We start from the raw sequence: 63701 nt of genomic DNA on the forward strand, positions 1-63701 counted from the left end.
CTGTAAAGTCGATAGCCCTGGAGCAGTCAGTCAGTTGAGATGCTTGTATGGTGTCAGGAGGTCTAGTTACGATTAGTAATAATCAGAATTCCAAGGAAAAATAGTGTCGTTAGGGAAGAAGACAAGGCAAATAAATAACATCACAACAGGAGGCAGAAGAAATTTGGTCAGATGACTTCACAGTTGGAAGCCGAGAAAAGTCTGCACAAGAGGAGGCAGGGAAATGTCTGCCTTTGTTTTTAAGATCCAGGTTTTTAAAAGGTTCTCCTCCCCGATATCTAGCTTTTGACTGCTTCCCTGTATCTAGACCGATAATAGACCATTTCGGGCTACCAAAGGTTTAATCCGACGCTGTGATTAATTGGATCAAGGGAAATTAATCGCACCTTCAATCTCCTGCTCGTATTTAATTGTTTCAAATTCTCTTAAGTCTGAATCATAATCTCAGCGCTATAGCTCCTATTAATGTTATTTGAAAACTTACTTTTTTCTCCTGATTATTTATTTTATTATTTCCTGATTTAACTTAGATCTTATTTTCAGTTTATACGAGCGTTAGAATCTAAGTTCGATCTCTTGATTTGACACTTATATTAAACTAGTTACACGTGCTCGAGTATCGCTCAGGCTTCACAGTAAGTTACATGTTCATCATAACCATACCTCTACGGTGCATAAATACGGATATGTAAAAAAGTTCTCTGGTGTGTTGGAGATTGAAATATACAGGACGTCATTAATTAAAAATTTCTATTCAGAGCACTCGGCATTTGTAACAGTTAGATGATTGACACCAAAATTCGTACATAGACTAAACAAAGGATGATGAAAGAGATTTTGCAAAAACGTTTAGTTCAAAACATTGACTGGGTAAACTTTACAGGAAAATACACGAACCGAAATACAGAAACAACGCAGACCAATCTTAACAAAACATTTTAATTTGTTATTTTAATGATAGGAATAAAGTCAGTGAAAACAATTACATGGATATGAATCCTTGTGATTTCTAGTTGTAGGGCTATTGTTAATATGGTTTAGTATGGAAATGTTGGAACTTTGACTCTCATAATGGATCATATTACACTACACATGTGAAGCATTACTGTAGTGCAGTTAGAGTCAGCTGTAGCAAACTGTTCATTTCCTTCAAATTCCACACCAGAAAAACAGAGCACACATCGATCAATATTCTTTACATTAGTAATCAGCCTCTGCAGAACACACATTCTCTATATAATGAATAAATGTGTATTTTTAAATTCCTACTATTAGTTCACACTCTTCCTATATATATTTATTTATATATCTTGTTCAAATTTTCAATCGTTAATAAAATACTTTTAATTCATCCACTCAAGTTCAAATACATTTTTTAAAACTTGTAGTGGATGACACTTGATGTTAATACAGATTTTTTCAAATATTAATTCATTAATTAATTAAATTTAAACTGTAGCGCCCGTCAGTAATATGCCGATTCGCACCGATCGAAAGCGCGACGAGAAAAAAATAGCGACCTTTGTAATTATTTAATAAAAAGTAACTAAAATAAAATTTTTCTTTGTTGACCTCAGTAGGAATTTACTTTAAATTTTTTTTTTAATATTATTCTTGTTCCTATGTATTTCTAGTGTCATCTATAGCCCTACATCAATGACTGAACGTTTCTGAGACCGCGAAACTCCATTCATATAGTTTTTATTACACGGAACATTAGCATCAATATATTCAAAAATTGATGAGCAATTTCGAGCAATGTTTACTATTCTCGGGAAACAATAAAGCAACAAAGTAATGAACTTTAATATATTGAATAAAATAAATACATGAAATTGTCTATGAATATAGCAATGGAAATAAATTTGAACAAAAACTTAAAACCGTTTTTTTCGTGGAACACTCGAGGCAGGTTTCCGAAACACTAGTTAAGAACCACTAGCCTACATATTTATATTTATCCAAGATACTTGTGATTTTCCTTATGATTTTCACTAAAATTATTGTAGCATACGTCTTCTGTTCTTTAACGTACAGTACAAAAGGTTATGAGTAAACATTACTTATTCAGGTGTTAAAGTTTTTAAAGATAATAAAACTTTGAACGTTTTTAACGTTATAAAGCTTTGTATTGTGTCCTATTTTTATAATAGGACACAATACAAAGCTTTGTTTGCTGTGCTGTGCAAAGCTGTGCTGTGGTTTGCAATACAAATCACTGAGCAGCAACTACTAATTATATAACATTGTGCTATGATGAATAGTAGTAGTGGACAATCAATATAATAGTATGAGAATAATTCTAACTTACAACTCTAATGTTAAAAAGAAATGTAATGAACATAAAGAATAAAATATATTAAACATATCTTCTACAAATTCAAAAGCATTCGTTCATATAATGACCACTTTATTATCTTTCTACACCTTAATTTTTCATATCTGTTGCATTCAAACCATTTCAGTCCTTTATTTTCCAAAATTACTATGTTAAAATTGTTAATATATAATATATGTATTATCTTCAATTTAAATATAATGCTAATTCTTTAAGAATATATATAAATAAGTAGGTAGGTTTGGTCTTCAGTTTTACAAAATTCCTACAATACGTGTGAAATTATTTTAACTGGAATAGGTCGAAAATGTTTGCTTTAAATAAACTTTCTCGGCAACGATAAAGGTGTTCGGTTATTGTTTGATAAACAAAACTTCACTGAAATAATAACATTATTCTATATTTTGATACAACACAAGAAAGAGTGTTGATGTTAGCCTAGATACATTGTTAGAAGAGTCGGGTCAGATTAGTTGACAAACTGTTGTATACGACAAAACCTTTATTGTTTTCGCACGAATCGTAATTATTTTAAGAAATGTTTTCTGAAAACCTACAGGATGAGTTATTACTCTACTTATTTATAGAAATTTCTTGCTTTTACAGAAGGAGGGTGCAAAATATATAAATTGTAAGTGTATTTATTGTATATTTTGAATAAATTTAAAGTTAGACTATGATGGAGTTTTGCTTACGTTTTTACAACTTTCGTTTAAATTGTCTTTGTTCAACTTGTTTTCTATTTTAGTTATTAAAACTTATAAATTTAATATGTTCCATTTGCGGAAGTGGTAATATCACCACTAATTCTTCTACTGTTTTCGTAATTGGTGATACATTTCTTATCGTGTTTCAGGACTCCAGATATTTCAACGAATGAAGAAAATATTGAATATAATCCGCTGATTACCTAAAAATAAAATTAAAAGGAAATATATTAAATTGTTTTGCCTGTATTATTTCTATTTCTGGCCCGATATCTTTAAATTTCTAGTTAATGTAATAGAGTAGATGGTCAAATGGCCGACACAATAAAATAGTAGAGCCTATAGTTTTTACAGATTGTAATATAACTAGGGTTGTAAAAATTTAACCTATGCTTTGTATGTCACCAATCGGATTTGCAGACTCTTTTTTGACAGGTGTGTATAAATTCTGTCTTAATTTTCCCGTATTGAAAAGATTAAAATATAAATTTCGTAATACATGTACAGCGAGATTTAAGTGTAAACGTAATGTTTTAAAAGAAGTAACTTTCAAAAACAGTTATAAGTGTTTAGAAAGGGTATATAATATTTTACCAGCTGTTTTATGATGTGATGTACTGTACGAAAGGTAAAATGCAGCTCGTATGCTGAGGCTGTGGTTTTGCGTTTGTCGACATATCGACACTTCGTAACCAAAAAATGTACAAAATAAACCCTTACAAAATCACGTGCGTATACTGCACGTCATTTGACGTCTATTTTACTTTACGTCTCAAGATTTATACTACAATTTTTTCGAATTTGGCAGAAACAGGACTTCATACGAGTAATTTACATTATTTCAAGGAGGAGGAGAAAAGAGGAAGAAAGTTTCAGATGTGATATTTCAAATTTCATCTGTTATTGGCATTTAAAATTTGCTTAATTCACGTAGATATCAAGAATAACTTTTCTGCCTTTTCATAATAATTAATAATATTAAAATTATTTTTAAATCGAAATTTAACGAATTACCTTATTTATCATAATCAATACTTACTCTTATGATAAAATTTCGCTTCACGTAGAAGAATCCTCCGATGCTCATACCCAGTTGATGCTTTGCAAACCTCTTCATAAACTCATTAATCTGCAAAGTGAAATACACTTTATTGTTTTTGAAATGTCGTCTATAATCTTCAATTTCACAACGTTCATTGTCGTGAAGTGTACGTTTATATAAACTGAATATAGGATTTTACAAAAATATTAATTACCTTTAGCTTGAAATTTAAAGACAAGTTTGCTGGTGAAAATCTTTCGATATTAACAAAGCTGTCGTACATCTGATAGTAAAAGAATAGTCATTTAAATAAGTTGTTTGATATTATTCACATATAAAGTCACATAAAAAGAATAAATAAAATAAGAAATTTTATAATATATATTCCAATTCATTTTTGTCTTATTTGTGAAAAACAATTAAACTATTTAAAAAATAAGCCAGGACGATTTGATTTACAATAGAGAAAATTACTGTTTAAATTTTTTTTATCATTACAGACAACCAGACCATTCTCAACGATAACGCAGATTCTATCGATTCCGCAATCCAAGTGATGGGATTGAGAATACAGTTTTATGTATTCAGGATAACCTTTGTTTGTAAAATTTTCAGAACGACAGCCAAATGACTGAGATAATCAATGAGATGACCTACTGTTCTTGAAGAGTTAAAGTACTATTCTGTCCATTTGAAAAACTAAATCTGTGAAGGCCAGATCAGAAATTCTTTATGGATTATTTTTCCGGATGTGTTAGTTTCAATCCAGGAAAGCGAAAACCGTTCCCTGGTTCCAAGTTGCCTAGAAAGCCACAATATCACCATAGTGTCTTCGTGACCTTAACTCTTCTTCCTTGATTATTAGTTTAATCAAAGATAATTTCTGGGTATTTTTAGAAATTATTTGATTTGATTTTAATTGTATATATTGACGGGTATCGCCATCTTTACATTTTTTTGAACAATTTTCAGCAAATTGTTCAAAAAAATGTTCATTTGTACCAGTCTTCCCTTATACAAAATATGTGAAGAGAATTTCTCTTTTACAAAAAAAGGTAAAAAGCAATTAGTATTTGTTTTGCAGCAAGTACTATAGTTTCAGTGCTTGTATGTACTTTAAGCAAAAACCAGGAAAGGAGTCTGCAAGTACTGAATACGGCATTTTATCATAAAGTATCATAATTGTAAATTTTCTGTGAGTATTTGTTTTTTACCCTCAACTTTCTTTACACACGCATTTTAAAAAAATGTGTCCTAAGGTGTTTGTACACTTTAGTACACATTTGGTATCATATAACAGTTTAATTTCCAGTGCGGAAACACCCGAAAAAATTTTTTGCTATTAGTAAATTCTAATTACTTTTTCGCTTAACGCCAATTATATGTTATTTAAGTAAACATGACAATAAATATCAGAAACAATTCTTTACTTACCAATGACGTAAAATGTGATAAAGCCCAACACACTGAAATCACTCCTACAATAAGTGTGCAAGATAAGACTGAAAAACAAATTCTGAGCATCGATTCCATTTCGACAAATAAAGTCGCGTACACAGCGAAACACGTAGCATAAAGAAAATGTGTGTATATAAAAGGTATGAGAATATTCCAATTCTCATTAATCATTTCAACAAATTCCCAAAGTTCTTGATGTTTATTTATTAATGCATTAATCTTATCCGATGAGACGTTTAATTCAAAAAAGCTCTTCTTTCGTTCAATCATTTCAATCAGTTCAATAGACAGATTCATTAGTCTTTTTGCCAAAATATAAAATAATATTGTGCATATCACGACGTATGATATAATATGTCCCGCAGCATATAAAAACCATAAAGAGTGAATGAAAGCACAAATTAATGCTTCTGCATCCGTACCATTCTGTTTCTTTATTATGGCAAAGAAAACAACACCGGTCATTACAACGAGATTAATTGATATAAAGAATAAAACAGAAATAAAACATATCAAATAGATTTGTATCTGGTCAATTATTTTCCATTCTTCTTCGTAACTGCTAATTACACAATGAAGTGAAATCTTGCTTCTTCTCAGAATGCTAAATTGACCAGCGAAATAAATGGATACGAAAGCGCAGGCAACTGCAGCCGGATAAGCGTAATCGTTGTACATATGAATTACGCGTAAAACATACAAATTCATGTCGTATAATCTGATAATAAAAAGTAATGCCACCGTCCACAAAAATATCTCGATAATATTTGCATACATATTGAATATTGTCGGAAGAAATCTGTGTTTTTCCGATTTCTTCGTATTTGACATGCATCTGCATTGAGTACAAAAGTCCAATCCGTACACTTTTGCAGAATTTAAAATCGGTGATAGAGTATATCCTAAGCATAACATTTTGTTCGACATTATTCTCGTTGGAAATGTGTGTTTTTGCATACACTAACGATATTTACTCATGCGAATCAGTATGAAAAGTAGTGAGAATTATAGAACTTGTGATGTTTCTGTCTCTAATGATAAAGCGTGTTTAATACAGTTGGATGAGAAAGTCAGTTACGTAGGCCATTTGAAATAACAATGTGATCGTCGGTTTGCTTAAGGTCTCTTCACTTAGTGATGCGACTTTCGCTGTAGCTGAGCGTGTACAGTTACACTGTATTGTAAAAGATAACTTTGCACACGTAGATATCGCGTGGAAAGTTATCTTTTACAATATGATGTAAGTGTACACGCTCAACTACATAGTTTCAAGTAATTACACGGAATTGAGTTTACTTTTTCTAATTGAAAATGCTTAAAATTATTGCAATTTTTATCATAAGATATTAAATTTTCTAAATTAATTCTGAATATTTAATTCTATATAATGCATTGTGCCATTATTGATTTATGGTTATTGATTGATTTAAATCGATAAGTCATTTATATTCTGTGGATAATTGGCAAACTTTCCAAGAGTATTATGTAAAACGCAATTTCTTTTATTAGTTTAGAACAATAAAGAAAAAATTTAGTACATCTGTACACTAATAAAAATATTTGAAATGTTGTTTCTCGTCTATTGTTTCCCTCCTTGAGTTGCATGTAATCAAAAAATATACTAACATTTTACATGCAGTTGTGTTGAGATAGTTATATAAACATCAAACTAAGGTTATGGATCTATTTGATGTATAAGCTCAGTGGACGCACTGGGCAGGGTGTCTCCTTCTTGTAGGGAGGAGTACCCGCTGTCTAATGTCTGAACGTTTAAAAGTTTATTCTATGTGAGCTATATGACAGAGCAAGTACTTTAAATGCAGCATAGACTGCATATATACAAAAGTTATGCCAAAGTTAGTGCGTTGGGCCTAAGGGAACGGATGGGAGCCTGAAAGATGTACCCGGTGGCCCAACTAAAAGAGTTCAAGACTACCTTACGGTACGAGACCAAGCCCATGATTAAGGCATAGTCTCTTTAACCCTGTAGTGCCATTAGGCGTAGCAGGGCAAGAGTTCGCTTTATGAAGTATCGGTCCGTTGCCTTACGTTCTCGCGCGTGAAGTGTTGACAGTGACAGTCACTATCGCGTCTGTCTTGGAAGTTTTGTTGTGTCAAAATTACTACTCTATCGCTCATCCTCTCAACTTTTAATGACAATTTTAAACTTTTTAATTGAACATGCCTTGTGGTTTGTATTTTACCATTTCTACTGTTGATACAAGAACTAGGGCAGCTTTGTATTTCTTAGGCCTTAAATTCTATACAATACCAATTCTAATAATTGAAGCAGCAAGAGCAATATGCAGAAAAATATTTAAAGTGCTTTTTAAGAAATGTCGTGTATGAGAAGGACGTGCCGGACAGTGATACAGAAATAGTAGAAGTTATGATTTTAATTTTAATCATACGTAACACGTTTTTATTGTCATTCAAGCATTTTAACGCCTTCTACTCTTTTTACAATGGCTAACTTTTGAATCTCACTTCTCTGTTGCAACTTTCAAAAACCATTGCTTTCTATTTAAACGTTTAGGAACATTCAAGTGATGTTAAAATTCCTCTATGGATAAAAAGATATGGGAGGGATTAAAGAACCACACACAATTTTTACAGGAAATGCACGTGGTTCTGGTAGATTTGGCCGAATATTGATGTTTTGTAGTTGAAGCAGTTTTGATCAAAAGTTTCCATAGTAACAAATTCACGAAAGTGTACGGTTTTTCAGTGATCAAGCATGCATAATGCAAAAACAGTAAAATTCGCGAACGTGTTGTGAAACCGTAAATCCCTTTAGTTCCAAATATAAAAATACGGGCCACGGTTTGATATTTGGCACACGGGTCCCGATTTGCTCGAGTCTCACTGCACAGAGATTGAGAATAGTTGAAAATCTTTGTCGGAAAATACCATTATATATTTTGAAACATTACGGATTCAGTTTCACAACGTATGCAAATAAAGTTAAACAAATGGCGTGTTTGATTTTTAGATGCATTTAGAAAAGTGGACTTATTGGTGTAAAGCGAAACAAATTTTAAGTGTAAACAAGAAATTTTCTTTAATTGTTGTCATATATCCTTTAAAATTTGGCTTCTGGCTGAATATTCTTCATTGGCAGAAATGTTTTCTTTCTGAATTTTTAATAAAATACATTTTTTTTAATATATTTTATAAAATGAGTACCTTTCAAATCGGCTGCATAGCCAGGTAAGATTGATTTCTTTTACGTTAACGTAATAGAGTGAACGAGTAAGGTGACGTAAAATAAGCAACCAAAATGGCGGGCGACTGTTTTGTCGGGGGCATAGTGATGACGTTATATCAGGTAAATCTACCTCCTATAAAGACCAAAAAATTTGGAGCATCATCTTTGAAACAATCACAGACATATATAACACCTGCCTGAAATTCGGCATCTTTCCAGATAAATGGAAACAAGCAAAAATCATTTCTATTCTAAAACTGGGCAGTTCATCGAAAGTGCGATCAATCTCGCTGGTCCCATTTTTGGGAAAGTCTTAGAAAAACTGATTACAGATAAATTAATGAGGTTCCTGAAAGCAGAGGAAAATTCGGCAACACCCTATACAGATTCTGCCATGAAATATCAACAGCAGATGCAATTTAATCAGTGGTTAACGCTGTTCAAGAACTTCTTAACGAGAAAAGATACTTACTGGGAAATAACAAAGCTGTCGACACTGTGCGGTGACCCGTGTTCTTGCACCAGCTCAGGACGTTTGAGTACCCTGAAATATCTTTCATCTATGCTGCAACTATGGATGCAACTATGAATGCACCACTGTTGCACCATTGAGTGCAATAGTCATGCACGGCTATGAAATGATTCCACAATGATTATAGTCACAAATCACAAATATTTCAGTAATATCTATATCGGTTTTCCTATATAAATTCATTGAAATGTCTTCGAAGTTAGAAAATGTTTAATTTGATACACATAAAATAAAATTATAGGCAATAAATCCTAGCAAATATTGCCCATAACGTTTAAAGTTTATGAGAAAATTAAATTCGTTTGAAATCAATGAACACACGAGAAGTCTTTCGAAATGCATTTCAAATTACAACGATATTTCACATCTGAACAAACGTTTCATTTTGCGTTATAATTTTAAAGAGAAATGTTAAATTACGTACATTATGCATACTTATGTAATTTAACGCGTATAAATTATTCTTAGAATTAATTCTACCAAATTATAGGGAAAATGAAAGTTTAAAATCATTCAAGAATCATTACAGAAATTTATTTACAGGCTCTTATTAATTATCTCAGTTTTATTTGAAATTACTTTCAATAAATTTCGTTTAAGTTACATTCATCTATTGTAAGCAAAGGATTCCAAATGCTACAAACTTAAATTACCAATTTACTTTATCATTTATCGGTGGTAAAATAGATAGTGATGGATGACGCCTGACATATTTGAAATAGACCGGCTAAGAAAACTTCCTCTAGTGTTGTCATTTGCATTTGATATCTTGTTCCAAGAAGAGAAGCTTCCTTTCGCCTCTATACCAAAATAGGGAGCAGTTTCTCATAGGATCTCCCTCGAGAAGACAGCTCCTTGCCATCTGTATTATGTTTTCCTCTTTATTCGCTTCTGATTTGAATAAAGCGTGCTGTATGCGCATGCAGTCGAACAATTATAATTATTTGTAGTAACTAAATGACTTGCAATAATCTAATATTAACTGGTAATAGATTTAAACAAATCAACCGTAAATATTCTCAACAGTGAGAACAATTTCATCCGTAACATTTTCGTGAAAGTTACATTTGTAATCGATTTTATAGAAACGTACGTTTATAAAATTCTTGCTTCCAATTAGGGTGCAGAAACATCGAGTTTATTACGCCTTAAATCGATAAATATTATTCATTTCGATGTTACATCTGGCTGTCAAGTAATGGACGACAATTGCTTGCACTGCCTTCCAAACCAGACATTTTCTTTATTTTTGCCTTTCGGAGATATTATTGTCGAAAGATGCGCGTGCCATCGACTTACAATCAGACAAAAGAAATTTGTATCCATCCATGCCAACTTCGCACAGCTAATGATTATCGCCCACTTTCTTATACTAATCGTTCAACGTTTTGGAACGAAAGATAACGTTGTCGCCTGCAGCCCGATTACCGATACCGCAGGAGAACTTGGAATATTTGGCTGTATATCATTGGGATCCTTTCTCGTAATTCAAAATGGCGGAAAACAAAAGTTCTCCTTCACTCTACAGATGTCCGGCTATGAAGGAGAAAAAGAAATAGTACTATTTTATTAAAGAATCAACCGTATATTTATTGCGATCTCTTATCCCTTCTCCCTGCTTATGGCCACATTCATCAATTCTTACGTCATTTTCAAGAGAGTAGAAGAGCAGTCCAGTAGTTTGAGAGCTTTCACATGCGCTGTCGTATTTCAGATCAGTTCAATCTATGAAGTAACCTTATGGTTGAGTTATATACTAATACTCTTCTTGTTTGGCATAATCATACATAAGAGATTCGTCCTTTTGTCGGCTGCAGATCCGAGAAATACTTTTAGGAAATAAATCTTCGGCTTGTACATTTGCTAATAACACAAACAATTTTCGTAACTTGAACATTTCTAACGCGTTAGAATAAAAACTGTTATAATTGTTTCATAAAATTAACAATAATAGGAATGACAATAGTATTATTTTCTTTGTAATCAGATTAGATTTTGAACATAAATTAGTTTTAAAATAGATATCAAGTTTCTACTTGTGTTTGCAATAATATTAATATAGGACGTTATTATTCCATTTATACAATAATATATGTAACTTGGCTTAGGTTAGGTTCTGATCCCATAGTGGATCAGGACTATTGTGATCAGCTACTACTGTGGAAAACCAGAAATCGATTGATGGACAGCCATTCAGTCGAATTTTTAAAATGGAGAAAAATCCTGAGTATATTTTGTTCTGTCATTCACCACCTGTCTATTCCCATTGTTAATGTGGTCACAGCCACGAAAGTTACTGTAAAAATGCAATTTTAGTTTTCAAAGGCAAAAAAATAAACTGTAGTAAAATATAGTATTATGTATTTTTAGTGATTTAGATCGTTTGACATTATATATTACAAAGAATTAAGAAATAGTTTTTTTGTAATAGTCACATTCTACACGTGATCGTGTGTTAATTGTATTCATGAAAGAACAGTTACATGTGTCACGAGATTAGTAAATCATTATTAACAAGTATTACTAACTTATTATTTGATGAAACGTAAATAGTAAGTAATTTAAATTTCTTACGCTACGAAATTACACATTGACATCAATTAGAATCTTCTGCAGCCGATTGTATCCGCTTTTTTAGGTTACCATTATGTTAACCATGAGCTCCGATTAACTGGTGTAATAACACCAGTTATTCGGAGCCTCTTGCCCCTAATCCTTCCATGCCTGGTCTTACCTTTCACCTATCTGACTGCATCCTCGAAACAAATATTTGTGTAGAAAAAAATAAGTATTTTAACAAAATTTAATTATTCCAATATTGTTTGTATCCAGATGGCTCGAAGTCTCAATTCCAATTCTTGTAGTTTGCTAAATACTAACATCTTTTAAACATATTTTTGATTAATGATAAAAAAGAAAATGCTTACACGGTACTGTACTGTTTTCTATATTTACTGGAGGTATGCAGTAAACTGTTTAAGTATAGACAATATATCAAGTATATGGAAATTTAAAAAATATAGTGTGTTCGGATACAATTACCTCCCATGCTTATAGATTTAGTTTAACAGGCTACTGTGAAATCAGACTTATTTTTACACGGTAAAAGTGTTCCTGTTAAAACACTTTATTGATCGCATTATACTAATTGCCAATCAGTGGTCGAGTGAAGAAAAACCACCAAAAGCTGGAATTTGGTAACGGATTCGCTAAGGAGCTGTCCAGAAAGTTTTCCGGGATTTCTTCACGTTAGTAACATCTAAATAGGGGCCAGTTTCCCATAATAGACCTCCCGGGAGACATTTTTCCTCTGGCAGATTTCCCACGTGTCACTTTGCTGTATAGAAATAAAAGCTTATAAAACCATTATGCCAAGTTTGCATGGAAATAAACTCGAAAAGTTTTCATCAATTTGTTTCACTTTTCAATTAAAAAAATCCAGCAACGAGTAGAATAACTTTCCTAGATTTTAAGAGACTTAATTTAAAAAATAACTTTTATATTATTAATCGTATTAAATTTTTGTATGCAGAATTAATTATAAGAATATACTGAAATTACAAACGGAATCCCGGAATCTCGTTTGAGAAACGCTAGACCCAAAGAATAAAACCCAATTTTGCCAATTTCACTTGCCTGCAATAAACAAGTATGCATTCGAGTAAAACCACTGCTTTGAGAATTTCGTTTTAGAAATTCTTAACGCAGTAATTTTGTTGAAGTTTTATATACTTTTTTATTTAAACAATTCAGCAACGAGTTTCTGAACTTTCCCGGCAACATTTAGTGGCGCCATCTGTTATGATATTTTATTATTAAAAGTTTTTATATTTTTTAACTATTACAAAATGCAAAAAGGTTGTTGTTGATGGTAAAGATGGATTTTATAAGAAGTTGTAAATGCTAATAATGAGTAAACTCGTCATTAAGTCTAAATCTATTGAAGATACACACGGCCCCCTTTATCTCCCCATTCCCTCGACTTTCAGTCACCAAACTTTAACAGCGTTGATAGCCTTATTAAACAGACTTCCGTGCCAAATTTCAGAAATTTTAGACCAAAACCACGGGAGTTATTAAGCTTCAGAAAGGTGAACAAAAGCGTGCCTTCTCATACACACTAACAACATATGTACAGAAATTACCCCAAATTTTTTTTTTTTTTTGAATTTCTCGATGTTTCAGGGTCCTCTGATTCCAAAAATGTAAAACTCTCGGGGGCGTTTTTTGACCGATCGTCATACTTTTCCTCTGTTATATATTACAGCCAGGAAATTAAAAATATTCAAATGTAAAAAACAAGTAACATCAGCTGAAAGTTAAAATTGTGTGCCAGGCCATCTGAGAATCTATTAAAAAATATTTTTATATTACCAATTATTACCAAAAAGGTTTAATTTTGAGTAAAGATATTGGTTTGTGAAAAATAATGTAATTGCCAATAACGAGTAAAATTTATTGGTTAAATTTACCTACGGTAGTCAAAATGGCGGTTCGTCTCTAATTCCAGCAAACAGAAGAAGGGAAACAGTAATAATTTGGTTGGTAATAATTATGGTAATTTATTAGAATAGGTTAGAACGTGCGTCCCCACTGTTTCCCTTCTTCTGTTTGCTGGAATTAGAGACGAGCCGCCATTTTGACTACCATAGGTAAATTTAATCAATTTTTTATAGTCTGACTACACTCTATATGTGACTTATGATGCTCTGTATCTTTTTACTTGTAAACATTTTAACCACTAAAATTTAACATCAACGCTTTAATGCCTTATGTGCAGAAATAACTCTGCCAAATTTCAAAATATTTAGTTCCTTCAATACAGGTAAACCACCCAGATGATGCCACACTATCGTAGAACCAATCGATCTTCTTCAGGTAACTAACTGCTGCAAGTGTGTTATCAATGAATAGCGTTACATGCGTTCATTGATAGCACACTTGACAGAGGGTAACAGACTTCCCTGTATTGCTTATATGGAATTTGTAACATGCCACAGGCACCTTTGTTTTAAAAGTCCATATTTCGTGAACGTTTAAAAATATTCGAAGAGATTAATAACTTTCTAAGTTTCTGAATGCAATACGTATATATTTTTTATTCTGGCCACTTACAGATGCAAGCATTTTTGTTATGGAAAATCTGCGCGAATTGCTAGAGTGATGTACTTTTACATGTCAAATGTAATTAGCGCGATTGGTAACAATATCAATGTGGAATAAATATACTTATACAATAATACTATTTCTCAAATTATTTGCTCTGCGTTAATGTCAGGACCAATTTCAAATCCATTCCAATTGACCAACGTATTTACTTTTGACAATGCAATTTTCGAGCAATTTTTTACAATTTTCTGAAATTAATGAAAATTCTGTCGAAAGCTTAAAGGCATAACACAAATGAAACCAAAATTCATACACGTACTACTTAAGAAGGGGAAGAAGAATAAATTAATTAAGAAAAATATTAAAAATTGCCGATAGAGGGCTCTGTAATGTTTGAAATGTAACGTGTAATGGACCCACCAGTGGCCAAGCCGTTCCGTTCCCCAAACACTCGGAGTTTGGTGCTGGGTTTGCGCTTCGCCAGGAGCGTGGCCACGTAGAGTTTTCCGCGTTTTCTCCGCATCTGTAACTCTTAAATATGAGACAGTTACCCTTAAAAAGAGTTCCCGGGAGGCATTCTCCAGCGCGTAACATCCATCCTAACAAACATGACCAACTATTAAATTACATAAATTCTGCGTACCTTTGTAATTTCAGTACATTCTTATAATTAATTCTTAAGAATTCTTTGATATAAAACTAAATTTTACAGACAAAATCATGTATATCAAATTTTTTAAATGACGTGACATCATTCGCCGAACGTCATTCACGACAACAATTATGCAATCAGATTTTTCTGTAATTGTTAACAAATCAACAATTCAAACTCTATTGTCGTTTCTAAATGATTTCCTATTACAGATAAGTGTAAAGTCGCCAAATTGGGGATAATCAAACGTCAGCATTCATCGGATATGGGGTGAATGGAAGCCAGGCAACAGCTGCATTACAAATAAACCCGTTTATTTATGCTAAATCTTATATTCTATAGTGCCAGACGCACTATAGAATATAAGATTCACATATAAGACGCATGTGAATATAAGTCAACTGTTAAAAATCACACAGAAACACACAGCACTAAATGTGTTTACTTCAAAATTTAAATAACATTTATAATATGGCCCATCGTACCTAACATACTACGTATACGCTACCATATCCTCAATAATGAATTGTAATTTACCACAAATTGATGATCTGATAAGTGCAACTACAAAAACAGAAACTAACTGGGGTGTACTATAGATTACCGAGTTCCAATATATAATCAAAGTCCTGAAATTCCCTATGGAATTTCAGGACTTTGATTATATATTGGAACTCGGGACCGAGACGAGTTCAACGGTACCCTATTTTTGGACCGAAGACGAAAAATAAAAAAGTTATCATACTTTTTCACTTACCATACTTTTTTAATGCTCTCACGAAGACGGCACCATAGTTGCTAGTACTGCCATCTTGCGGTAAAGTCTGCAAATCTTGACGTCGGACTATGGTCATCTCCAGTAGGGTTAAACACGCGATACGAGAGCGGAGAGAGCGACGCGACTTCCGATCATCGCGCGATCGCCATTTCGGTTAATGTTACTTATGGCAGCGAACGTGGCGGCCGTTCCGACTATTCGTGCTCTCGACTGACCTCCCGGAGGGGAGCCGCCGGCAGGCCGCCATGTGCTAAACGTCACTAATTATTGATTCACGGTAGTTATTGAACAAAGTAAAAAAAGGGGGGAAACGTCTACTAAAGGCAATTTTAACGGCAAGCGACGCGACTCCCGATCGCGATAGCGAGGCCGACTTAGCGGTGAGAGCGACGCGACTCCCTATCATCGCGCGATCGCTGGAAAAAAGTATGATAACTTTTTATTTTTCGTCTCCGGTCCAAAAGTAGGGTATCGTTGAACTCGTCTCGGTCCCCTCAGTTCAGATATATACTCAAAGACCCGAAATTCCATAGATAGTAATCTATAGTATCCCCAGTAACTGTAATGTAAATAACGGAAACGGTAGAAAAAAAATGATTATTAGATGAATAATTTCATTTTCAAAAAGTCCAGCAACGAGTTGCTTAACTTTCCCGGAAAATTTGGTGGAGCCATCTGCTGTCATATTTTATTAAAAATCTGATATTTTTAACTATTGTAAATTGGCAAAAAGCTCGATTTTGAGGATATGGTTGGTTTTATTATTTTAAAAAAAAAATTGTAAATGCAAATAACGAGTAAAATCGTCATTAAGTCCCACCCTACTGCAGCTACACACCACCCTTTTTATTTCTACTCTTCTAGGTATTTATTCACTAAAATTTAATAGCATAAATCCCCCTATTAAACAAATCTCCCTGCAAACTTTCAGAAATTTTCGACAAATAGCACGGGAGTTATTACGCCTCAAGAGAGTGCCACCTCACACCATCTATACATACAGAAAAACCCTCCAATGTTTTTTCCTGGTCGTTTGAAGATGTCCTGTGTCCAATTGTGTAGAAATATTGGGGGATCATTTTTGACTGATTATCATGTCTTCCCTCTGTTAGTTATTGGTATGCCTTGATTCCAACACATCAAACTTGCAAAATTCTTCGAACTGTCTAGTTCTACAACACGACATGGGCTTTTTTAAAGCATATTTCGCCCTGTGGGTACTAAGAGGGCCTCTCTAAGCAAGCCCATTATGGGTTCGTTCAGGCGCACAATGGAGCGGTGGATAATGTAGAATTATCCCCGAAAATTCCTAGGGATTTTTCGACCTGTCCGAATTCGATTCCGGATCCCCCAGAGCGGTAGGCTTCTTTGACCGCTCTATCATCCTGCTGTACACAACATGGACTATAGTAGCAATTCTGTTTTACGAAACTTTACAAAACGTTGAAATGTCAGCATTAAGATTTGTGTCAGTAGATTGACAGAGTAAGGCAACGGAACACGTGGCTGGTCTGTCAATGGGGAAACTTCTAGCTGGACTTCCTACGTAAAAACTAGATTCTGTTTAGGTGTTAGACACACGAAGAAAACCCAGAACACTGCATGGTAGCTAACCCACTGGTCAGACACGAAGCAATGACCAACTACCAGTGTTCAAAGGTTTATTTATTCGGCCACTGGAGACTTTTAGGACAACCTGTAAAACTCAGATTAGGTTGAAGGTAAAAAATTAAGTCACAATAACTGTTGTCTAATCTGCTGTAAGTACTTATTTGATCGCACACTTCGAAACGTGGTTTATTATTTGTTTGTTAAGTTATGGCAACACAAATTTGGGAAATCTGCCTAGGGGGCATCTGTCCTGGGGAGGTGCGAACCCACTACTGAACCCCCAGTATTCGGGGAACGGAACCACTTGGCCACTGGTGGGCCCAAAACGTGGTTTACTTCAAGATTCTAAACTGAAAACCTTATTGTAAACCGTAACAATTGTATTTTATAAAACTGATATAAAAAACACCATACATATAAATGATTTTTATATACAGTATCAAAAAATGAACGACAAAGTACAAAATGTTTACCATGAGAAATTTCAATTTTTATTTAGACATAGTAAAATTTCCATTTCAAACAATATAAAGTGTGAATGTACATTCTATAAAGACTATTCTGTTTAAAAAAAAAAAAATGATTTTGTAAAGTATTCGTACAAAATATCACCAAAAATTGCATTTTACGAAAAATCTAAAACACCGTTTCGTGAATCAGGTACTGCATTGGATGATTAACAAATATAAACATCTATGGACATCCATAAAATATCTCTGTATACTCATTTACAGTTTGCTGCCTTAATATACAAGTCGTTAGGAAAAATCCTGTTTGATTACCGTTCATAATATATTTCTGTATAAACTATAAATTTAACCGCTGGAATTTTAATTTCATGTACAGTACAATAAAATAGACAAAAATAACACATAGAAACTGGGAAACGATTAGTAGTAATAATACTTCACATTAGATTTGTGGCTTAGTATCGTCTATAGTCCGTCTACGCCAAGGTATGACCTGAAATATAATGACCTGAATAATAAGATTGTTGATTCTTATGTAGTTAGTTTAATGTTGAAGAATGCAACAGATGGTTAATCATTACAACTTAGCATACAATCACAAAAAAATCCCTGAAAATGTGAAAAGCTGCCAAGACAGTTATAAGCTATTATGAAGACTTGGTTAAAGTTTACCTAGGGAACCCCAATGGCCGCGCTTCCGGTAATCTCGACGGCAGGTGATGTTAAAAATTCGGTGTAGGCGGCGCAATTTTTAAATAACGCTATCGTATGCAAATTTTTTGTTTTTCGTGACGGCTCGACTGCTGCGAGTGGTTTTTTTCCACCAGTTAAACATTTTTGAAGAAAAAATGCTACTTTCTGCTATTTTTAATAGTAAATAGGTAAGTTTTTATTCCGTCTACTTTTCGTGATGCAATATGTCGGAATCAAGCCAAAATGGAAAGAACCGGAGTCTGTTCCAGCTGCTCCACAAAGCGACGAGTGTAAGAAAAGAAAAAAAGTAAGGCACATTCGTGTGGCGAAACTAAAAAACGTGTAAAAATATCAAGTAAAAAGAGAAACATCAGCGATAGGGATCACAAATCAAGGAAAAGCGAGAAGAAACGGAAAGGAAATGTATGACAGAGCGTCAAACACGTGAGTAAAAGTTTATTTTGCAAGTTCAGCTAGCTATGAAATATAAAACAATCTTAAAACATTTATTTTTTATTAATGTAATTATTATTTTTTCAAAAAATTATACATACTAACTAATTTGCATAATTTTTTGAACGTAGTACGCGTGCGTAGTACAGCAAACAAAATGGCGACCGGAAGCGCGGCCATTGGGGTTCCCTAGGTAAACTTTAACCGAAGACTTAACAGTAAACCAGCTAATAACAAACGTATAATAGCAAAGATGCAGAAAAAGAGTTTTTCTATCCCTCCTGTAAGCACTAAAAAGGTCTTTTCAATCATATCCATTACCGGTTCAACTAGGGAAGGACGGGGTGAAGGACAGGGCTTAATTGACCACAATAAAAATTCCTAGATTTCATCTGGTCCCAGTAGTAATAGACTGACATTTTTAACCACCTTGACCATTGACAGAAATGACTAAAAACGAGCTGCTTTACATGTTCTTGATCAGATTCTATGCCATCAAATTTCATATAAATAGACAAAATATTAATTCACAAAACTATTGTGAAATATTATTTCTTCTAGTCATTTACACACTTAATATATATCTTAAAAAATGTCCACATTATATATGCATATCACATGCAATTTCGGTGGTATATTTAAATATTTATTGTAGAAATACCACTCGTTTTCCCAAATAATGACAATAAAAACAGACATTCAAAGTAGGAAATATCTAAACTGTATGTGACTGAGTGCTACTCATTTCTGTAATGTAGCACTGTGAAAATATACACCTATACATAAATTCTAATTAAATCTTTCTGAATATCACAGATTTCATTTGATAATAAAATATATCTCCTACGTTCCGCAATATAGTAATTAAACGGGAAGTGCAATTTGTCGAGATCCTGAGAAAGTTATTGCTTTCAAAACTTGACTAAATTCTCGTTTCTGATGACAAATTATCAATACGAAATCCCTTTTATGTAACGTCGTAACCGCTATCGTTTGCTTCGTCGACCTGAGTCTGGGGTAATTTTGATTGAAGTTTTGCATGATCGGAAAAATCAGCAATTGTTTCCGCTTTGTTAGACACTATACAGGAAGAGCTACAGGAATTAAAGGCACTACTGTCAAATGCTTTCCTCTCTTCCGGGAACTTGTCTAAACTCTCGTTGGGCGCGACGTGTTTTACCCGTATTCGTACAGAATCGACCACGTCCAATAAATTTTTGGCATCCATGGCCAATATGTGAGCCGCTTCTAACATTCCTTTGCGATATTCTTGATCTAGGGTGGTGCAAGAATACTTTTGGACGAGTCTCAACGCTTCTATTAGAGATGCCATGTCTTTACTTAGAACTTTGTGAGCCATCTCAATCTAAATGTTTTTAAAATATCTTATGCATTAATAATATAAATTTATATTTTAAAAGATCTTCTTACGTGACTTACCTCTTTATTAGACCATATAGGAAGTGTAGGAAAGAGCTCATCAACGCTCGCAAGAAGATTTCTTAATTCGGTGCCAACATTCTGAAAAATTTATGAATTTTATATAATTTGAAAATTACTTTTTGTATAGATGTACAAATCAATTTTTATCTCTCAAATATCATTTATCACAAGACATCCTATCATTAAAACAACACAATCAATCAGTCTCCAGACAACGGACTAGCCGTGGGTACACCTCTTCCCTGTGCATATACAGTGCCCTTGAACTGCAACACAATCAGTGTTTCCAAATTTATACCCATACTTCTTTTTACTCTTTCTGTGATATGGGCACTAAGAAGGACTCTTAATCAATCGTACCTATCACAGGCTTGGCCAGACCCAAAATGTAAAGGCCAGATGGGAGGGGTGAGCCAGGGCAAACCATCCTCAAAAAATCTTGGGGATTGATGCTTTAACTGCCTCAGCCACCTGGCCAGCAATTGGAAAAGTAATGACAGATCTACAAGATAAGTGGAAAGTAACTATGCATTGAGAAAGCACTATAATTTCTATATTTTTATTGCAAAGACGAAGAAAATTATTTGACACGCATCTTATTAAATGGAAATACGAGTGCAGGCCTTAAAATTCAATGTAGGAACCGATGCCATCCACTTCTCTGTGCATCCGCAACTGAACCTCTGGTCATTAGCTTTGAATGACAATTCTCAATTGTTTCTGGACAGATTGTACTGTATTGTCCTTCACTGTAAGCCACTATCTCTACATAACAACCACGCGGCATGCAGCACTTTCTGCTCACTCCCAAGCAGACAAGCTGAGAGCCAACTTTTTTCACTTCAGAAGGGAACTGAGGTATTGTCTATATGAAATTTCATTAGTGATATTAGTGAAGTGATTGGATTGGATTGAACCAATTAGATAAGACAACACAAAAACATGCCTCAGAACAGAAAATGACTTCAAAATAAGTGAAAATACCAACTCCAAACAAGGAAAAAGTGACTAAACAGTGACTGAAATAAAATTAGTACTCTGTTTTCTTTTGTTTAAAGGACAATAAGTTATTTTCATTATTAACTAATAGTAGTACAAATAAAGCAATCTCAATCAATCTTAATTTGTAATTATGACCAGAAAATACCACAAATTGAGCTTCCTGCTATTGGCGCTGTTTGCCACAGCGACATAATTTAAAACTAATGCTCGCACGGGGTCTAGACATTCGTTTGCATTTCCAACTTCTGTATAAATGATGTCGTGATTGCAAATTCTGGTGCAAAAAGTTCGTTTTTGTCTCTTTTTCACTCTTCTCGCATTTGCATAAATGCAGCCTTAAATTGAATAGATGTCAGTCTCTGGCAAAACCAAAACTCGGGAATTTCTGGATTCATTTTCGAGTGAATTGTATCGAGTTGGTTGACCAAAATTAGCAAAAGGGGTCATTAATTATCCTTTGCTACATCTGTATATTTTGATCTATTCTTTACTCGGTTTCTTTATTTTTTGTAGAACATAACCGTAGGCTAATAAGTCAGCCAGTTTGATATTTAAATGCAGGAAGCATCTATTAGAGGATATATGAAATGTTTTAATTGGTTAAAATTATTAATTACAAATAATTTTCAGAGTCGTAGAATTATTAAAACTTAAAACAAGACATTTCATTAAACAACAAATGCTAACTAACACTTGCTGTCAAATTGAAGGCGTGAAGATTAATTGTGAGGGGCTCGGAGGGACTTTAAATACTGTACAGTACTTTGAAAAAATTTTTGTGAATGTTAGACTGGTGCTCTCAAATTTATGATATTGCATAATTGACATTTTTAAGACCTCAAAAGTCATGCAATAACATGAAGTATTCAACGTGCAACAAGGGAAAGACGTTACAGGTATTGCAATTTAAGTATTTAAACATTAATTAATGAAGTAACATGTGTAACTGCTTGGCGTCACGAAAATTACATTGCCTGTAACGGGAGAAAAAGTGAGAAATTGTGATAAATGACGTATCACCGAAATAGTTGAAAAAAAAATGACTAACTTAAAAATAGTGAGAAATAAGTGACATTGAAGCCACTGGTAGAATCAATGTCAGGATCCTTGAACTAAGTTATTAACGAGATTGAAGCCTAAGTTTTAAACCCGAAAATGCGTACATCAGATGTTTGGCGCCGCTTTCCTGTAAGCCTAGAAGTTTGACAATGGTGTTTGGAAAGTCAATGGAATCATGCTCAACATTCCAAATGCCATTGTCAAGCTTCTGGGCTTACGAGAAAGCGGTGCAGAACGTCGAACGTACACGTTTTTGCGTTTAAAACTTCGGCCTCAATCTCGCTATTGTATATATAATTAAAGTTTGCCAAAGTACATCTTTCTACACAACAAGAAGGGGGTGAAAAGTGGCTCAAAACTGTACATATAATTAACAGGCAGTCCATTAGTGTTACATAAATATATTAACTTTAGATATGATATTTAAATTACAGACAAGGATATTAAATTTATAACATCTTTAAGGAATAATTATAATTATTACCTTAACTAAAAGCAGATAATCAGATGATTTGGACTGCTCTACTCCTTGCAACAAATCCATAACTGATCTCACAACTTTTGTCGTACAGTCATATACAGAATCACCTGTTCTATCGAGATTAGCAGTAGGGGCCGACGTTACCTGCAATATTTACTTTTCTTACACGAGAAAGCTTTTATATCTTAATATTTTATATTACCAAAAATTATATTACCTCTACATTAGTAGTATTTGTTCCATTTCCACTATTCACTCTAGTATATAGAGCATTATTTACTTCTGTAATAAATAAATTTACAGAATAATAAATGACTAATAAAGATTAATTTACTGTAATAAATAAATTTATAGATTATGATTGAACGCCTCTAAGTCAGAATCCCCCCCTAGCCGCGGCAACGATACCAACCGAATAAAGGATGAAAATTTGCCCAGTGTTTTAAATCTACTGTCACTGCATTGTGTCTTCGCAAAAAAGAAAAAAAACAAAAATAAATTTACGTAACATTTTGCGACATTTTATCATTAAACAATATATTTGTAACAATGAAACACAAACCTCGATGTGGAATTCTGTTTAGAGAACCCAAATTACTATCTGCTTCTAGACTGTCCGTGTCCGAACTCCTCGAACAATCACTTAATGACAATCGTTTCTTCGGCTGCAAGAAAATTGCAATTGTAGGTCGTTCTTTCATTCAAAATTTTCTGTATATATATCAAAGAGCAGACCTGGATAAGAGCACCGCATCTTAATTCTTCTTCGGCTAACCAATGAGAATCCTCGTCCGCTTGTTTTTGTTGATGCTGAAGTTTCATTGCCAAATACTTTTTCTCTAAAAGTTGTATATTCTCACTGTTCATTTTCTGTTCGCTGGTTTGATCGAGTAATCCCTGAAGTGTACATAAATTAACTAATAAATATATCTAAAGTATAATGAAATTAGATAATAAAATTAATTACGCCATTGCTACTGAGAGAGAATGTCGGTAAGACTTTCTACCTCATTTCTGCAAAAGTCAGAATTAAGATATTCTAATTATCTGGTATCAGATAATATTTTACCTCTTACGAAACAACCCGTGCCGAGCCACGTGTACAGGGTGTTCGAAAAGTTACTGTGCAGTGAAAAAGGTTTAAGTATCCAAAAAGTTTTACATGCAATATTCAGTTTCTCCTTTACACCTGATAGGCACTAAGAGGGCATTTTTAGCTAGCCTGTTATAGGTTTGGCCAGATGATGAGGAACAGAACCATACCCCAAAAAATTCTTGGAGTTGTTTGACCCATTGAGATTCAATCCAAAGTTCCAGGAGCAGTGGGCTCCCAGCTTAACTGTTCAGTCATCTGGCCAACTGGAATTGGCTAAGTATTCATTGGCTTACGGATAAAGTAGACAAAAGCTAAAAAATTAAAAATTTATCTAATCAGCCAATAACAATGAATTTTGAGGATGAGGATTGCTTTTAACAGAGTAGGGACAAAAGTGACACGACCTTGTAAATTAGTCCACCTGGTGTTGTATTTGTAAACAGTTGGGGAAGCAAAGGGAGTATCGTCTTTGTTTATGGGACTTGTGTATGGGCAGGCAATGTGGTTGCAACATGTTAGCTTACTAGAAAAAAATGTAAACAAGTGACGGACGTTACGGTGAGTTGTTTCGTTGGAAGAAGATCCGACGTTTTGGAAAGCTTCTGACGAAAGGGATTGGTCAGAAGTTGGTCAGAAATTATCATCCAAAAACTCCTTAAATAGTAAGACGGGCGAGGGAAAAGATGCGAAAGGGCAAGAGACTGGTATACGGTTGTCTCAGACACTTAGGCAGCCCACTGAGCATAGAGAGAGTGTTCTCCTCTGATAGCGATCTCAGAAATGGGTTAGTGCAGAGACTGGACTGACCGTGCCGTCGAGCCAACTCCACAAGTTGACTGAGGCTTCCCCAGAGTCTACTAGTTCCCGAAGGTCAAGCTGATACATGAGACACCACACTTTGTCGTCCTGTGTATGTAATGTTGTTAAACTTGTATATACTACATTTCTCTCTGTTGTAAATAAACTGTAAATATTCTCTGAATTGAGTGTGGAGGTGTGCCTTCATCGAACCTGAATTAACCATCAGATCATGACGCATACAGAGCCCAACTCAACAAGACAGAGTTTGGGAAATAACATTACTAGACCTTCACGAGAACTTCACTGCATTGTTCAGACAATAAGAAATTCTTATTTCTTTAATATACCTATTTATTTTTCGTTTTCTTAATGTTGAATTATTATAAAAGGGTCTGTAGGTAGAGAGTTAATAAGCAAAACTATAAATAGTCCAAAATAGTGTAAAATAATATTCTGAATTCATAATTTCAATGGACTTACTTTGTTCTTAATGTCAGGAACAGAATAATTTGAAACAAAATTATTAGTCTGGATATCTCCCTCTACATCTTCCCAACTACTAGTTAATCGATTGATTCCAAAACCAATGCTTCCGAAAGGCGAAGACGGAGGAGTAGAGACACTTCTACGGTTGGGCGGACGTCGAGAAGGCTGAAAAAACCGAAAAATAAATAAATAAGATTAAATTTTAACATTTAGAAGTACTAATAATAAAAGCATTTTTTCAATTACCTTTGGAGGTGGATCATCAGAATATGAAGAACCTAAAAAGAAGTTAGCCATATAGTTATTAAATTTATAGTAGTACAGTAAGTCCTCACTTAACGTCTTTACCTTATAATATCAATAAATAAAAAAAATACATGTTCTATAAGTGAATGTGTATTAATCTGCAATTACCCTTTAATTATCTTTATAAATATTAAGAGTGATACTATGATGTAAGGATTGAATGGTGGAAAATGCAAACACAATCCAATACAAATATTAACTGAATTCTTCTTTGATTCCGATTAATATAATTTGCCTTTATTATATCAGGTCAGTCCATAAGTTCGTGCGCATTTTTATGACCTTGAGAAAAATCTTGTTTTGCTGTTAAAAATGTCAGTCTAATGTGATAATTTTTACATCGAAGTGTTAAATTGGATCTCATTCATATAATACTGTTCAGAATTGTGAACATTTCAGTTGTTTACTTTCGTTAAAATGGAAGTAACCGACGAATATAAAAACGTGTCTTTTATATTCGTCGGTTACTTCCATTTTAACGAAAGTAAACAACTGAAATGTTCACAATTCTGAACAGTATTATATGAATGAGATCCAATTTAACACTTCGAGTGTAAAAATTATCACATTAGACTGACATTTTTAACAGCAAAACAAGATTTTTCTCAAGGTCATAAAAATGCGCACGAACTTATGGACTGACCTGATACTTGGTGGCCTGATAACAAGGAACGGGGTCCAATGTTTCCCGACAGCCACGAAAAATTCCTAGGGTGTTTCAATTGAACAAATTTGATCCCAAGTCCCCCAGATCAATGTGCCAATACCTTAACTACCTTTACCATCTGGCCAACACTCCAAACTTTAACAATTCTTACTAAATAATATTTTAATAATACAAAAATAACATCAAATTTTGTATATTTTGTTTAAAGTAGTGCTTTATTTTAATTATATCACCTTGAATTGAATTAATTGTTAAAGAAATAAATATATTTTTAATATAATCTTTTATCACTATATAAGAAATTCAATTTCAGTGTTAAATTCTGTTAACGCTTTTTTCCACGCCCTTCATGGATGCAACTAGGCATTCAGTGGATTAGATCATTTTAACGCATGTGGTAACTTATGTATGTATTATATAATTCATTCAATATGAAAATATAAAATATAATTACCCCACGACATAGCTTGAACCCTTCTATTTTCTCTTCTCATTATTTCCTCTTGTTGTTTCCTTTCTTCCTGAAGAATCTCTCTAAAAACAAAATTAAAATCAATAATTATCGTTAATTAATAATTATCTTTCAATATCATAAAGAAAAATAATGATAATTACTTTAAAACATGTTTTATGTCCTTAAAAGAAGGACGTTTGGAAGGCTCGTAGGACCAACATAACGACATCAGGCTGTAGAGTTGTGGCGGACAACTTTCCGGAAGAGGTAATCTTTCTCCGTGTTCTATGCGACCGATCACGTCGTTATTTTTTACACCTTGAAATGGTTTGACTCCTAACATCAGTATCTCCCACATGCACACACCTAACATTTAAAAACATTAACTAAAATTTAAACAATAATTTGAATACATACTCAGAATACCTTACCAAACATCCACACATCACTTGCCGTAGTGAAACGACGAAAATTTATGGATTCGGGAGCCATCCATTTTATGGGTAATTTCCCTTTCGATGCCTTGTAGTACTGATGATCTTCCACCCATCTCGATAGACCAAAATCTCCTAACTTTACACAGTCGTGGGAGGATACTAATACATTTCTTGCCGCTATATCTCTGAACGTTATATAAGAATTATAATAAATACAGGATCTTTCAAAGAATATGCTACCATTTTAAAATATTGTAATTATGTTAATTATTATCTACAAATGTCGTAAAACACAGTAAAACATCGGTAAACTGTCCAAGTTTTACATTTTCCAATTACAGTCTCTCAATGTGTGTAGCATACGTTACACTGCCCACATCTGACCAATACTCAAATTCCTCCAACGTTAACTATGGCGTATCTGTTATCACTCTTCCCACAGCAGTCACAACATTCCTGCAGATGTATAATAATTAAAGAGGCTGCGTAACACTCTTGTGTTATTATGCAGCCTCTTCAGTTACTCTATCAATTGATTTACATTGTATGTTTCTTGGATAATAATTAACACGATTACAGTAATTTAAATTAGCAGCATGTGTTTCAATATAAGTTTTAAATTTAAACGTATTTACTGGCATACCTATGAACAAATTTTCTGCTTTCGAGATACGACAGTGCCGTACTCAACTGATATGCGTAAAGTATCAGCATCGAAAGATCTAATCGATGTCTGTTATTTTGCAAATATGCCCTCATCTGAAATAATTTTAATATATTGCAACCATGAAATAAGACAAGAATATAATCGTTTTACATACTTCTCCGTGCCTTGCAAGTTCCATTACTATCCATATTGGAGAGTCAGAACATATACCGATCAATTTAATTATGTGTGGATGATCAAACTGTTGCATTATATCTAAACAACAAACACAATTTAATGTGAAAAGTTACGTTAGAGTAGAAACAACATTTATTTAATGGATGACAAAAATATGCTTACATGCTTCCTCTAAAAACTTTTCTCCCATAGATTCTTCACTTTCTATCTTACAAGTTTTAATTGCTACTTCCATAATTTGGTCATCCTAATTTAGTAAAAAAACAATAAAAGATATATCTGTGTTATCTAAAACTTCGAACCGTTATCTAAAACTTTCTATGCACGTAAAAGATACGTTTTGTCTTTTTCCACCTTCTAACACACGAACAGAACCTTTTTAATCAAGCCCACGATGATGCAGCTGGATGGGTAATGAGGAATGGGAGCCAGCACATCCAGAATGGACTGCTCCTCAGAAATTCCCGAATTTTCCAACTGGTTCAGATTCATTCCTAGTTACCCAGAGTCACATCAACTGCTCGGCCATCCAAATTCTTAGCACTAGCAACTGCTTTGCGCGAAAGTTTGGATTGTATAGTATAATGTCAGGTTGGCCACACCTTGTCACAATAGGAGCCATAAACCTTGCAAGAGCTGCATCATATATTGGAATGGTAATTTAAAATAAAAATATATATACAGTCGACTCCGCATAAGTCGACACCCGGATAACTCGTCACTCGTCAGTTACGTAGTCAATTTTTTGTGGTCCCGGCCGACTTACATAGCCATTAATGTTATTAACCTTAAAAAACTTCGTACACCACACAGCTTATTGTACAGTGTGAACTCATTTTTTCAGGAGGGGAGTCGACTTATCAGACGTCAAAAAAGTGTGAAACGGAAAAAGTATGTTGATTTATCCAGTGGTGACGAGTTAAATGATGTCGAGTAAACCGAGTTTTTTAACATTAATAACATTATTGCCTACGTAAGTCGGCCGAGACCACAGAAAGCTAACTAATTAACCTACAGTGTCAAGTTATCTGGGTGACGACTTATGCGGAGTCAACTGTATATACAAGGGTAGAAATCCAATATACAGGAGGCAATTAAATAAATAACCTGATACATTACAGCAATCATTTGGCTTTGAGATGTTTAAATGCCAAGAAGTTCATTTCTTACTTTAATTTCTCATTACTCGTTCTATCTGTTTATTCTGTACCATTCTAACCTGCTAAATAGGTCCTTCTAAACCAATGTTCAGATATTTAATGTCACGGGAAACTATAGATTTAAAGTAAACACTGTTTCATTTATATCTTTATTAATAAAGTATTAAGTTTAGTGAACTTTTATGATTCTAGATACATACTTTACACCTGTAAGTTCCCTTATGAACATCACCGAATTGTCCTTCTCCTATTATTTCTGATAGATAGATGTGTGCCCTTTTCAGTTCATATTCTTTAGCTGTAATAATCAAACCAAAAATAAGGTTTTTGTTAAAGTTTAAATACCAAAACTGTAAGAATCATACCACTGGGGGTAGAATAATCTTCATCCACAATTTCTGCATAGTCTTCTGCAAAAGCAAATAAAGACCTTAGTATTTCTAAACTTTCGTTACTTGTCAATACCTTCGTCGCATGGTATAATGTTAAATTTACCTGAAAAGTTAGCATCTTTATCACTAGACGAACCTGAACTTAAATACTTCTTGGGTATACTGCTGCAAAGACATTAATAAATATAAAAATTTGCAGTTTTACGAAGTTTATCGTAACTAACATAATTAAATTGTACCTGTATTTTGTAGTTGGACTATCTGCAAAATTTAAGAAACGTATAGTTTAAATGTTTTAATATATATATTGTAATTTTTAAACATTTAAGTGAATTTACAAATTAATTTCAATAACAGATTTAAAGAAAGGAAAGTAACTATAATGTGGTGCTGAGTTTATAAAATTGTATTAGAATGAGCCAAATGAAAGTAAGCCAAAACCGCTTTATTTGCGAACTGTAACCTGCCAGTTAAAAGTAATGAACGTTGGCATTGAAGTATTTGTACCTCAAGCAGAAACCAAAGAGCTTATAAGTAAATCTCTACCCACTCTACATTCAGGACCTTTCACCATGCAACGTTCATTTGTTTGATAAATTGAAGAAGCTTTGATAAACTGAATGGTCACGAATTCATCTGCGAGTTGACCTCGGAGAAGGTGCAGCTGGGACCACTCGGTCCCGACCACATTCCCCTCCGTAGGAGAGCCGGACAAATTCCGCTTTGAACATGGTGTAAAACGATGATCAAAATTACCCCAGTGAACGATCCCTCCGTCACTCCCACGACGCACGATCGGGGATCTGTCAACTAGGTCGGGAATGCGACAATTAAATAGTCTCTCACACCCAGTTCTTCGACCACAACAGTCCTGTTTACGGATATAGTTTACAGAATAAGTCATCGATTTAATGGCTCTAACTCGACAGCGAGTTTCCCGACAGGAGGAGTGTAAAGTCCTGGCCGCACACATTTCATATGCAAAGGTGCAGCAGATGTCAAGGCTAACTCAAGCAGAAACCAAAGAACTTCTACGAGCATAGAACCACTATGCTCGTTACTCAACAGGACAAATGTCTCAATGCTGGAGATTACTTTTAATTTAGAGGTAACAGTTTGAGAATAAATCACATTGGCTCATTTTCGTTTCACTCACTCTAATAATCAAAGAATAATGCAGATCGAATTAGAGTAAAATTAATGATAAATAATGCAAATGTAAGCGATTATGCAGAAAGCAAAGATCCACAAAGGACAAACCTGAAGACATAATTTTGTTTACATGAGAATTCCGTACGAACACTTTAATAGAAAGAAAGTAAATCGTTAACATAAAGCAAAACTAAACAAAAAATAAATAAATAAAAGCATAGTTTAACATACAAAACAAATAAAATATATAAACCAATTTATAGATTCATTTCATATTATAAGTAAATCTCTACCATTTCTGGTCCAGATTGACGCTCGGTTTGTATCCATAATGCAGCAATAACCGTCAATTAACGCAGCTATATTTTCTGCAATCGAGAGGGATGAGCAAGAGATATTCAAAACCTGCAAAGAAAAATTTAAATATTTAAAACATAATGAACTGAATATCACAGATACATACTTATAATGTCTTCGTACCTCACACGCGCCAGCAATTTTTAACTGCACGACACCTTTATAATTGGATTCGGCATCCGACTTTGACGTCTGAATACTTTGTATGTTCGAAAAATTGGCAACGTGAATTAACTGAAAACATATTTTATATTACATCTTACTAGAATATTTATTTTGAAACATAAATATAAATATTTAGCTCATTGAAAATATATTGTACAATACTCGATATGAATTTATCACCTGTTGTATTAACACTAGATCTCACTGCCACGTAATGCATGCAGCAAACAGCAATTTTCTCAAATAACAATGTAGATTTCAATACATTATATTATTGTAATATTGCCAGTCGGTTAGCTGAGGCAGTTAAGCGTCAGTCTGTCACTGGAGGCCCCAAATTGAATATGGGCGGAAAACCAAAGAGTTTACATGAGCGGTTTTTTCCGAATATGTTGGATCTCCTTCCTCACGCAACCTGGCCACTCCGTCGAAGGTGTAGTCAAACCAATGGTGGGTCCAGTAAAAGGGCCCTCTTAGTGCCCAAAAGGTAGAAAGACATAAAAAAATATTGTAATAGCATTTTCTCAAATGAACAAATACATAACATTTCATGCATATGGCTTTATGCACAATCACATTTATCATTACAATTTCCTATTAGTTAAAACACCTTTTCTATTTTCATTGTATTCAGGTATGTTGAGAAGCTTCCAGTGGTGTAGCAAGGGGGAGCAAGGAGGTGGGTGTATCATGCACCGGGTGCCACTCACAGAGGGGCACCCAAATGGTCTCCAAGACAAACTATATGTGTTTCTGGAGGGGGGAGGGAGACGCCAATAAACTGTCGTGCCCCACGCGCCAGTTATGTTCGCCTGGGGCACGTAAAAGTCAATTACATTCTGGTAGTTGGAAAGAATATACAAAAACAAATGCAGCAAATTTTATATGTATTTAGTCGTCAATTTGTATTATTTTTAAATTTATACTTGTTAATATTCCCTAATTCTGTTGTATATTAGTCTTTATAATTTAAAATAACAGAATTAATGTAAAATATACCTTTCCCGTTCTGTCTCCAATATAACTAACTCCAATGCTGGGTCCTATAACAAGTTCAATTGGAACACTCCAACCAATCTGTAAAAATAGAAATCTGATAACTTTTCAATTCAATGCTATAATTTATTACAATCGATACTTTATACCATGAATAAATTATGTTTAACGATGGAAACGATTAAACATAATTCAAACAATGCGAAATGCTGGAAGTAAGAATTGATAATATTAAAAAAAACGTCAAATAATTAATAAATCTAATAATTATAGCAAAGAAGCATCCGGGTAGTATGCTAGTCACGGATAACATAGATTTACCTAGACATTAACTGTCGTTAGAGCCATGGAAACCATTCAAAAGTCGTAACTTAAATCTCCCAACGGCTCCTACAACAAGTGAAATCATAAGCGCAAAGCGAATCCACGGCAAGCAGGCTGATAATGTCGAGGGAGAAAAGAAACTAATGCAAGCCTGTTGATATGGTGCAAACCCACAAACTAGCTACCAACGTTCGGTGGCATTGTCTACTTGGCCACTGGTGGGCAGCAGTAAATGTGAATTATGCCTTAATATTTACACTTTAAATCATTGTGAAGAAAATAAATAATTCTAGAATTTACATAGATATATTTATAAATTTCATACAAAATAAAAACGATACTAACCCCTAAAGAACATTCGAAACTTTCTCTATCGTACTTCAGCACCTGATACACCAATTCGAAGAATTTGAACATGCATTCGACTTCACTCAGTAAGGAATATTTCTTAAAATGACTCTGGATCAATTTCCTTAATGTCTTTGGCTAAAAAACAATTAATGAAAAGTTATATTATGCATGCAATTATTTTAATGCTTAAGTTATTACATAAAAAGAAACTAAATTACCTTGTTATTCATTATCACAGATGAAGGAAGAAATTTATGTAGTCCTATATCTTTCTCCAGATACTCGAAATTGGATTTCTTATCCAATGCAAAATGTGTCATGTCTTTAAAGTATCGCCTACATTTAAACATTCTTTTAATGTAAACATAAAAATAACCTTTTAATTAAAGCAGCACAAGAAAAAAAAAATGCAAATGTTTTGGCTAATTCATCGACCTCAGACATAACTAAACAAAACAATTCAGTCGATTGGCGTTGCTAAGAATCGTTTAAAACAACGGGTGCATTCCAGCATGCACCCCACAACCGCAACCGATTCACCAGTCAATAACACTGAATAATTATTTTTAATTAGCATTCTCTCTCCTAAACAATAGGACTACCTCATACTTTTGTCAAGGGAAGTAGTGGCTTATGTAAATCCAAAAGCAGCTCAGAAAACTATTTTTAGAAAATTTACAAACATACAGTCGACTCCGCATAAGTCGACACCCGGATAACTTGTCATTCGTCGGTTACATAGTCAATTTTCTGTGGTCCCGGCCGACTTATCCAGTGGTGACGAGTTAAGCAATGTCGAGTAAACCAAGTTTTTTAAGGTTAATAACATTATTGCCTATGTAAGTCGGCCTGGACCACAGAAAATTGACTAATTAACCTACGGTGACGAGTTATCCGGGTGTCGACTTATGCGGAGTCGACTGTATTACGCTGTTGATGGTAGAAGATGCCATGGGAGAACAAACCTACCTTAAGATAAGCTATTATGAAGACAAATACATGTAAATTCTATAGGCACTTTCACACCACTCGCTAGAAAATTGAATAATTAAATAATTTCTGGATTAAAATCGTCTTTCTTTACAATATTATTCGTAAATGCTTAAATAATCATTATTTGAATAAAATACGTGATAATTTTAACCACAAACACAAAAAACTGAAGAAGTTTAAGCCAATCGTCTACTCGCCATTCTAGATGTAGATAATGCCATTATCGACCGTATAGAACTGCCAGATGGTGGCACTCGTCCGTCCGCCGTTCACGTTTTGGGCCGAATACGTGTGCCTCGACCTCTCTATTGTGTATTTTACATAATTAAAATCAGTTTAATTTTAAATTTTTCTGCATCATGTTCTTATAGTATATTTATTTAATGTTAATTTATTAATACTGTTACATTTCTACGTCATTTATCCTTATCCACAGCAACATTGTTCTTTCTTATTATTCTCAATATACTGAATTAGTCAAAAATATAACAACTGCCAACCCTACTAAATTCTGTGATTATAATTAACTTAATGAGCTTTCTACCCTTTTAAACTCTTTCTACTCTATGGACATTAAGAGGACCTGCCTTAATCGTACCCATCAATATGGTTAAAAGTTCGACCAGAGCCATAATGGAATGGTCGCATGATTAGACATACAACACGGATGATTATAACTTTGAATTTTATGCACATTTATTTCAAGTAGAGACCATCAGCATTAGGAATGGTGCGCTTGGTGGAAGGCAAAGTGATTTTAAATGCTAAGCATATTACTTTTATAAAAGGAGAAAAGAATTATCAATAGGAATACGGTTAACATATGCCAGATAAATCACCCCCCCAAAAATTCCTATGTTTTTTTATTCAATTCCCATATTCTATCCCGAATCTCTGGAGCAGAAACCAATATATTAACTGTCTCAACCATCCAGCCATCGTGTTTACGATTATAGCAAAACAAGTAGTTAATATTTAAACACTTGTTTCTTCCTTCCGTTGCTTCAACGAAAGCAGTTTACAGTGGCGTAGAGAGGGGGGTGCAAGGGGTTGTATCATGCACCAGGCGCCACTCGCAGAGGGGTGCGCAAATGGTCTCCAAGACAAACTTGTGTGTTTCTGGAAGGGAGAGGGGGTGCCAGTTATGTTCGCTATGCCACTGCAGTTCTGAATACTTTCGTTTCGGAAGCATTACCCATTCTTTTATAGTAATTAATTTTATACTTCATAAAGTACTTACCTTATTTCTATACAACATAACTCAATGGCAAGTTCTTGATCAATATCAGACTCTAGTTTTAAATACTCATTTTTTATCTGTAATTTAAAACAATGGATTTAGTATCATGTATTTACGTATGTGTGTATGTATATAAGGTCTTCCTCGTATTTAAAACTTGCCTGATCATAAAAATAAAAAAATGTGATTCGATCTTTTTCGTAAACATCTCTCAAAACACTCGGAATATATCGAATTCTCAGTTCGTATCTATTAACAGAATTATAAACTTTATATTAAAATCCGTTCATATATTTACAAGTTCCTTAATTAAGCTTAATTAAATTAAGTTAAAATTATCATCGTTATCTGATATTAAATCAGTAGTCTATACTGGGTTTTAATTGATCCCATTACAAAATAATTAGTCTTCCTTTATCTTTTTCGCCTCTATTTTTTGTATTTCAACAGAATATTCTTAGTTAAGATTATATAAATTACAATATATAATACTTCTTTTTTGACTCTTTCCATCCTGTGGATCCTGAGTTGGCCTTTTTAATCAAACCCGTCGTGGGTTAAAACAAATCACGGATAAGGAACGCAATCAGATCTGGATAGACTACACTCGAAATATTTCCGAGTTTCTCAACCCGTCCAGGTTCATTCTTGAGGTCCCCTGGGGCATTATTACGCTTGGTAGGCTGATGCCTTAATCGCTCAGCTGCCCATCCATTAACATGTAATAGCTTACAATATTATCTTAATTTAACAATCACAAACCATGCAGGAAACTAAAGCTTGAAAAATACATTAACTACCGTCATCAGTTTGGCCAACGCACAACGCGGCCAACTGGGAGTAAGGGATAAGACTCGGCATAACTGGAATGGACCACCCATTCAGTATAGTGTCCTCCAAAATAAAAGGTTGATGCTTTATCTCTCTTACCCATTCGGCTGTCACATTTGGTTTCGGGTTAGTTTTTTAAGCTTATCCATTATATATCTACCGAGCCAACGACGATCAATCATCGATGACCGACGATCAAGGGACAGACTAGTGCTACTGTAACAATATTTTACAATAATACCATGTTCCTTAATGTTATAATTACGTTTCAATCACAATCATGAATTCATAAGAATATCATTGCAAAAAAAATAAATGAGGACATAAGCATTTGTACAAATAAAAGCTTGATTAAACTAAAGATGCACAATGAACAACTTCTTGTTGGGAACAACGTAAAAATAAAACTAAAAGAGAAACTGTCACAAAAAACAAGTCTTTTACAGTGTCAGATATATTTACAGCTGACTAAAGACATACTTCACCAGTCAACTGTATGTTATATATTTACATAATTAGCAACTTGTTTATCTTTACTTTACAATAACATCAAGTTTAGATTTCAAGTTTACAAACTTCCTGACATAATTTCACACGGTCTCTGCGCCGCGCTTGCTTATATTTGCTACTTTTAAATAATAAAACTCGATATTTCTCTTTTATTTAATGTACGCTTATCTAAACATATCCATTTTCAGTACTGTTATATTTAATTATACAACAAACTATCGGATGTAAAAACTTGTCAATGGCATCAATAAATAATAAATAAATGAACATAAAACATTATAACAGCAAATTTTTCTGTCAAAGTATTTCTATTGGATGGGATTGAACAAGGCAAGATGAGGCATATCCCTCAGCCACCGGTGCAGAAAATTTCTATTACTAATTATATCTGTGACATATTCAAAAGAATATTTAAAAAGAAAAGACTTTTAATTAATTGTTTTACATTAAATTTTTATACCTAAGTTAAATAAACCATAAAAAAGCTTCCAATCTGGACTTTTCCACCAAATCCATCATCCAACAAAGATATTTCTGTCCACAACTGCATGTCTATATTCTATCACTAGATCATTTTGCAGTTAATATAGAATCAAAATAAAAATAATATAAAGTCTTCCAAAACGAATGCTACCATTTTAAATTACTTAATTATGCGTGACATATGTGACACACACCGATTGAAAGAATAACCGTACAATAATGGATAAATGTATAAATATAACACTTACTAGAGCCTGCGACCGACCAGTGTGAAAATAAACAAAATCAAATTGACAAACATTTTCCGAACACCTTCTATGTCCTTCCTCGGGTTAAAACGTTTGTTGATTTGATTTTGTTTATTTTCACACTGGTCACAGGCTCTAGTAAGTGTTACATTTATATATTTATCTATTACATGGTGTGTATGAGGAAGATATGTACAATAACAAATTTTAACAGGCAAATGTTTTTATGTACAGCACATTACAACATTCTTTATGGAAGACCCTGTATAACAAGTAAAAGTATGGTATCGAAAGAATATGACCGGAATAATACAAAACTGAATCTGACCTCCAATCTTCGGATATATGTTGTCGAGAATAACTTTCTAGAACTTGAAACATACTGGTATCGTCCGGTAACCAGCACACTTCATTTGTCGTTAAATGGTTCAGTCTCATCGCATACATGGACTCCAAAGGCCGAGGTCGATCCGACAATCGGCTGGTGACCAAACGAATGATTCCCTGAACCGTAAACATTAAACTAAATTCCAACTTATATCATCAAGGAATAATTCATATAGAAACATTTAAAAATTATTTACTTTGACATCTGTGGCATCCCCAAATTTTACAATTTTCGAGTTTCCATTGCTTAAAAACACTTTCAGCATGGATTTCTCCATTTTCTCTGGAACTGGACAACCATGATACATATTACTGTTTAGTGTATTTGATAACAGTTTATCCCATGCTTCTGTGACAACGTTATCTGTAGTCCTGTAATATATAAAAAATATAATTAATAAATTTTATATCAAATATTTTATAAATAAAACAATGGTTTTACTGTGTTTATACATGTATGCACTTTTATGTTATGTTCTACTTATCATTGATTATATCATTAATTAATTATAAAACAAGTAAAAATTTGTAGCCACTTATACCTTTTCCGTATTTAGATACACTTAAATACATGAATACATATTAATTAATGTGTTACATAATAGTAGACTATACTCTAAATACATTCTATGATGTTCATTGGTCATCATGAGTCTATACTCTATAGAATCACCAAAAATATTTGTACGAACCGCAGATTTTTTGGACTGCAATCCCACTGTTTATCGTCCATCTGTACTTCCTTAATCTCGAGAACGATGTTAGATACATAAATGTCAAGACCGGATGTAGAAAGCTAGGGGCAGGAGGTCTCCGATTAACTGTATACGAACTTCTGATGCAAACTGGAAGTAATGTTATTTCAATTCATAACTTGTATGACGTACAGGGGCAAGACACTACAGTACTAAATTGAGGTGGACAGCATATATTTTAAATTAAATAAATTAAAAATTGCAGCCTGACATTGTGACCACGTCACAAATAAATAAATACTTTTAAACTCCAATAAAGCAGTTTTATTCTTTAATGCAGATATTTCATTTTAATACTGGGGCCGTATTCTGGTCACCATCTCCGGTCTCGTCTCTCACAAGCCGGTCGCCGATTGGCTAATCATTTGGATTAGCCAATCGGCGACTGGCTTGTGAGAGACGAGAGACGTTGACCAGAATACGACCCCCGGTCTCTACAAATCACTGCTGATACACAAATCTAGGTATTTATGTGTTTGCATCAAAAATTAAATGCAAAAACTGGTTAATCATTAAACAGAAAACAAACTATCATTATTAATTCCAGCACAAATTATTTAATAAATAAAATTCTTGATCTTATTAAAAGGAAACAATCAGGCTAGAAATCTTCAAATGTTAAACATCTACAGATAAAACAGCAGCTAATGCCTCCATACTGGAAGTTTGGGCAGATTTCACTGTGGCATCTTGGATCGACCGATCCCTCAACTCTACAGCTTAAAGAATCTCAAATAAACGGAACCGAAAGTCCACTTTTCCTCCAACACAGCAATGCGTAAACTACAAAGATGCACGAAAATTGTTTTATGAGATCCCATAGCCATAAAACAAATCTGGGTTACAATAGTCTCTTATACTTAATGTATTATATCGCGTACTTTCATTATCACCTGTACGTTAATTCGTCCTTACACTATAAGGAATAAACTTCGGCGTCAAAACTATACACGAATAAAACAATCTTTCTCCCTCTGTTAAATCACGTGTGTTCACCAAAATACATAAAACAAAGCAGGAATCGAGACCAACAGTCGAAAAAGCCATTCGCCCATCATCTATATCGAAAGAATACCGCAGAAATTCATTTCATACCACAAACTTCCACATCGGTACGGTATTACAAAGCCTTTGGGTCTTATCACGAGACTACAGAACCTCACACCACTTGATAACTATAACCATTGTTAAATTATAATTTTCTTACTCTTTCTATACAAAAATTAACAATGTAATCATAATAATAATAATCTAATACCTTACTACAACTTAAATAGGGGCGTATGTAGCCTATAACATCGTACGGTCATAGGTGATTTTTATTCGGGTACCGACGATTGATTATTACGGCTCATTCAACAAATGATCCTTACAAGTCTGAAATGCCAAGGCCAATGTCTTTCAATTTTTCATTTGTAAAGTGGAAACTTAGTGAATAGAAGAAATATTAATCTAAATGCACTTTACGTTAGATGAAAGACAATGATAAATTTACTTCTTAGTATTACAACCCACCATTTTGTCTATCTTACCTGTACACACCCAATTTTGGAAAACCCGTCGGTGTGCTCGACACATTTATATTTAAAGCAGTATTGGCTAATATAATACAAGGTCGCCAGACCATCTGCCACTAAAACATTTTAAAATTATCGTGAGTAATCACCCGGTCTGTTTGGAGAATTAATTTTTTGCCGGCAGTTTTCTAAAATCGACAATAGATTAAAGTGAAGATAATACGACAGCTACTTAGTAATTTAAAGATAAGAAAATGGGGGTGTACTATAGATTACCACCTATGGAATTTCAGGACTTTGATTATATATTTGAACTCGGGGGGCCGAGACGAGTTCAACGGTACCCTATTTTTGAACCGGAGACGAAAAATAAAAAAGTTACCATACTTTTTAAGTTACCATACTTTTTTAATGCTCTCACGAAGACGGCACCATAGTTGCTAGTACTGCCATCTTGCGGTAAAGTCTGCAAACCATGACGTCGGACTACGATAATCTCCCGGAGGGTTAAACACGCGATACGAGAGCGGAGAGAGCGACGCGACTCGTGGCGGCCGTTCCGACTGTTCGTACTCTCGACTAACCTCCCGGAGGGGAGACGCCGGCAGGCCGCCATGTGCTAAACGTCACTAGTTATTGATTCACGGTAGTTCTTGAACAAAAGAAAAAACAGGAGGTAGCGTTTATCAATATTATCAATAAAAATGACGAGATAATGGCATAAAATGCATTTTAACGGCAAGCGACGCGACTCCCGATCATCGCGCGATCGCCGAAAAAAAGTATGATAACTTTTTTTATTCTTCGTCTCCGGTCCAAAAGTAGGGTATCGTTGAACTCGTCTCGGTCCCGAGTTTAGATATATACCGAAACACCCGAAATTCCATAGGTGGTAATCTATAGTATCCCCGTAAATGGCATTTTCCGTCGAAAATTGGTAATTAAAATTTCATTCTGCACTGCAGAAATCCTAAAACACTTTGATTACCTGCATGGTTTAATGTTATATAATAAATTGCCTCCTTACCCAATGTTTTTCGGCAATTTCGCGCCTTTATTTTAAACACAAACAGTATTAAAATTATAAAATAAACTTCGAAAATTGGAAATTGAAGCGTCGAAAGCACTAGATGTATATCTAAACACGGAATAAAGCTTTTCGAATACATTAAATAAGTACAGTACAGTTCAGATTTCTAGTGGTTATTTCTGTTCGTTATTTTATTTATTTTGTACAATAAGCTTATAATTTATCTTACATTCTTTCTAAACTGTAAGAAGAATGCACCAAACTAAATTAGGGGACAGTTATCACTTATCCTAATGGACTCCACTGTAACAAAGAATAAACTAAACTATTTAATTTTCTCTTTATCTTAATCATTTCAAAATACCGTTAACTGTCTAACGTAACGTAATTTACATTATTTATCTATGTGATTAAATAAATACACGGTAAATAACAGCTTGCGTCTTATATACGCTAACGCTAACGCGTGTCTCGTTCGTTCGGTAAAATAGATACATCTTTAATACTTAAATTACAGAAAATACGAAATATTCTCTTGGCAAATTTCAATTTTCCTCGTCGTAAACGGCATTTAGATAAATAAAATTTAAACAATTGATTAGAAAGCGAATTATCTATTCTAAACACAGGATAACGATTATCTGAGGCTATTAAATTGATAAAACGCTACCGAAGTGGAAAATAACAACCGACAACGTTCGCGTTCCGAGGCAACGAGTGTGAATTCGTAACGCGTTCCGCACGGTTCCCGGGCGTTCGATCGAACCCGGTATCGCTCCTCTACGATCGGAAGCAAACTGCGTTTGGTTCGAAAAGATAATTTCCTACTTAAGTTCCTTATCTTAAGGAGCTATGGAGGAATGTGTAGCAGAGAATGTTATTTGTAGGCATCATTTTCTGGTTACAAATCTCTATTTTTAAGACGTTCGACGTCTTAAATGGTATAATATCCGAGAATTTCCTCCCGCATTCGCTGTAATTTCGATGTGCGCGGTTTAAACGAAGGAGAGATCTAAAAATTAAGGTTGACTCCTAAGGCAATTCAAACCCACGTGGTCGAACTCACGTGGTCACGTGCTACTACAGTGGAGATTCTCATTCAATTGTGCTACTGCGTTAACAACACATTAGAAATTACGCGGGCGTTATGAAACGGGCGGGTCTTGACTAAATAATTACAACTCGTCGGAGATTTTTTGAATGAGAACGGACGTTTGAAAGCGGATCTCGTTTAAATGGATCGGCCACCTACACAACCCCGGCGTTTAATGAGCCGTATCCGTTACCATAACGACCGCTGTTGCCGTTTATAATATGCAGGTGTTACGACGATTTTATTATTCCGTAACGTTTTATAATTGATAGCGTTAAAATAGTTTATATCGTAAAATACGAAAGAGCGTAACGGATACGGAACGCGATCACGTGACGTTAGTCGAAGTCCTCGACTGTCACGTGATATAGCGGATACTGAGGTAAAACCGCGAAGTGAAATAATTTACCGGTATTTTTTTTAATGTAATACGGAACGATTCCGATAATAATACGTTATATTACTGTGAAAAATGGCGATATGAAATGTTACTAAAGATAGAAAATGAGCAGACGACAGAAAGCCCGCCCGCCCGCCATCTTTAAAAAGTGAGGCTCCAGCGATTAATACGGAAATTTCGCGCTTTTTTTTTTTGGTAAGTTTAAACGCGCTTTTTATCAATTATCGACGTTAGAATTTGACGTTTGTCGAAAGTGGAGTCGAATTGTTCGTTATTTTATGAAGTTTCGTGTAGAGACAAGTGGAAAACTGTCGCCCAATTTACTGGGCATCAACCCACTCTCGAATTAAATGATTTAATAAGATGTGTGCCTCCTATAAAACCAATTTAAGGACAGTCAAAATTCTTTTGGCCTTTAAATCGTTTTTATTCGTTAAACGACGGACTTAACAAGCAGTATCAATAGATATTCATCAGTTTGGCCCCAATAATTTAGCTGTTATCGCGTTAAAATTGAAAAAAATGACGTTCGAGCGTTTAAATTTAAAAAAAATGGACGTTTGAGCGTTCAAATTAAACAAAAATGGACACTCGAGCGTTCAAATTAAACAAAAAAAATGACGTTTGAGCGTTCAAATTAAACAAAAAATGGACGTTCGAGCGTTCAAATTAAACAAAAAACGGACGTTCGAGCGTTCAAATTAAACAAAAAATGAACTCCGAGCATTAACTCATACTCCATGCATTAACTTACTCTCTACTTTTACACAAATTGGTTTATTTAAATTAAAGTCGTTAGTAGCAATTTTCAGTAATTTAAATGAGAATTTTTCGTGTTTAAAGGACAAAAAATTGCAATTAACGGCTGTCCGTTATACAAAACTCAAGTAATTTACTGCATTAAAAGCAAATTTTGCTAATTCTCCTTACAATGCTGAATAAGCAATATTATTTTAGAATTGTGTAGTATTTTTTCAGGATATAATTGAAATTTCTGTAGCTTCATGCGTTAAAATCTCCACGTTTTTATTTACTAGACGAATATATACAGTATATACATCTACACAAAGGTAAATTTATATATAGCCTAACCATTTACACTACAGTTCTAGTTTTGACGTTTTAATTCAAACAAACACCAAGTAAATCGCCGTAAATATGAAAAAGTAGGAATTTTTCTATTTATCAGCATTCCTAATACTTCGAACTTTTCAATTTTAACGATGAAAACGATTAAAACATTCGGGTCAATTGATCAAAAGCTATTAGAACGGATAAGGATATTGCGTGCAAAGGTCATCGCAGAATATTTCGTAGTTAAATTAAGATAATTCGTCGATTAAAAGAGAGAAAAAGAAATGGTTATAAGTTAATTTTTCACGTTACAAAGCTAAATTTTCAACGTTTCACGCCACGCAAACGTTATGCCGTTACTGGAAATGGGCGAGTTTGCGGCTTTTACGCATGAAACAAACATTTTTGATATGCAGAAAGGGGAAAAAATGAATGTTACTAATACAGAAATGATGTTAATAATGTTTCCCCGCGGTTACATTACATAATAAAAATCGACTTTAGTGTGAAAACTAAGAAAAACGGCTAACGAAGTTATCAACGTATACTTAAATTCCTCGTTTACAAGGTGACAACGTCGCTAAAACAAAAATATTTAGCGTAATCGTAGAGAAAATTATTATTTAATTTTGGAAATTTCGATAGATAAGTGATCTTATCGGATAGTAAACGTAAGGTTTACTCGAAATTATCATCACAAACCGCAAAAACTTGTATCCAATTGTAAAAAAATCGAACGTAACAAAGGAAACGTTTCGTTCCTACCTGATTGCGTCATAATACCGTGATCCCGGACTTTTCCAATACCAAAAACTTTCAGTGCCATCTCCACTCGAGTATGGACACGTTTCGTAATTGGGAGAGACGGGAGATACTTGAAAATAACAGCATACGTACGTCTGACACAACTTCATGTGGTCCCACTCCGACAACCGTCAGCTGTCAACTGGCTCGGCAGCTTGTCCAACACACTAACAATGCTACCGACCTTCAAACACGCTTTCAAAAACCACCTACGTACCTGAAGAGTGAATTAACCGGGCTAATTATAAATCATAACCGCCGAAATTTTTTTTAACACGTCTACATACAACGTACTTTCTATTTAACACGAGATCGGCAATGGTTTACTACGCATTGTTAAGGGAGAATATTCTATTTATTAACTATAACGACCTTTGTTAAGAGAAGACAATAACAAAAGACATTTAATTAAAAAATACTACCAGCGTTTGGAAGACATGCTGGCATACTTTCTACTTTAAGCAGAACAAGGACGAGCCTACAGATATTGTAGGTCCTTGGTTTGTATATTTTACCTGTAGAGCAGGTGGACGCCTTTCAAATAACCAGTCACCCAAGGAAACACCTCATTAGAAACCTTCATTGAAGTCACCTAACACCTGCCTTTTATGTCAATGAACTCTGTGATGGAAGATATAGGAAATAAAGATAAAGACTTTCCACCCCAAACTAGAATTTCCACAATATGACAAGAAAATTAGATTTCGTATAATTCATTACATCTTATCAGATTAACTGCTGTTATGTATTACTGCATACACCGGAGGATAAGAGAAGATACTATCTATTGTTACGGGATACTTAATTCCAGAAAGGTTTTTTTTTATATGTTCTCCTATTGCCTACATTACTTGCCCCTCACTTTTTTCTTTAATATAAATATTCATGATAAATTAATAATGAATATCTCGGATATAATAATCGAGGTCTTAGTTCGATCGGAATTGTAAAGCACGATAATATAATTACTATTCGTACAATTATCTTTCGATAATTATCCTTGGATATTTAATACAGATATTCCTTCGTTAACCGACTACTTATTATTGTTTTAGATTTCGTACTTTATTATTACCCAAAGAAAACAATGAAACATATCTATAATTTATTTTGGAAAAGTGCATATCATGGAGCTACTTTAATGCTTTTTAATGCTCTGCATTCATTTAAATTTCATTTTAAAAACAACAATGAATACCTTTCCAGCTTAGTTAAAGTTTCCATCACAGATTATATAATACAATTTATAAAAGAAACATTTTTAATTATGCAAGTACAAAATTAAGCGTAGAAATTCTAATTTATATTTATTTATTTAATCTAAATATTTAAAATGCCAAAACAAACTCATTGTGAAATTGTTCAAATATTTAACTTAAATTTTTATCATCAAGGTTAAAAAACAAAATTCAACTCAAATTCAACAGCCTTGAGTTTAATGAAATGATGATAATTACATACTTAATATATTATTTTTCTCTACACCTTTCGACATTTATATAATATTCTTGAATTGTTAAAACTTAAAATTATTTTATTAATTTATTCCGAAACCTTACGAAGCCTTTATAAGCGGCAAAAACAATATAATTACCGTATTTTACGGACTATAAGACGCACCTTAATTTTTAAGCAATTTAAAAAAAAAAAAAAATATCTATAAGATGCTATGGACTATAAGACGCACCTGAATTTTGGAGGCAATTTTTCGAAGAAAAAAGTGCATCTTATAGTCCATAAAATACGGTATATAATTAAATTGCTTTGCCACTTACGAAGGTTTTACGAGTGTCCGAATTTTAATAAGTTTATAACACACTTTATAATAGAAAAGTATATATGTCTGTTTAAACTTAATATTTGAAACAAATCGAAACAAATATAAAAGTCCATCTTAATTAATTTATAATTTAATAATGCAAATTATCATTATTTCTCTGTCTGCCGTTCTATGAATTTTAAATCACTTTTACAGTATATGTACAAATTATATTTTGTGTTTTGATGGTTTTGTTTAAAAAAATTAAAGTCATTATTGAATGTTTATTAATAACTAATACATATTAACTTAGCTTATATAATGGCTCCATAAATAAACAATAGATACTTAGATATATACTCATCAAATTAAAGAAGACTGAATAAGGTGGCTCCATACATTCAGTATTCACTGAATGCTGAGTAAACATTTGGCTAATACCAATCCGGCCCTTTGTAATTTGTATTCACCATTTCCCACTCCTCGTCAGTATATTATACCTAATCAAAGGGTACAAATATTCATAATTCCCAAAAGAAACCGATGCTCGACAAATCGCGTGCATGTGCACAATTTGACAAATACTTTGCCTAAAGGCAATTATTTGGCAATTGATTGATACTAAAGGTATGGAGCCACCTTTAGAGAGGTAAACATTTTCAGAAACTTCTTACTTCTAATTTTAGTGGATCCAAAGCCAGAATTAACAGTAATTTCTAGATTCTTTAATTTTATGAGTGTCTATCTAAGAATTTATTAATTACATGGCATTAATAATAACATAAATAATTTAGAGAATGAAATGTGACAAGTTTAAAATCCTTATTTTTAATGCACTCTAAAGAAAATCCAATTTATTTGCTCTTGAAAATAAAACTAGACACACCAAGGTAATTATTAAATCCTTAGTTGATTATATCATGTCATTAACTACTTATTTCATCCCTGTTAAAAATAAATATTATTGCATTCCCTTCCAAGAACTATCATTAAAATGGTTTCGCATCATCAGTTCTTTGTCTTGTCTTATTTTCATTTTCAAATATTTATAAAACGACACAAAACAATTTTAATTATACATAAATATAAATAATTCGGCGAAGGTCGTAAGTGCCGCAGTGGAAAATAAGCCGTTTTTCGATCAATATCACATAATTTTACATTATTTATCGACAATTATTTTTAAACTTAAATGAGTTATCAGAGTTGCAACGATGGAGATGTTCTCCCTGTGATAACATTTAATTAACAATTATCATATAGTATTTATTATAATTATATGTTATTAAATTAATTATATTATTTCATTTTGAATTTTTTTTTCTTTTTTTACAGAATACCAAATTTCAAAATATTATGTTTATCATCATACCTGTTTGACAACTGACATGCTAAACATAACTGATATCTGGAATAATGCCAACAGAAAAGAGGAAGTATTACTAAGAAATCTGGAAGGTCTAACATCATTTACAGGTTCTAAAACTCCACATACTTCCAATATATTCTTTTCTGTTAAGTAATTTTGCTTTTTTGCCAATTATTTTTTTTATTATTTTAAAATATACAAGCGAGCCGTCGAGTAACTTTCCAATTTGACAATCAGACCATTTCGCTTTTCTGTTTATCGCAGCAGAAATTTTCTAAATGGAGCGAGCATTGTCGGTTCGTATTTTTATTACGAATTAAAGGCAATTTAAATATAGCACGACCAGGTTAGAATTATAAAAATATATCGGAAATCGGATCGGCAGCGGTAATAAATATTTAACGAAGGCCGAACTGTGACGTACTCAAAGAATCTTTTATGTTTACCGAGCATAACTGTATTATTGAAATACAGTAAAGTCTATTAACTAGATTTTTTATTTGATAGACTTCCTTCCAATGACCCTAATAAAAAGCCATTTATTCAACTTAATTTATTTCCTCTATACGTCTCCTGTTGAATTTTCAAAATTGTCTTGATATAGACACAATAAGTGGCAATCACTTCATGCACGTTACTGTCTCCTATTCTAATTTATTATTGAATTTGTTTGAACAATTGTTCAAAACGAGTCATAATAATATAATTTCAAAATCTCTCTCGCTTCTTCGCAGATATTATCGTCGATACTTTCATAAATTAACTTATAATCCGGTGAAGAAATAACAACTTCCCTCTATAATTTTAGAAAAACTTGAGTTATCTTTCAGGCAATAACATGTTCAGCCACAAACTTCCTTGAGTAAAGTCCTTCAAATACTGGTTTTCATGTATTATTTGCTGTATTAAATATTTAAAAATCACCCACTATAAACTACAGCATATTTTACAATGTAGATCTTAATATAAATTTTAAAATAATTGTACAGTCTTAAGTATTAATTACTTATTTTAATTTTTAATTACAGGCAGATGGTGAGCTGAAGTCATTTAAAATCTCCGACCCTTCGGTTCAAGTGTCAAAGGTTATGTTTATATTTAAATTGATTTTTTATCCTTTTCTCTTACGATACTCACACGCTGTAAAAATAAATAGGTAACTTTAACTTATTTATAATCTACAATAATTGAGACACGTTCCACACGTACAACTCACGTACCTATAAGTAAAAGTGATATTCATAAATCAAGTTTACCTGTTAAATAATCAATTCTTTACACATTTACACACGAATTATTGGTCAGTTTCACGTAATTCTTCGACGAACAACACTCCACGACCCATTACAATCCTCTACTCCCATCGTCCATTTCGAATATTTGATAATAGCGACATCTAATAGCCAATAAAGAAACAACTTAGTCGTCATGTTCATTTCGTCTTCCAATAGTTTTATCCGTTACATGCTTTTAGTGTTTGAAATAGACACGTTTATAAATTTTAAATTCTCGGTGGCTCGTGATTTTTGCCACCTACAAGCGTGTGATTGTTCTGTGAAAAAAAAAAAAGACAATTATATATTCTTTAATTATAAATCGTACAGTAAACGCATTGTGATTTATAAAAAGCTCATCTTCGTAAACAAAATGGATCGAATTATATCATAATGATGCTGTTTGTATTCGAATACAAAATGGTCTTTCAACAAAGTTAAATGACGAAAGATTATTTTTAAAGGATAGGTCCGGCTTAAAGAGATAGAGACAAATATTAGAGTTAAAAAACATATTAAAAGTCTCAGGCGGAGTTCCCAAATCCCGAAGACCCTATACGTTCTGAAATAATCGTTAGGGGTACGACTGTCGACTGTGTGGCGGCTACTACATAATGCTTACTTATATAATAATGCAATACACTTATTATGGAGACAAAACCGCAGAGTCCAGGTATATTTTTCACGGAGTCATTCGGGCTAGATCGATCGAACGGTTTAGAAGTGTATAGGAAACATACAGACGTTCCATTATACATTATACTAAAGTACAAGCATTTGTTAATGATTTTTATCATAAATGTATGTTTTATATAGTATTATTTTGCTCGAAAGTACATAATTTATTAACACTAAGCATGTTTAATGAGTTAGGTGTCTTAAACAACGATAATAATTAACAAAACTTCCATTATGTTTACGTTAAAATGAATTGTTGTGTAAGTTATTGAGCTTAATTTACCGGTATAACCGTCGTATTATTTCTTAAACTTAATTGAAAAAATATATAAGACCTGGATAATATTAATTGTCCGTTCAGCTGAGAAATAATACCTTATATATATATTAATTGTTATATCAACGTATTAATAAATATCAGCAATTAATTTTCTAGAATTTCACGAGAACCGAACTAATCTGCAATAAATTACAGATTTATTGTAATTGGCTAAGTTTTTCTACAATTGGAAGTGAAATAATCAAAGGCCGTATAAGTCTGTCGATTCTAAAATAAGCGAAAAAATTTATGACAGGTGCAACATTGTGACCCGGATAGACTATTTTAATTTTTGTTCCTACTAAAAATACTCTTGAACTTCCTAGAAGGATCACTTTTCTTAAAATGTTCGGTATGTGATAAACAATTTATTATCACCTGTGTTGAAACCTCCTATAACCACATTTTAAGAAATGACGTGATAAACTACATTATATATTACTGTATTTATTTACATAAAAAAATAAGTAAATAAATAATTTTTGCTCTTCTACTCAAAGATATATCCTCTGGTGGCATTATTGTGTACTGTACTTTATGAATCAATTTATTAATTTCTAAAATTAATCACTAATTAAGGAGTCAGTCTAACCCTGTGGAACAGCGGGATCGAATCCAAGAAAGCCGAATAATCTCGGGAAATTTTCATGGAAGCATATTTAATACGAGCGAACACAAGTTTATTTGTTAGTGGTTATGGGGCACGTTCAAAATGGCGCTGCTGAGCTAATGTCATCGAGTTGGATATCTTCGTATATAAGATATCTGACGCACACTATTTCAACTCTGCTCTATGGGATCCTGGTAGAGTTTTTGCCATGCCTACCACGGGAGTAATAGGCATGGCAAAACGGCGTCCAACATATCCGGACAAATCACCCGCGAAAAGTTCGTGGGATTATTTAACAGGACTCGAACTTGGCTTCCTCAAAACGGCAGGCTAACATCTTTACTGTTTCGGGCATTCGGCCAAATGCATACTAGAAATATCAAGATGAAGAGGCTTCGTTATGGGAGAAGATTGGAATGAGTGCTATTAAAGCAGCTCTAATAAAGCTGAATAAGCACGCCAGCAACATAGACCATTTCAAATGAAACCGACAGTGTTATTAGCTTCCTTTTTCAGCTGCATTAAAGCCTCTTTACTAGACAACGCTTGTGGCCGTATAGAGTTTTCGAGTTTTCTTCGTATTTATAAAGATTCAATGGACTCCAGACAAATTTGAATTAGGGAACCCCATGTATAGTGTTGACTTCAAACATTTTTGTTCGAGGAATTTTGGGGGAATCCCCGGTATCCTCGTTCGTTTTTCAACGCGCTGTGCCACACCGGCGATCTATGGTACCCAGATATGGCCCAAATTTAGATTTCGTTATTCTTAGCCAGTGGCGTAGCGAACATAACTGGCGCCCGACACTTTATTGGCGCCCCATCCCCCCTCCAGAAACACATAGTTTGTCTTGGAGACCATTTGGGTGCCCTCTGCGATGGCGCCCGGTGCATGATACACTCCCTTGCACCCCCATCGCTACGCCACTGTTCTTAGCACAGTAATGAGTTTATGAAAAATTGGTTTGCCACGTCCCTGTAGCGGGTGCCCCTCTTTGCCCATAGCCAATGAATATATTCTACAATATTCAGAGTAAATTACACTAAATTATAAATTATACATGACTTTTATTTATATAACGTTCCCAAAACAATTCGACAAATTTAAACCCCCACTACGCATATTAATATTCCAGATTTATTACAATCGATACGCCATCTGTCCCCTCTTTTCCGAACTAATAAGTTTACGTCATGCTTAAGATTTAAAAATTCGAAACAAGCGTTTTATTCATTTTCAAAGCATCCTTTGCGCATTTTTACGTAAATGTATTATTTTTATAACTCGACATTTATAACTTATTGCGCAGAAAAGAAACGGCAAAAATATGCGACGTCACGTGCAATAGACAGATAAAACTAGTCAAGATGGTGGCCAAAAGCAGGGGTCAGTTGTTGGCTAGAGTTAATTTTCCAATGTATACTGTGCATATTCTGACAGAAAGGCATTTTCTGGTGGCCGGAGGTGGTGGACAAGCTAAAACTGGCATACCAAACGTTATAGTAAGTTAATATAATGCTAAATCATTGGTTATATTGGTAGAAACCCAGCATATTTTCCTCATTCCCTGTACCATAATGGCATTTTTTAACACAGATCTTACCATAATTTTAGTTTTACTCACATGTGAATTAGCATCTGATTTTATTGATTGTGTTCCTATTGAATTGCTCTCTCTGTGAAGATCTGAAAGAACAAAATAAACAATACTGACATGTAAAAGCCGAATTAATAATTAGAATGTCGAGTTTTATCCAGGACTTATCCTAGAGCAGGATAAGTCCTAAGTAAAGCCCGGCATTTCTAATCTCGTTCTACGAGTAGTCCAGTGTATTCGATAAGTATAAATGTCACAACTACGGCAACGTGTTGCAATACCCGCCGTCGATTGCCGTATATCGTCCGGTTATAGACGATGTACGGCAATTGACGACGGCTATTGAATTTGATAAACTTGAAGATGGATGATTTTCTTCTGTACCCAAATTTAACTTTTCTCCATTCCCGTTATCGTCTTACGGGTGTAAATTTGATCGGAATGACGAGGTGCGGGTTGAGAATTGAATTTAAATATGGTTTGCTCGTTGTGTTGCGTGTAATGCTCGCCAACAATAGACGTTCGTCGTCGTTAGACTGAATTGGTGATAGGTGTAGCTACTAGAATGATTTCGGCTAGAATAGGGCTCGTGTAACGACAACACTCCCAGACGATAGTTTTTAAATTCTGAAAAACACAAACCTCCCTGCCTAAATCCGGACTCAAATTTATACTTTACGTTACTACTTACAGGAAATTTACGAATTGATCAATAACGGTTCTACTTGTCGCGCCGAATCGGTGACGCATTACGAAACCGGAAGTCAGGCCATAATGAACAGCGTGGTGTTTTTCAACGGGAAACATCACGTGCTAGCGGCCGGAATGGAAGGGACCTGTCAGATCTATCAGATGAAATACAAAATCTTGGATGCCGATAAAGATGGTGAGGTTCAAAAACCAAAGGTTAAAGGTGAGCAGTTGTTAATGTGATTAACTGTCCAGTAAGCATGTTGATATTGTAACTGTGTAATCAGTAACACAATAATTGTGCATTTTGATTTGCTTATTATTTCAAATTAGCATTTTGCATTATTTGTTTTATTTCTTTTTTCCACCCCTTTTTATATAATTTATTTTTTATTATACTTGCTAACATCTGTGCTCTATCAGTATTATTTTAATTTCTTGTCTTTGTGTTTCGAAATGTTATTGGTATTTTAAAATTTAAATATAAAATTAATATATAGAGGTAGGTTAATAAAACAAACCAGTTTAACTGGAGATTCTCAAGGCTAAACCGTGTATCTTCACTTCTCTTCAAATAACGTAATAATTTAGAAATTATTGTTTTAGTGGTATGCATAACTTTTGCCGACGGAAACTTCCATGTGTGATTAGGAAATGTATCGTGGGCCTTCCTTGTATCGTAAAGTTGGAATAGTCAATTTCTGCTGTGTTCCCTTCGGCAAAAGTTATGCTTATCGCTAAACAATCCGTGGGAGAACGAGTAACAATTAAACATTAAAAAATTTTCTTGTGTTTTTGATAAAGGAATGTGCGGATACTGTTGTAACTGTGGTGATACTAAACATTTAATGTTTTATTTTAGTGTTAATTTACTTGCTGTTGACGATAGATAAGTATGTTTTGATTAAACATTTTAGTATTAATGTTGTACTTTATGCTAGCTCGCACGATACGACTGTTGTCGACACTTTTTACTCAAAACGACGATATACACAGGTTTGCCTCATTTGAATAAACGTGCGACTTATTGGCAACCTTGGTTTGATGCGTCAGAAACATGTTTTGGAAAATTAATCGGCACGTCAAACTGATCAAAATCAGAATTACCGATTAGATTGTTCTCTTGCCACTCTGGAGAAAACAAATGCTCTCGAACATGCTCGTAATGTCTTGCAAGTCATATTCCAACACATCTCGTAAACGTCGCAGATCTCATTGAAATGATTTTCGTGAAACAAATCATCAGCAGTAGTCATATCATGCAAACAAGCCCTTAGTAAATTTTAATCGTACACACAATTTTTTTTTAATGTATTTTCTTTCTGATATATTTCATTATTAGTTGCGATGGCAGCAGGTAGAGGTTCTCGAATTCAGCTGTAGCATTATTCATTCGGAAACTAAGCATTTATTGAAATATTTTCCCTGTTTGTAAAGTACAGCTGTATTAATTTAAACTGCACTTTCATTTAAGAATGTAAATACTATATTATTGCTGCTTAAAATCTGTAACTTTTACATATTAATACTATATTTAGGCCTATTAAATTATACATTTGTTGCTTAACTTGTCTTACATTATATAATTTTCTCTTTCGTATTTACGGAAAAATATGTTACTGACAATGGCAATAACATGCTATTCTGGTTCAGGAATCACATTAAAGCAATATTATATATACTAATTCTCTATTTCCTGTTTGACTTTTGTTTCAAACAGAAGAAGAAACCGAAACTAAAACGCGCGCACTGCGACGGAGGAGGACAAATTCTGTCCATTCTGATAACGAAACCGAGACGGCCGAAAATAAAGAGAAAACTACAGACGATCAAAAGAGCCCGAAATCGGAAAAGAAAAGAAAGAGATCTGACAGCACGTTTGATTTTCTACCGACTAGGATAGGTTTTGACATAAAACCAATTCAGAGCTTTCAGACTGATTTTAACAAAAAAGATGAGCCATTCCAGAAACTAGTCAGATTTAATTCGGAAAAGAAACTGATGGTTACCGCCGGTGCCGACGGCCACATCAGAATTTGGAAAGTACTTATCTTTATAAATGTTAACGTACAAGTTACGAATATCGATAATTAATTGTTAGTAATAAATACATTCTTTCTGTTTCAGTATCCAGAATTAACATTAACAAACGAAATCGAAGCTCATAAAGACGAAGTCGATGATATTGATGTAACTTATCTTGGTAATGAGGTAATTAGTATTATAATATTTTTAGCCTTTTTAGAAATAAAAATTAAGAAGAAACAAATCAAAATAAAATTTATATTATTTCATATACAGTGGACCTTCATTATAGCGCTGCTCACTATACCGCGCACTCGGTTATAGCGCGGGCGATGTTTGCGACGCAATGAGCTCAAACACATTTATACGGGTCCGTGCGGTGTTAGAGAGTAGCACATTTTATTGTTACTGCATATTGAGTAATTGTATATGTATTGAGTTCCTGAATGTATTTTGAATAGTGTTTAATTATTGTATGCATGACGAGTAAAAGAAAAGCTTGACATCATTGCTAAAGTAAAGAGGTGAATCGCGTTACACCATGCCGCTCGGTATAACGCGGTTCACCTTATAACACGGGTGTTGTTTCTTGCCCGACATGCGCGTTATATCGGGGGTCCACTGTATTTTCAATTAAATAGAACACAATTACACAATTTATAATATACAGTTTAGCCTAGATTTATCAAGAGATGATGACTAACGTTTATGTTAGGCACCATCTCTTGATGTAACTTATTGATACATTATCCGAAGAGAATTTTGGAAGAATGCTTTATTAACAAAGACAAAACAACATAATATAGTACAAGACAGCTTTCGTACAGTACTTATGCATGGCAGGATATATTTTAACCCACCTCAAAAAGTTGAAGTTACTCATAGTAATGTGTGCCTCAAAAAGTTAAGAGAGATTTTAGCAGTTTTAAAAGGAATTTACTCTGGCATCTTCATATGATAGAAATTTTAAGAACTTGTAGTTGTATTCAAAGGTTTATATTTGTTTTAATTTTATTCACAACTGTATTAAGTGGTTTATTCTGTAATTTAAAAGTTTTTATGTTTATTGGGTAGGTCTAATGTAAAAATAGAGGATATCATAGATGACAATGCATTCAAATCCTGTTTACGTAATAATTTATCGAACATTTCATATTATTCAAGTTCTACTGAAGGGCAAGAGTACCACATATAAACATTTCCTTGACTCTTCCATAATTGTAAATCACAAGAAAAAATATACAATATTTCAATTAGATATAGACCAAGAAATCTTACAGTTATAGTCCGTTTTTAGAACTTCCCCAGTTAAAAAAAATTAATGATTTGTGTAATTAGTGTTTACAACAGTATTTCTTAAAATTATTACATATAAAAGTACTTTTTAGTATTTTTTTTTCTCTAAATTTCATTATATTTTTATAATTTTTAGAGTTTATATGATCATAATCGCTCATAAAATAAATTTAAACAATGAAGCCGGATTTTGATTAGTTTCTAGTTACTTTAACTTGTTTTATCTATATATATTATCAAGATGAGTTAATAATAATAATAATAATAATAATAATAATCAGCGCATATCCATTCCAAACACTCACAATATACAAAACGCATGCACTGAAAAAATTAGCAAGTACACAGAACTCGCCCAGGAAATAAGGCATCTGTGGAGGATGGATAAGGTGCTTATTGTACCTGTTGTTCTCTCCTCTACAGGTGTCATACCACACACACTACACAAAAGCCTGGGCACATTACAATTGAATAGAAACACATACATCACACTACAGAAGGCCACTATATTGAATACATGTCATATTGTGAGAAAATTCCTGAATACAGACACACACACTGATACACTTCTTTAATTTCTGTTTTGGTTACTATGCCTTGACTTTGGTCCGGCATAGTACACAGCCACCGGTGTTAACCGAGTATATCTCACTTAACCCAACATAATAATAATAATAATCAGCTCAGAGCCCAAACAGTTAGGAGTTGAAACTTGAAATTTGGTACACAGTTAGGGTACATCACGACAACGCACACTAAGAAGGGATTTTTCGAAATTCCTCCCTATGGGGGAGAGGGACAGGATTAAGGCTTAACACTTCCATCAACAATGGAAGTGTCAAGTAACAGTGGAAATGTTAAGTAACAACAGAAGTGTAAGTAATAATGGAAGTGTCAACAATGGAGAGTGTTACATAACAATGGAATTGTTAAGAGAAAGCGACGTGCAAGATGCAGATGCAGTTTTTTTTTGTTTTTGCGGGAAGTTGAACATATTTTTAGACCCATCTAAAAATTCTGTAATTAGTCTGGAAACAGGGAGACCCAATTCTCGCATTCTCTGAAAACAGGTAAAGTTGACTATAACGTAATAATAACCTTAACCTTTGCAATCGTTACCTTTGCCCGAGCAACACCGGGCCTACCTGCTAGTATTAATATAATAAGTAAATAAAATGACATTAAAAAAAGCTTGTTATGAAAATACAGTGGAAGCCTGTTAATTCGGATCATAAAACACAATCACTGTCTCAAAAGTATGAAAAGACAGACATATGGAAAACCTACAAATGCAAAAAAGTCAAAAAAACTCCTAAGTACTGTATATTCTTGCCCAAATATAACATTGCAGCTTGCAAGAATAGACTGCCTTTCTATGAATTGGCATTTGATGTTCATTGTTATGCATTCCATGAGAGTATTCTTTGAGTTTGCTTAATATCTGGTTGAATCTTTTCTAATCTTTTAAGTTTATCAATTATAAAAAATTGTTACTTTCATGTTGAACAAAAATGTTGTGCTCATGGTGGTCGATGCACCTATCTTTAGTCAAATTAATTAATTTCTAAGTACGTTATGTAGCCCAAGAATTTGGCATATCGTTTGGTGTGTTTATCGGACAAATTATCTGATTTTTTTTTTCGTTTTCTGCAAATTGAATTCGCATTTCAGGTTAATTCATTTTGCGCTAGAAGAAAAGATGAAGATGATTCACGCTCCTTAACAATGTTTATTGTATAATTTTCTCTGAACAAACATTATACATAAAATATTTGAGAATTTTTTCGGCTTGGAACGCATTATCGTCTTTTACATTAATTTATATGGGAAAAATTGTTTTGCTTAACGAGTGTTTCGCATTACGAGTAAGACTCTGGAACGAATTACACTCATTAAGCGAGGTTCCACTGTAATTACTTCTGAAAAATCCTGAAGAAGAGAGAAAAGCAATCGACCTTAGACAGATTCTTTAACCCCACAAATGGAAAAAACATGACTAACAAAAATGCAAGACTGTATATATATATATGTATTCTTATTATTACATATAAATAAATGTAGTAAGAAAGTATATATTTTGTATTTTTTTTTTTTTTGGGTCTTCAGATACGAATTAATCAAATTCCCATAAAAACCTATGGTAAATCGATAATCGGCTAACGAACAATTCGGATAGCGAACAAAGTCTTGGAACAGATTATGTTCGCTAACCGATCACCCACTGTATTAAAAATTACCTTTGAATTACATAGAAATTTTCACAAATAGAAAAAGTTTATTAAAGTTTGCTGGAAACCGCATACGACGACAAAAAAAAATGCTTTTGAATTGAGTTGAAAATTTAAAGAATAAAATGAACTTAGGTCAGACTGCTAAGTTAGAAGGTAATTTTCAATATTTAAATAAAACATATTATAAAAATTTACAATAATATTTTGTATTAAGATTTTAAAAAACAAAGATGGTCAGTATTCCGATCACTCAATCTGATTCTTATTTTAGTAATGAAAAGTCCTGCTACTGAGAATGTCCTTTCTGATTCAATTGATGTGAGTGGAATCGTGTTTAATGCATTTAACAGAAGACAGATGATGTGTGTTTTTTCACCCGTTCCTGGAAGATTTCTAGTTTGTTTTTGAGATTGTAGTATTCTTTTTCTTTCTAGTATTCTTGATTTGTCTTCCTCGGCTGTGGCTGCTTTAATAGCGGCATCGAGCTTATATCCCGATAATTCGGCAGTTTGTTTGGCTTTAATAATAATCAGGTTTATGAAGAAAAACTTCATCCTTGCACTCTTTTGTATCTTTGCCCAATTTGTGCAACCTGACGTTACGCAGTTATCGAAGCTACTGGGCATGGTTAAAAATTAAGACAGCATAAGCACAATTATTCCATATATTACAGGTTCTGACGAGTAAAGAATTTTCAGAGTCCTGTCACAAATAGGCTTCATGTTGATTATTGACAATCTGCGACATGCCATAACGAGGAAAAATTATTAGGAAGTTCATTCCGTCTTGCGGCCTCCATTACCAACTTACCATCTGAGAAATTGCCAAAATAAATATATGATTAACAATAGCCATAAAGAAATGTACTAGTTCAATACAGTTTTTATTAAAGTTATTACATATTCCTGCTCTTAATTCTCTCATAATTTTATTCACAGATGTGCAAATCGATATAAATTGTGTATTGAAAATAATTTAATGTGTGTTTTTCAGCTTGTGAGTATTTCAAGAGACGGCCATGGTTACGTATGGGATTTAGAAACCGGAAAAAAACTTCACGATTTAACTTACGAATTACCCAATAATGATGAAAAATATGTATTTAGAGGTAGCAGGTATGTAAATATAAATGAACATTTTGTTTTTAACTGTAAAGATTTAAAAAAAATTTACTAATATTCAGATTTGGCATCGTGGAAGGTAAGGTAGGCGACGTCCGTCTGTTCACTATAATCAATCCGGTTGTCAGGAAGAAGCAGTCCGGTCCGTGCTACTTATTAAAGTGGAACACGAGAACTTATAATGTAGAAAAGATGGTCAAAACGGGTACGGATATGTTGTCGGCTATTGCTGTTAGGTAAAGTAAACAACGCGGTTTACATCCCTACAATACTTTCACTTAAAATTACAGAAGTGATATATCTAATGCTTGTATTTCAGCGACGATGGTAGATTCATCGGTGTCGGGACATTGACTGGAAGTGTAAATATATACATAGCATTCAGTTTGCAGGTAATTGAAGGATATCGTTACGATACGAGAAAAATTTGCATATTTTACCAGTATTCATACCTTTGCTATATGCGTATCATTACAGAGGATATACCGTGCAGAGAAAGCTCATAATATATTTGTGACGGGACTAGAGTTCCTCAAATCCTGCGAAGAAAGCTCGCGAATAACCGGCGGACAAGACACGTCCCTCATCAGCATATCCGTAGACAACCACATTAATATTCATCATATTCCAAAGCAAGGTAAAAATTTAATTTTGTTTTAATTACTAATTATTCAAATTATTCAAATTAAATGACGTTTAAATGTTTTTCAGCCACGATGGGATTATTCGGGATAATTGTCATGTGTATCTCTGTTGTATTATTTGTATATATTCTTATGGACTATCTGAATCTGTGATTTTTGTTTCCACTTGTAAAAGTTCTTAATTTCGAAAGTTTTAATCGAATAATCGAAGGTTGATTTCGGGATATTTTAATTTCTGGTTCGAGTTAATTTATGTATTTTAAAGAAAACTGGTAACAAGTATGTATAAATAATATATACCTTTTTTTAAATCTGTCAAAAGGGAATACGCAGTATTTTATATTTTGTTTTTCTTTTTAAAGTTGTTGTTAAGAGAATTATGTAAATAGAGAAGTCGGAAGTGATCCGCTGTATATTTTAGACATTGTAAAGTCGTTAATCTTGAAAGTGACTTAAATGAGAAGTTAGGAATCTTCAAACTTTATAACGAAATAGTAAAGGTTAAAACATGGCTCAGTTTTTATAATGAATAAAAGATATTTGAAGATTTAGAGTAAGTATTTCTTTTTATCCTTTTGTTTTAAACATTTTACACGTTTATTTGAAAAAAAAATAATCCGTCGAGGGCTCCACAAATTTAAATTATGTAAATACGTATGCTTTAATGCAAGGGTTCCTAAACTTTTTGAAGCCGCAATCCCCTTTTGGCATGATTTTTGCTTGCAACTTCCTATAACTTTGTTATCTTTTCTATTTATGTCCTCCCTCTTTCTGCATTAGATGCATTAAGAGGTGCATAACGCAGGGGAATGTCTTCCATAAGGGAAACAACACAGATTTGAGAAGATAATTTCTGAAAAACAAGTACATTTCACACTAATTTTTGTTGTAAATAGAAATTAAACATATATTAATATGGCTGTTTTTGTTTTATTGTGTAAAACATCGTGCAATCCACACTTTGGGAACTGCATCTTTTAATGGTCTATAAAGAATTAAAAATTATAAGTTTTATTTCTTTATACTGGTATGTGCCGTGGTTTTGTATGCATACAAAAGCTGCATACCGGTAGTTGCGCACGGATTTGCACTTCCCCGACAGGCCGGCCGAAGTTTGTGCATCTAACACTTTAGATTTCGTAGATTGCCCACATGTTCCGTTGCCACGTCTCGCCGACTGTCGAGAACATTACGTATTTCTACAAGTGTACGAGACGAGGGATGTCGACTTTAAAAACGCTAACACGAAATAAACTTCTCAATACCTTAAAGTAAACAGGGAATGCCTATTAGAATGGACGATAAACATTTCACCAGAATTGGACTTCGAATATAAAACCTCGTTCAAAAGACTATCTTGAAAGTCGGTGGACGGATTCAAGAACAAATTAATACGCATTTTTTTCCAAAAAATCCAGGATAAAATCTATTTTTTAAAACAAACTGTGGACAGTAAGAAGGCCTTCACCGAAAAGGTCTGCGACGAAAGTACGCCCACTGGCGGCCAAACGGATCTAACTACCGAATACCGGTAGTCGATCGGGTTCACGCCTCCTCCCGGACATTGGAGTTTTCAGACTTCACATTAGTAACCTGTAAATGTGGGTCAGTTTCCCACGAAAGACTTCCTGGGATGCAACCTGGCCCACCATAAGTGGGCATGCAAGACGTGCACGTCCAGGGTGTGGCAAATTGGTATTGCTGGCAAGCTCGGTGTAGGTAGTCGTAGTTAAACGGGTGGCATAATCGGTATTGCACATGGGCGCTCAAACAGTTAGCGGCGCTGCTGGATGCAACCCCCATCTCGTCTGATTGCCCGTGTGTCATATTGCCATATATGAATAAAATCTAATGTACAGTACAATGAGTGCAGCCAGTAGAGAGGGCTATCTGGCTAGAACCAAATATGAAGATTGAAAAATTAATAAAGAATTTAATATACAATAATCAGTCTTTCGTCCATCGAAGGAAGATTCGAACCCGGGTCATCGCAAAATAGCAGTAAAGGTCGTCGATCGTTATTTTGACACTTCTTTCTTTAGATAATAGAAGAAAAATGCCGTGCTATACGCCATAATCAACGTTAATTTTAATTAAAAGATGACGTCACATTTTTGCCCGTACCGAAATTGAGAGGTCGCGACAATCAAGACGATGTAGTATGTTCGCTTTTCATCCATTCGAGCGCTAAGATGACCGTTTTTTAATCAAATTCGCGCGGCCGCGTAAAGTCCACAGGATTCCCCTTCTGGACTTCACGTGCCCCGCATAAGTAATAAGGAAAAGAGTCCGACCGGCTCACCAAAGCATCCACAAAATTCTAATTGGAATTCGAATACGGATCCATTAGAGCATTCGAATCGCACTCGTTCCATCACGTGACCGCGGGAGTAATACGCCCGTCTGCCGTTCTGGGGGTCGGAAATTGAACATTTTTACGGCTCCCTCTTCTGTTCTTGACAGAATCCGTAATGAATGCGACTCGAAAGGCCCCGCTACCGCTCTAATGACGAAGAGGGCCAAAAACGGGAAAAAGAAACATAGATTTGTCCAGGCTCCACGGTGGGCCCCGATTTAATGCAGAACATCCTTCACGATCGAATGGACGAAATAGAAAATACGATTCAATGAAATTTTCTATATATTTTTAAAAATCTTTATGCCCCGTCGGCACTAAGAGAGCCTTTATTTTAGCGCGCCCTCTACGTTTTCGGTCAGGCCCACAATATGTTTATTTAGTTCATATTAGTGTTTTTTTAATCTTTTTTGGATTGGCAACACTAACTTAATACCCGAAACGTCATAGCCGCTAAGAAAAGCATATTACAAAAAATTTCAACTGTTAAAAAAAAAAAAAATTCCGTGCACGTCACACTTTCACCGAACGCCAAAATCGAGAGGGCGCTAGGTGCGGGATGACGTCAGGTTGCTGGGATAAACAAACGTAGACAAAATGGTAACCAAGGAGTATTTTTATGCATGGTAAAACAATTTTCCTTTATACTCCGGATAGCCGCAATCGCAGGAATTCAGACACAAGGTAAGGAATACTTCGGACCAATCGAATTTTTAATTAAATAATAAGCGGAATACGATAAAAAAAAAGAATGGAGAACGATCGGAAGTGGCCGGTGCAGAAATTCGGTTAGTGGAAGAACGATCGATGGAATTTAGCATTTTTGAAAAACTGGAATATTTGACGTAGCAACAGGTATGCAAATTTAATGCCCGAGAGGCGAGACCACTGATTAAATATCAATCACCGGGCATAACACGCAAACCTAAATATAAAAGTACATTGTGACCACGACGATTTAAATCGCCCATCTTCCCGTTCGAATGCATGTCACGTGTCGAAATTAATCGTTTTCTTGCAAAAAAAATTTGCCGGTGTGAAGTAGAATCTGCCTGTATTTGTTAAGTTTGGTATTGTTTTTGTCTATCCCCCCCTTCTTTATTTCTGCCCTACCGCGTCGACGGGCCCCAATTTCGTTTCCTGGTTGCGGGTTTGGCTCATAAGTGGGTCTTCGTTGCCTCGTTGGCGGGGCCTCTTTTCCCGTCTCGCGGTAAGTTTTACTCGTTAGGTCTCTCTTCCGGCCTTAATATAGATTAAATTCGTTAAGAAGGCTTCTTTCCCTGTCCTGGTATAGGTTTATTCTTTGGGAAGGCCTCGTCAGATGCCCTCTCTTCTTGTCTCA

The 63701-nt window shown here is 34.0% G+C and overlaps 2 protein-coding genes across 9 annotated transcripts; one reads left to right on the forward strand and one right to left on the reverse strand.

The window, feature by feature from the left end:
- Positions 1–20016: 20016 nt before the first annotated feature.
- On the reverse strand, positions 20017–48942 carry LOC136970549 (focal adhesion kinase 1-like). Of its 7 annotated transcripts, none has more exons than XM_067264991.1 (29): positions 48776–48942; positions 37914–38091; positions 37658–37833; positions 35419–35506; positions 35258–35334; positions 33243–33360; positions 33019–33159; positions 32353–32430; positions 31312–31422; positions 31125–31236; positions 30940–30981; positions 29919–29940; positions 29783–29844; positions 29653–29697; positions 29488–29585; positions 28290–28374; positions 28105–28205; positions 27927–28042; positions 27278–27468; positions 27008–27212; positions 26847–26926; positions 25666–25697; positions 25414–25584; positions 23772–23933; positions 23599–23701; positions 23254–23318; positions 23040–23180; positions 20492–20572; positions 20017–20417 (listed from the first exon to the last, which is right to left on the reverse strand). In XM_067264991.1, exons 2-29 carry the CDS (start codon positions 38022–38024, stop codon positions 20019–20021), a joined length of 3213 nt encoding a protein of 1070 aa, XP_067121092.1. In that variant the 5' UTR covers positions 38025–38091; positions 48776–48942; the 3' UTR covers positions 20017–20018. The 7 variants fall into 7 exon arrangements, with proteins under 7 accessions (XP_067121092.1, XP_067121091.1, XP_067121087.1 ...); XM_067264990.1 differs by having other exon boundaries at positions 37914–38088; positions 48774–48942; XM_067264986.1 differs by lacking the exon at positions 48776–48942 and adding an exon at positions 44351–44657 and having other exon boundaries at positions 29783–29841; positions 37914–38088.
- A 2645-nt stretch (positions 48943–51587) lies between these two features.
- On the forward strand, positions 51588–60554 carry LOC136970550 (guanine nucleotide-exchange factor SEC12). 2 transcript variants are annotated; one of them, XM_067264993.1, is made up of 9 exons: positions 51588–51901; positions 52690–52909; positions 54407–54729; positions 54814–54897; positions 59232–59353; positions 59422–59595; positions 59679–59751; positions 59837–59996; positions 60071–60554. In XM_067264993.1, exons 1-9 carry the CDS (start codon positions 51767–51769, stop codon positions 60154–60156), a joined length of 1377 nt encoding a protein of 458 aa, XP_067121094.1. In that variant the 5' UTR covers positions 51588–51766; the 3' UTR covers positions 60157–60554. The 2 variants fall into 2 exon arrangements, with proteins under 2 accessions (XP_067121094.1, XP_067121095.1); XM_067264994.1 differs by having other exon boundaries at positions 51590–51901; positions 52690–52882.
- The last annotated feature ends 3147 nt before the right edge of the window (positions 60555–63701 follow it).

This window comes from Centruroides vittatus, unplaced genomic scaffold, assembly GCF_030686945.1.
Source record: "Centruroides vittatus isolate TY-2023 unplaced genomic scaffold, ASM3068694v2 contig_202, whole genome shotgun sequence".
Classification (NCBI taxonomy): Eukaryota; Metazoa; Arthropoda; class Arachnida; order Scorpiones; family Buthidae; genus Centruroides; species Centruroides vittatus.

Excerpts from the sequence above, each read along its gene's own strand:
- LOC136970549 (XM_067264985.1), bottom strand. The coding sequence starts at position 44,499 with ATGAAGTTGTGTCAGACGTACGTATGCTGTTATTTTCAAGTATCTCCC. Across the intron at positions 32,431-33,018 it reads GTTTCGAATGTTCTTTAGGG|ATTGGTTGGAGTGTTCCAAT; the intron begins GTTAGTATCGTT and ends CTATTTTTACAG. Across the intron at positions 28,206-28,289 it reads AAAGTTTTTAGAGGAAGCAT|ATATAATGCAACAGTTTGAT; the intron begins GTAAGCATATTT and ends TTTGTTGTTTAG.
- LOC136970550 (XM_067264993.1), top strand. The coding sequence starts at position 51,767 with ATGGTGGCCAAAAGCAGGGGTCAGTTGTTGGCTAGAGTTAATTTTCCA. Across the intron at positions 54,730-54,813 it reads GCCACATCAGAATTTGGAAA|TATCCAGAATTAACATTAAC; the intron begins GTACTTATCTTT and ends TTTCTGTTTCAG. Across the intron at positions 59,752-59,836 it reads ACATAGCATTCAGTTTGCAG|AGGATATACCGTGCAGAGAA; the intron begins GTAATTGAAGGA and ends GTATCATTACAG.